The sequence below is a fragment of the Scylla paramamosain genome, chromosome 21 (genome assembly GCF_035594125.1).
Source record: "Scylla paramamosain isolate STU-SP2022 chromosome 21, ASM3559412v1, whole genome shotgun sequence".
Classification (NCBI taxonomy): Eukaryota; Metazoa; Arthropoda; class Malacostraca; order Decapoda; family Portunidae; genus Scylla; species Scylla paramamosain.
In genome coordinates this window covers 15,707,835-15,770,766 of record NC_087171.1, presented here as the reverse complement: position 1 = coordinate 15,770,766, position 62,932 = coordinate 15,707,835, and the positions used below count along the sequence as shown (strand labels likewise).

Genomic DNA, 62,932 nt, shown 5'->3' with positions numbered 1-62,932 from the left:
GACGCCCCCAAAAGGACGGCGGCACGTCTCCCACACCTTATATATCTAAAAGTGTATGCAAAAGAATTGAAGAGTATTGACTTGTAATAAAGCCGGGAAAGGACTAGATAATTACCCTTAACGATACGTCGCAGTTACGTCTCTTCGGTCCTCACACATCAGTAATTTCCCAGTATTACTTAACATTCGCTACCCTAACCTAACCATGGGTGCTTTCCCCCCCCCCACCATCCCCCTTGAACACCCAAGGACGGGCGCACTTCTCCCCAATCTTTTATTTGTTTTAGGTGTATCTATAGGTGTATGCGAAAGAATGGAAAATAACAGACTAGTAATATGGTCGTGAAAGGACTCTAGATAATTGTTAAGTATTCCCTCATCCCTCCCTTTGTTGTTTACCATCATTAGTTTCATGTTTTAATTAAGATTCACAAGCAATGATAACCGAACAATGTTACTATATGTTTGCCTGATGTAGTTTTTCTTACTAGTTTTTGGGTCGTTTATAACAAAAAACTAGAATAATAAGAACGACACAAACGATGACGATATTTAAACCACCGCCACCACCACCACAACAACAACAGTAGCAGGAGGAGGCAAAAGATAAGGAGCTAAAGAAAAAGAAGAAGAAGAAATATAAAAAAAAATTACCTATCATTATTTATTCAAACTTAATCCTACCCTAGTTCTACAAGTAATGAGAGTTGCCTGCTTTGTCTAACCTAGGGTTGCCATACGTCCGGATTTTCCCGGACCATATCCGGAAATCAAATAACGAAATCTGCGTCCGGGGGGATTTTTGAAAATCCCTCAAATGTCCGGAATTTCACCTTCCATCATTACTAACTGTAAAAAAAAAATCACATTTATTAAATTTCCTTGGGTTGAAATGATGAGAGAGAGAGAGAGAGAGAGAGAGAGAGAGAGAGAGAGAGAGAGAGAGAGAGAGGGGGGGGGGGTTCACCGAGTGGCAGCTGCTTTGGTTTGGTTTCGGTCAAGACTCTGACGTGTATGGGTCCTATTATGAAGTCGGTGCTCGCAGCCTTCCCAACGCCGCCTCACTTGACGTCGCGCTCGCGCCCGTCTTTCACCAGCTCTGATAGGGGTCAGTTTGGATTACTGTTTGCGGCCTTGTGACCTCGTCATTACAACTATTACTTGTTCTTGTCAAGATGTCCAAACGAAAGTGTATATTCACTGCAGAGATGCAGAAAAAACTCCCGTGCTTCAAAAAAGGCAGGGATGAGTGGGAAGCCAAGTTTGTAACTTGAGACAGTTTGTAGAAAGGAACAAGAATGATGAAGACTTCAGTAAATTACCAGCACATAAAAAATGGACCAGATACTTTGAAGCATCAAAGAATATTGAATGCCACTCAGAACTGCTCAGAATTGCACAATTCTTTTTTGCTGTAACATCCCACAATGCTAATGTGGAGCGAGTCTTTTCGTTGATGCAAAGTCAGTGGACGAAGGAAAGGAACAAGCTGAGTGTTGATACAATGAAAGGTATTCTGACTGTACAGTACAACTACCGAGATACCCCTTGCGTTGACTTCTTCAACTTTTTAAAGTCCAACAAGGAACTACTTAAAAATATAAGATCTACAGAAAAATATGCATCGGCACATCAAGCAACACGCAGTGGTTGAAGAAGAGTTATAAGACAGCAACTAAGCCAAGTGGAAAAACGGAATTCAAGATTATCAGCCATATGCAAAGGTAAATAAGTTGAGTTTCTTTTAATTAATTTACATGTTTTCCAGTATCATATCAGGACCATAATCAGGTGTTAGTGAAGGTGTCCGGAATTTTGATAGTTCATAATATATTATATGGCAACCCTACTCTAACCTCAACATTACTGCATACATATCTTATGGAAAAAACACCTGCTGGCATTCAATAATTACCCTGGCAAAGTGATGCAGTCAAGTCACTCGATCCGTGGAATGAAAGAAGCCATCGACACAACACACACAGTCTCGCACTCACACTCGAAGTCAGAAGCTTGAATGATGTCATAAGACCACGACTCTTGTTACCCTCTGCATTGCTTTTATTTTCTCACCATTACCTTCCTTCTCTTACTTAAGCCATTATTGTTGGTATGATTATTAATGATAACAGTATTAGACTTTATTTTTAGCTTTGCCACTGTTCCAATCTTCATATTTTTTGTATGTTGATATTAATATAAAACTACTGTCGTACTGTTTTTATTTTATGGTCACTATTGTTCCTTTGTCATTACTAATATATGTTATTATTTCATGTATGTATTATTTCAGTCAACAAAAAGAAGTGTCAAGGTTTTTATCACAGTGCTCCCTCTCCTCATTTGAAGCTTGACAACCCATTTCTCTCTCTCTCTCTCTCTCTCTCTGCTTCCGTGTTCGTTTTTTTTTTTTTTGTATGTAGAATTGGAGAGAGAGAGAGAGACACGGTCACTACTATTCTTCACATACACACATACACATACACACAGCTATAGCCAGGTTACTTAGTACTTAAATTTTATATTGTTCATTATTTTTATGCACGTGCTCTCGAAAAAAAAGTAACCTTTTGTCGTTGCATTTTTACCTAATACCTGTTCTTTTTTTTCCCCTTGAAGTTGTGTGTTTACTGTTGTCCACTAATCTTGTCTTTACCTCACCAGTTTGATTGTTCCTCACCCATAATGATTTCTAGCACTAGTGTCCCACCCATCTCTACAACCTCCTTCCTTTAGATGTTCCCGTCATATACATTACAAAGATTGTTGACATTTGCTACAAATCAAATAAACTAACATATACCTTTACTTCTGTGCAGGTTAGGAATTCAAATCTATGAAAGTTCATAGTTTGGGTATATTTCATTAAATAAAACTGAAAATTTACATTTGTAACATATTTCATATCATTTAAATATTTTTAAAACAGTAACATATCTTTGTCTATAAAATACCCAAGATATGTGGGGAATGTTTCTATAGGGCACATGTCACTTCACAAAACAGTGAGAAAATTGTACTGAAAACTGGAAACCAACACCTTGAAAACAATTCATAATGCCACTGATCTTTTAATAATAACAAATTTTCTACACAATGAATTACCCAAAAACACAGAATTCTGCAAGGGTAAAGCAATATCTTTAGCTTATACTTTACATATAATTTACATTTAAATTTCTAGGCACCATTTGGCTGTTCACGCAAGTTTTTCCGCAATATTTTTCCTGCAGGTGAGCGAGGAATGGCATCAATGATCTCCACACCTCCTCGCAGCCGCTTGAATGGAGCCACTCTCTCTGCAGATAAAAGACCAAAGCAATAATCATTCTCCTGAAAAAAGTTGGGCACTACAATCATATTCACACACTTATTTGTATAGACAATACACTATATGAAAAAGTGGTATCAGCAAAGAATATCAAGCACCTGAAAATTTACCTTACCTTACCTATGAGAAATTTTAAAGAATCAGAAGAAATTCTCTGATTTTTGGTATTTGCATATGCCTCTGTTATCTAATCTCTGTCTGTTCTGCTTTCTCAGTCCCTTTCCACAAGGTGCCAAAAGGGCTAAGATTGTTAATGATGGTATGAGTGTGAGGTGCTTTGTCTGGGCCATGATGCCAAGTGGGACTGCTGGCCTGCTATGAAGATGGATAGATCTCACCTCCAGAATTAGCCTAGTGTTTCTTGCCTTCAGAACTCAGTAAACTCACCTTTGACCCAAGCAATAATGTCTTCAGGATCAATTGTTTTTCCAGGTTTTTGTACAATATATGCCTTTGGACACTCCCCAGCCTCCTCATCCTTCACACCAATGACAGCAGCATCAGCAATGGCCTCATGTGTTACCAACAGACCCTCAAGTTCTGCTGGTGCAACCTGATCAAAGAAAATATACAAGTAAAGTTATAGACATATCATAGAAGAAGACAAATTGCTTAAAATGTGCAAAGTAATTGTAAAATCCTTTCTTTTAAACTATTAATTTTAGAATTTCAGATAACCTTAGTACATACCACATTAAAAAACTAATTTAAGTGCTTCACGTTATACCAATACTGCTACTGATTATACACACGATTCATTTCCTCACAGTACCTGGAAACCTTTGTACTTGATAAGCTCCTTGATGCGATCCACAATGTAGAAGACTCCATCCTCACTGAAGTGGCCCACATCACCAGTGTGGAGCCAGCCGCTAGAATCTATCAGCTCTCTGGTGGCTTTCTCATCGTTAAAGTAACCCTGAAATGTACATGATGAAGATGGAGCACATGTGGTGGCATCTGGGAAAACACCAAACTAGGAATTCAGCCAATGTAACAAGAATTAAGATAACTGATTCATACACAAGTATATTTTACTATAATACTTTAAGATAACACTTGACATCACTAGATTTGATTTACTTTGGCATTCATTATCTTAAGAATCTGTGGCCAATTAATCTCTCCATGGTTTACTGTAGCTACCATACACTGCACAAGGTCCCACATATCCACAGCATAAAACTTACTAAAGGTAAAAATTTATCATGAAAGCTCACCTTAGTAATTACTGGACCTCTCACACACAATTCTCCATCTACATTTGGTCCGACAGAATCACCAGTTTCCATGTCAACAACCTGAAAATAATGTCATTACAGAAATCTTTCAACTGTATATATCTGACTTGAATTTACAACTCCAGCACTCATGGGTGCAACTAACAGACTGCTATCAAGATACAATGTAATAAAAATTATCTTTTCCTTGCTGAAAACTTGCAAAATTCACAAGCTGCTTAAAATAGTGAAAAATTGCTTCATCTTAACTGGCTGCTCAAGGATTATTTCTAGTTAATGCAGTTAATCCAAATAATTCAGTGAAGATAAACAAACAGAAAGAACTTCCAATCTCTTTCAATCCTGAGACTAGGAAAAGTTGACTATGAACATCTACATATAATTAAATCAAGAAATTTTTACATTCACCAGCATAAGAGGAATATTACCTACTTATTTACACACCACAGATGTGCTATCCATTTCAAGACAGTTTATGATCTTTTTTTATTCTTTGATGAAGTAACAAAGGTAGATAAAAATCTTATCACAAATTTATCTACAGTTCACTTGGTCTCACTCAACTTGTCCAATCAAGCAATGTAGTTAGTTACCTTGGCTTCACTGTGTGCCGTGATATGGCCCACAGCTCCAGGCTCGTTGGACTCGCTGGCAAACACTGCAAGGGTTGTTTCCGTCATGCCAAAGCCCTGCCTTACAGTTACTTCTGGAAACTTGAAATCAGAAAATATAGTGTTAATCCTTTCAATATGTAATAGAGTGGCTCATAGCTATTTCTGGAAACAGAACAATGCAATCTTTCTAATATAGAGCAAAACAGAAGCTTTAAGACAGTTCCACATTCCTGTGACTTGAACTCCTTCAAGAGGGAGGTTTCAAGACACTTATCCTTCAATTTTTTACCACCACTTCGGACCCTATTCGGGAACTGGCATCTCAGTGGGATTTTTTTTTTATTAAATTTTTCTTGCCCTTGGCCAGTGTCCCTCCTACATAAAAAAAAAAGATGTCATTATGAAATCTCTCCTAAGGGAATTCACAAAAATAATGAGGACTGTTCAGAATGTTTCATATAAAGATCACCAACCAAAACAACAATTGTATGATTATCTGTAAATACAATTATTGTTGATCAAGGTCACACTAAAAAATAACAATAATCAAATTAGAGAGAGTGAGCAATAAACAAACAATACTGGAGATAAGTACTGGAGATCAGGTAGCAGTCATCCCCCTATTTCATGTATAGTCCTCATGACTATTCTAAAAAAGCATTTAACAGAAGATACTATTTGCAAAAATGAGACAAATACAACAACTTTGTCATACACTAAATACATAAGCTTACCCTTTTACACAGTATTTCCTGCACCTCTCCTGACAGAGGAGCAGCTCCACACACAATGCTCTTCACAGCACTCAGATCAAATTTGGCAACAATTTCATGTTTGGCTAAAAAGATAGCCAAGGGAGGCACCACCGGCACCAGTGTGACCTGGTGGAAATGAAAGTAAATATCAGATCTGGTGTAAGACTTCAGTCCATTTGCCCTCCTCTTCTCCTCTTCCCTGTTTCCTGCACATGAATGCTACCAAGAGCATTCCTTATCCATCCTATGTATATGAAGATGACAAACTGAAGATAAAAAGGTTATGCTTATTAAGAGAAAGATGAAATATATATCAAGATGGAAGATATTAGTGAAAGTATGAATGCATCATTCATACTACTTTCTCTTTCATGTGATCACTTTCTATGAGGACTGTGAACATACTCAGATAAATTAAAGGTTTCTACAAAATAAAGTTACATTTTATCAAAATAGATGCAGCAACTGTTGAACTAGAATTACTGGTAGACAAAATAACATTATACTAACTTTGTAAGTTTGCAGTGCCTTCAGGAAAACATCTGGGATAAACCTGGGGAGAGTGACCATGGTGGCTCCATGAGAGAGAGCAGCAAGGCCCATTCCAATTCCAAAGATGTGGAAAAATGGTAGGATTCCCAAAATGACATCTTCACTTCTGATGTCCAGATATTCTTTCCTCCTGAGGATGAAAACATGATCAATAGATTTATGCATTATTAAAATTATTATACACATTATCCTCATTGCTGTAAAATGCGAAGTGAGGCAATCCACAGATGTTAAAAACATCAGCAGACAATGAAATAATATTTCATCCACTGTCACACAGCCAATGGCCTGTGTGATCTTGGATGTGGTGCAGAGGCAGGACAACCAAAGTCTGTCTGGCCCTGGTGATCATCTTAATATAAACAATAACATGTTACAATCATGTTACCATAAGTGTTCTGTCAGAGACTCAATCCCCCTCATGGCTACTCATTTAATAAATGCCTCCATTTTCATAAAATATGGGGCATTACAGTAGCACCTGAGGCTGTTCAGACAGTCATGATCACACGCTGACTAATCTGCTGCATGCATTTAGACTGTGCTAATTATTTTCACTTCATTCAAAGTTCTCTGACCAGCTGATGACTTTCTAACAAAGCATGAAAACCAACAGTCTGTCTGCAGATCAGAGGAATTATGAGTCTCCGTGAACATTATGCATACTAAAACTGTAAAAGTGAGTCTAGTCAGCTAATTGACTACCGACCATAGCTATACTTTATACATGGTAGACAATTAGAAAATACTTCACATCAATAATAACTCACTCAGATATTTATAATCTTTATGGCACTACATGCTGGCAACCTCAATATCCATCACCTGAATTTGGTACCAGCATTCTAATGTGTTTCTCTGCCATGGGCATTACAGAGAACAGTAGTCGTTTGTTTCGGTAAGCATGAAGGTATGGAGTGTTGTTTTGAATCATCATAAAATCTTGATGCATAATAAGCAGAGACATGCTAAGAGGATATGAAGGCAAAGACCCACATGATAAATGAGAGAATAAATTCTCAAATCATAGGATTATAGTAATAACAGGCAGTGCTGTTAAGTAAAAATTACATTAATTCTTACAATAAACCAATTTTTACCCATCATCATCATCATCATCACCATCATGATAATTTCATTACTATTTCCTACACTAAAGAAAGCAGGAAAAAGGACACTACTGTTAACACAGGACCAATTCTAGACCAGGCAGGAAAGGATAAAATAATCATGACCACAGCAAACCCAACTGACAGCAAGGGTTTGTGCTACAATTATTTCAGAACTGGTATTCGTTATGACTACTCAGAAAGTCATATATATATATATATATATATATATATATATATATATATATATATATATATATATATATATATATATATATATATATATATATATATATATATGCACACACACACACACACACACACACACCAGCTGATAAGCCCCTTTCAAGGGGACAGCTAAAACAAGGCATCTACATGTGTATATTCACCTGCATTCCTACATATCTTTGCCTCTAGGCCTCCATAAGGAGAGAGGACCACTCCTCAATCCACCTCACTGTATGAGATTCAGAAACTCAGAAAGCAATAATCCAGTATTATCAATCTTGCACCAATAATGATCACATACACTATCTTATCAAACCAAGACTATAAGACACCTACCACTGGCAACTGGATTTATTCTAAGTATACTATCATGCGCTAACAACATACTGGATAATCAGGAATGAGCAACATAAGGATAAACAGTCACCATGGCTCCCACAAGCAGGCTGCAATCATATCTTAGTTGCTCTGAGATCCAACAACTGAATTTAACAACTGAGATCATGCTGAGTGCTGGTCACCACTTACCCAACACAGTCTTAGTCTCAAAAAGTCAATCAGCCACGCAGCAACTTGTGTAATGAAGGAAATAAGTAAATATGAACAGGATATCAAGGCCTATCATATATCACTTCTGGAAAATACATGAAAAGGGGAAAACAGAAATACCTACATGAAGAAGGGAACATCAACTGTCCTTATGGGGCTCAAATTTGGTCTCAATTTTATTGAAAGAGAAGAATGGCTGGGTTATTTAGTCATTTGTACCACTTAAGACTCGACATGTAATCATGTAATGGTAATTAAGGACTTTGAAAAATTCATGCATTGTTTAATCTTAACTAAGTTGTGAATATTCATTTAGATAAAATATAGTAAAAATACATCATAATTTATTTAGCTCTAATACTGTAGTTTTAATTATGTATTTTTTGATAGGCACAAAATGCACCTGATAAAAACATTTAAACAAAAGCACTTAAGAAGAACATTTAAATATAAGACAGTGTATGCATTTCTTACCCAATACATGAAAGCACAGCAAGCCAATTAGTAGCTGTAATTTCCACTCCTTTAGGAAGGCCAGTGGTGCCTGAGGAGTATGGTAGATGCAACACCTGGTCCCCTGAGGCACCGTCACACACCCAATCAGCCGGGGCTTCTTTCCACAGGCTGGTGACAGGCTGGACATCATCCTTGCCTTCATTTCCCAAGATGTAAATACCCTGAGTGATTTAAAAAAAATTTAATATTAATGAAAGTAATAATAACAGCAACTTTAAAAAAAAAATTGGGTATATATAAAGAGAAAGTGATGAACAGCAGCCAATAATTCTTATAAGAATAAGTAACAAACAGTGTGAGGACTTTGAATATTTATCAGTGTGCAATCTGAGCATTTCTAATGCATCATTTATTTAAGCTGCCATTACCCTGAGCTAGGAATGTACACATGTGGTCACCTTTATGTTCTTGTTATCCTTGATAGCAGCCTGCACACTCGGGAGGAACAGCGGGTGGACAACGATCCAGGAGGAGCCGCTGTGGTTGATGTGCCGATGCAGCTCATCTGTCAAACAAACTCACCTTAATGGTCTTGAAACTTATTACTCCTCATTCTTAACCACTGGAAACACCATTTTCATTACAGGTGACAGTGAGTGCTTTAATTAGTACAAAATAATCTATGTGAGAAAATAGGAATAAAAATACATATTGATAAGGTGATAGAACTGTCATTAGGAAACAAAAGCTGACCAGCAAACATACAGCCTGTCTTTCAGAACAACACTGATAGTAAAACTTTACTCAAATTAATGATAGAAAAAAATAAATAAATAAAAAATAAATAAATAAAAAAAAAAAAATAATAATAATAATAATAATAATAACAATAATAGTAATAATAATAATGATACTACTACTACTACTACTACTACTACTACTACTACTACTAATAATAATAATAATAATAATAATGATAACAATAATGATAATAATAATAATAATAATAATAATAATAATAATAACAATAATAATAATAATAATAATAATATAATAATAACAATAATAATAATAATAATAAGGTGAAACTCAGGATTCTAACAACCCCATTTGAGCTTTACTATCCAAAAATCTCTCATAACCTATAGACTGGCATTTGTTAATTATTGTCAGCATACAGATAAAGATATACACAAAGGATATCACTGCTACTGTTATTTTCCAAACACTACAGTCTTGGATCTGAAAGCTATGGACATCTTGTCTGGTACACTTTTTTATGACAAATTAATTGAACCAGACATTAAAATGAGTGTCTATTTAGCCAAACTATGAGTAGCATTAACAACTTAGGAGCAAATGAAAGCACAACTGCTAGTGATACTGCACTGAGTGGCATAGGTTCCAACGTTCTGCTTACCTCATCCAACGAGATGTGCTGCCTGGCTGCCCTACTCTTACCAATCCATCACTGACTGGACTGGTAAAAAACAAGACTTTCTGTCTGCATGCAAAACTACAAAGCAGAAGCAAGGGAACAGCTGTGTGTGCAACCTCCAAACCTCCTTCATAGAGTCCCACACCACTTGGGAAGGTACAAATCAAAAAAGTGTTTTAGACAAATGAAATTAAATTAACCAAACCTACCCAGAGCCATCAATATGACAATTACACAATCAGGTACAGAGAAGTGACAGATATATCAAATGAAGAAAAACTTGATAAATACCAGTATAGAGAGAGAACCATACAAGAGCAGTTCTGGTCTTCTACATTGTATTAGTGGGTAAATTAGACAGATTAAAATCACTCAGCAGGAATCACTGAGGGTTACAAATGCTTGCTTTACAGTTTCCTCTCTATCTTGCTGCTAGTAATAAATGCCATGCACTGGGAAAAAAGAGAAAAAAAGGGAAAAAGGCCAAGAAAAGTGATGAGTATGGCACATGTATGTATACATTCATTAACAAACACAATCATAAGCAATTTGATTTATTTTCCCTAGTTTCTTTTTCTGCTACCTCACATATGGAGAAGGTTAAACTGTACACACAAATTAAAATATAAAATATAGTTATACCAAAAAAAATAAGATTGTGAAATTACAATAACAGGGTTAGTGCAGCATATAAACTAAGACATGTAAAACATAAAATAATCATATAGTAACCTGGGGTGTAGAGTGGATTGGCAAAAGTTACAATGCCTGAAGCAGCAACAGTGGCAAGGAAAGTTGGCAGGGCAAGGATACAATTTGGGGTGACCAAACACACCACCTGGTCAGCCTCCAACCCGGCTGCCCGCCACCCATAGCTGACGTTACGCACCCAGGCAGTCAGCTCACTGTACTTCAGCTTCTCTCCTGACACACCATCTACCTGGAGCAGGAACACATATCATCAATGAAGGAAACTATCTTGTTTTTTCCAACAAAACTAAGTTCTTGTCTAATTTAAGGATAAGTTTTATTTCAGTGGACATCAAAAGTTGGAAATTGATTAAGGTATGAAGCCTATAATGGTTTTTCAGGTATCTGTTTCCTCTCCTTCCATGAAACCATCATAAACCAAGACTGAACTAGTAAGTTTTATGTTACCTGCTGAGCATTTCTCCACACAACAATTATGTACATAAAATTTTTCATTTTTTGTTCATAAAGTAAAGCATATCAAAAACTTAGTAAAATCAGATTCCCACTAAGGAAGCAGTGAAGGTAGGAATATCTGAATAAAAAAAAAAAAAAATTGTACTAGTGAAGTCTTGTGCAATGCCTTCCACAAGTATTTACTTCAACAGGCACACTTGGCAATATTATGCAAGCCCATGATCATGACTGCCATTATAACACTATAAACATATCCAGCATAATTTTGCCACATTGTCCCTGGTGGAGATAACAAGGCACGGAGCACAGCTGGCTGAACCTTAATGACCAACACCAGGAGGAGCTGACCTTGACTGTTCCACCACCACACTGGACAAGCACCTCACAAAATCTTTTGGGAAGTTTGAACCCAAGCAGTCTCACTATATAAAAAAAACTTGCCTCTTATAGTACAAAACTTCATAGTGTTTCAGATTCTACCACTCTAGTAGCTGTGAGACATTTAGTTCATTGTATGTGAAAAAAAAAATCAAAATGAAAAAAATTCCCAAGTGTTTCAAGGATAAGAATCTAATACAGCATCTCTAATACTACATGAGACTAGGATTACAGACCTGATACTTCATGTACAGTAATGGTCAATGTGGAGGTGATGGCAGTGGTGGCAGGATTGTGGTGCTTATCATGACAGGAATGTAGAAATGAACTGGCATGATGAACAATTTGATCAAAATCTATCTCAGTTTTGGTGATCACTTCAACTCAAATGGTAATACACTGTACACAAGGTAACATAAGGAGCAATATTCAGTAGAAAATGAGATAAATGAAAATGCCAAATGAAAATAATCCTATTCCTGTTTCCTCTGAGTTCCACGGTGCTACTTTCTGACAAATAGCACATCAAATATTCTAAGATAATCTTACCAAGGCATCAATTTCTCCAGCTTGGGCACATTTATTCAGGATATATGTGATGAGGGGCTCCTGAGGGACTGGCTCTATGTTCTCCCACGTGCATCTGAGGACGTGTTCCTCTTTCTCTACTCCTAAAGCCACCATGATTACTCCTGTGGCCTCGCCTGCCTGGAGAGAAAGATGGATTGCTTACAATTTTTTTTAGCTATAATTATTATAAAAATACACATGGTTACAGTGGGTCTTAGTCAGCCTGCTACAACCCAGTTAAGCATGTCATGTCAGAAAGCCAAATCACCAGGAAGAATTTAAGTCATAAGGAATGGCAGAAAGGATATCCCCAATACTTAACATTAATGAAATTATGCCTATGAATTAGAAAAATAAAAATAAATAAATAAATAAACAAAAATATTGGTATTCATGTATTGCCAGCTGGGACACACACACACACACACACACACACACACACACAGATAGACAGATTGATAGATAATATACTGACCATGTTACAAAAAAAAAATAAAAAATATTGCATACACACACACACACACATTTCCATGAATGCTCCACTGGAATTATTATTATTATTATTTTTCTTTATGCAAGATTTCACTCTTTGAATGATACGCAAAACTGGATCAATCTATAGCAGCACATGCACTCAACACAGGGCATTACAAATTGATAATGTTGTAGCTGTTGTGTTCTTACTGGTGTGTGCGTTCCTAAAGTGGAGTGAAAGAGAAAAAAATGATAATAAAATTGGAAATGAAAGAAAACAACAAAAACTAATGAGAAAGAAATGAATGGCAAAGAAAGAGAACACAAGAAAGGAAACTGAGAAAAAAAGAAAGGTAAGCAAGAAACACTGAAAAGAAAGATAAGTAAAGAAAAATTACGGTCTCTCTCTCTCTCTCTCTCTCTGTGTGTGTGTGTGTGTGTGTGTGTGTGTGTGTGTGTGTTTGCCTGTTCATCTGTTTGACTAAGCACTTCCCTTCCCCCATCTCTGTATTTGCCTGCTTACCTGTCTCTCTATCTGCCTGTCTGTCTGCTTGATTTCCCTCCCCCCCCCTCACACACACCACTCTGCTATTCCATCCCATCAAATAATCACTTGACACCAATACTGTTTTACATCATGATGGATCAGACATGCGGGTATTTCATTCACTTGTAGGCAGCCTGGGAAACTTTAGCCTGGGAACTCCTGCTGGCTCCACTGTGACTGCTGCATCGCCATCGCATCTTTAACTCTCTCCCTAGTGTGGTCGCCCTTTGTTAAAACTAGGGCACTGTAAAAAATAATGTAAGAGAGAGAGAGAGAGAGAGAGAGAGAGAGAGAGAGAGAGAGAGAGAGAGAGAGAGAGAGAGAGAGAGAGAGAGAGAGAGAGAGAGAAATATATATATATATATATATATATATATATATATATATATATATATATATATATATATATATATATATATATATATATATATATATATATATATATATATATATATATATATATATATATATATATATATATATATATATATATATATACTGTCCTTTCTCCAATACAAAACTATTCAAGAAACTTCATCATTAAAACAAGAGTCTAAAAGTTGTAGGCGATGATCGGAAAGCTTGTCCACCAGTGAAATCCAATAATAGGACTTGAAGGGGTGAGAAAAATAGGTTTAAGAAGAAATATGAAAAATAAAATAAACTAAAAAGACACACTATCAAGTGATATATATTTTTCATATCAATGTTCTTCTACTTTTCATGACTCAACATTCTGTAAAGGAAATTTTTTAATAGCAAAAATGTTTGAATAAAAAAAAAATCAATCTCAAAATTCTTGTCTGGTTATAGGGCTATGTTCCTTATTTAGGAACTATTATAAGTATGTAAAAAATTCTTTTTGAGTTTTTAGAAGTGGTGCGTAGATGATAATAATATTCACTTTTAAGGGCTTAAAAGACCACAGAATAATTTGGTTAGTGTCCTAGCCGGCGCCGCTTGACATAGAAGGGCGTGGTGTGGGGTGGGGACTCAGGGGTGTGGGCGGCGAGGGAGAGGGAGGGTGAAGGTTGAGGATGTGGGTCACGCGTCGGCCGAGGGAGGGAGGCATCACGAGGGAAGGATCAGCTGACTCACGCGCTGGGATGCCACGTTAATGTACTACCTCCACCTCCACCTCCAGCGCGAGGCCTGTATTCTGAAACGTTTTGCTCTCTTACCACGACTATTTTCCAAGACTCCAGAGGTGATTGACCGGGTTCTCAAGACTTTTCTCCTTTAATATTATAGAAATCGTGTTATTCGGTCGCTGGAACCATACAAATATCGTTTAACTTCAAATAGAGCCTTCTGAAGTTTGAAGTTTTGATGTGTTTTAGAATACGGGCCTGCCACACTGAAGAGTCCGATGCTGGTGTGTAGAGGCTAGGTTACAACTGTGTAGTTCTCTTTGTGTATGTAAATTTTACATATCTGGCTAGTCTTTCCTGAGTTTCTGCACGTATATTACACTCTTCGCTGTCGTCACTTCTTATAGTCAGTTACACACACACACACACACACACACACAAAGCGTATGCCATTACTACCATTACAGTTCTGAACAAAAGCCTATTCAAACTCGCTACATTCACATTCCAAATGTTCGCTCTTTATAGGAACGCCAATGCGGTAATTTCTCATTTTCATTCAGGATTTTTTTTTTTTTTAGTTATTTATATTATTTATCATTATTTTTTTTGTCATCACGTAATGCCGTAATGCTATCACAAATCCCAAGAAACATAATAAAAAAAAATCTATGAATTTATATATTTCTTTGAGGGAGATACGGGGTACAATGGCTAGAAAATGATCGTACAATAATGTAACCCCGAGTGTTGTGCTGCAGGTAAGATGGCTCCCGGCGTAAAGGAGAACAACCGCAAAGTAGCAGCCTTATACTGCCTGCACCTGCACAGGGAACGTTTGTTAGCTCGCAGGACCATCAGTTGGTCATTCAACCCGTGAGTACTAGAGCCCTACACACGGTGCGGCCTGGGGCGGCACACATTCCTCAGCCCCGAGGCCCTGCACACTGAACCACTGTTGCCACTCTACTGGTATGCCTGTTCAAACACCCGTATTCTGAAACGCTTTGCTCTCCACTATTTTCAAAGGTTACAAAAATTATTAGCAGGGTTCTCAAGAGTGTTTATCCTGTTATTAATGTAAAAATCTTGTTAATCTGTAACTAGAATCATAAAAGACACCTTTAAAGATCAGTACAACTTCAACTAAAGCCTTTTAAATGTAGTGGAGATGCGGCGCAGAAGTGTCTCAGGATACGCTTCAGTCCCCCGCCTGTATCTCATCACCAACAGCTCATTACCAGGTATAATGTGCGTGATGCAGGTAAAGACTCCACAGCACCTTGTCAACACCACCAATGCCACCACCATCGCTACCACTATCAAGCAGCACGGTTCAGGGCAGGTAGACAGTGACATCACCGTCTCCTACACTGTCCTGCAACTCTATCCAAAGTGGTAGTGTCTGGTGTGTGTGTGTGTGATGCAGGTCCGTCTTCAAAGGAGTTTCAATAGACCTAATACAATCTGTCATCCCAATCCATAAATCTATTGAACCTTTCAAAGCCTTTTATCCTATTGCCACATTACCAGCAAGCTCTGAACGTGAGCTTATTTCTATCTATTTAGTTGTGTGTGTGTGTGTGAGTGTCGCAAAAATTATGATACGTAAAGCTCCTAGTTAGTCTATGTTCCACCACCTTCCCACACACTCTTAGTAGTAATCTCTCGGTGTGAAATCATGCGAGTGAGTCAGACAGTGCTAGTTACGCCGCTTGCATCTCGATATACGCTACCACGAAGGCTTCCAACCGCTCACTGTCGCCACAAGAGCACACAGAGTACTGGAGAAGAACAGATAATAGTGATATTGGTGTGTGAAGGTGTGTGCTGACCTACGCATTACTAATAAAGTACATGTGGGAGAAGGGGACATAACAGAGGAAGGGAAGGTGGATGAAGACGAGAAATAAAGGCGAGGACGAGGACGAGACGACGACATAAGAACATAAGGGAAGTTGCAAGAAAACATTAGTCCTACACGTTGCAGTTCTTTCATAAAGCATACCTACCTATCTGTATTCGCCTGTTATCCTTATCAATAAATTTACCTTAACTTTTTTTAAAGATTCATAACCTTTAAAAGTTCCCTATCTTCTTTTAGATGATGAAAGCAACGAAAATGGAGGAAGAGGAGGAGATCGATGAAAACGGACGAAGACGGTGACGAAAATGAAGAAGGAAAGGACGAGAACATAAGAACGAGGAATGAGAAGGACGACGACGAGGAAGACGAGCAGAATTAGAATAAAAGAGAAAAATAATGTGAATATAATGAGTAAGAACAAAGGAAGGAGCAAAGAGTAATGGCCGAGAAATGTGCTGCTGCTATTATAGCCTCTGAGGAGGAGAGAAGAAGGGAAAGGAGGCGAGGGTAGAGAGAGAAGGGGGTCATTTCACACCATTAAGAGCGACACACATTCTCGTATAGCTTACAGACGTGAGCTGGAGAGTGCTGAGGCAAGTTGGCAGCATTTGATATTCTCTAAAGAGTTATCATTAAACACTATACTAAGAAAACATGTATCTGCCCACGCGCTGTGAATCATCCGGCACCGCGCCACTTCGTCAACACTTTTCACCATAAGGATAATTCAGAAGTCATTTCATATTTTATGCCTAGAGCAGAAACGAACTTAATGATTTCCCGGATGTTCTATTGGAAATCATGGCTGGAAAGTGAAAACACGTAATTTCATAGATCACGTCGTATTTATTCATGAAAGAAAATTCAAATATGTTACAGTTCGAAATTGTCAAGAAGGGAAGCTTTATCACACCTGGTTTTAATTAATTTATTTATCTATCAGTTTTATTTTATTCACTAAGTTTTTTTTTTTTGTGGTTGTGACTATTAAGAATCAGGAGGAGGAGGAGGAGGTGAAGGCGGAGGAGGAGGAAAAGAAGAAGAAGAAGAAGAAGAAGAAGAAGAAGAAGAAGAAGAAGAAGAAGAAGAAGAAGAAGAAGAAGCAGAGCAACAACAACAACAACAACAACAACAACAACAACAACAAAAAAGAACAATGGTCAAGCGGGAGAACAGAAGAAAGTATCAATCCGTCTTTTTTTTTTTTTCTCTCTCCTGAATAAAGCTAAGAATGCATGACGAGACGAAAGCGTGAACCTAGAACGTGATGTTGCGCGCTTGTCTACGGATGTACTTAGTGGCTGAGGCTCGCTGGCTGGCTGGCAGTGGTGGTGGTGGAAGGTACTGCAACGCTCGTAATGAAAGTGATGAGCAGGATGTGTGTGTGTGTGTGTGTGTGTGTGTGTGTGTGTGTGTGTGTGTGTGTGTGTGTGTGTGTGTGTGTGTGTGGTTTTAGGGATTTATTGGGTACGTTTGGATTTAGTTATGAAAATAAGGAGTTTGATGAAACGAACTTGTATATTTTTTTATCAATGCGTTCCAAGATTTGTGAATTTTATGGAGTTGTTAGTTGAATATTTGAAGATTTTGATTTATTGATTTATTGATTCAAATGGTAAAGTCCTTGAAGTGAAAAGAGACAAGACGAGGGATATGCAAAATTTAAATGAACAAGGTGTATTTATATGTAATATGTATTTTGTAATCTTATATTTTGTCGATAAACTAACTAAACTGTGTGTGTGTGTGTGTGTGTGTGTGTGTGTGTGTGTGTGTGTGTGTGTGTGTGTGTGTGTGTGTGTGTGTGTGTGTGTGTGTGTGGGCGCGCGCGTGAACGAACAAACGACTTATCAATCACACTTTCATGAATAATTCCGAACTCATATCAATGAAAAAAAGAGAAAGGAACAAATATATAATATAAGTGCACTTTATCATACCAAACCAAACGCAATGAACAGAGAAAACAAAATAATTAGCGTGTTTCTTTACTTCATCACGCTTTCTACGCTGAGTTTTTTACTTTTAATCTTTCAAGGTGCTAGGTGATAGTTTTCCGCTACTCTCTCTCTCTCTCTCTCTCTCTCTCTCTCTCTCTCTCTCTCACCTATATATATATACATTATACTTGCTAGACAAAAAAAAAATCTAATGTTTTAATCCCTTTCCTTTCTCATAGTTTCTAATAGTGATTTTGAACAACGATTCTTTAGTGCTGTGAATTTTTTTATATATATCGCAGTGAAAGAAAACGAATAACGTATTGTTTTGAGTAAGCCAGCGAGTTTGTAAGATACCGACGCCCTCTGTGTGTGTGTGTGTGTGTGTGTGTGTGTGTGTGTGTGTGTGTGTGTGTGTGTGTGTGTGTGTGTGTGTGTGTGTGTGTGTGTGTGTGTGTGTGTGTGTGTGTGTGTGTTTTTTGTGCATGAGTGTAGATTACTAACAGAATAATTCATTAGTTGATGTTTCACTACACTAAATAGGATGCCTCACGTACTCGTATGTATGTTTATGCATGTGCGTGTCTGTGCATGATGGGAGGTGGTAAGGAGGGGACAGGGAGAAGACAGGAAGGGGAAGGAGAGGTGAGTGGATGGAATAGGTTAGGGAGGGAGGGAGGGAGGGAGGGAGGGAGGGAGGGAGGGAGGGAAGAGTTTATGGAATTACAGGGAAGGGAAGGCAAGGGATGGAGGGGGGAAGGTGGAGTTTATGAAGTCCTAAAGGGAAAGGGGAGGGAAAAGGGAACTGAAAGGAAAAGGAGGAAGTATGGAAGGGAGGAGTAAGTGGAGTAACATGGAGAAGGGAGGAAGAGGAAAGGGATTACACAAGAGGATTTCCCGGGTGAGCACTCAGGGATTTACTGGGATTTACTCTCCGCGCCCTCCCGAGACGCGTCTGATATGTTGGCGTGACTGTCGCCTACGCGCCAGCACAAGAGAGTGAGAGGGGAGTATTGGGCCGAGGAGACACGTTGAACTTGTCCCCTCAGCTATTTTTCTCGCCGAAAGGTTGGTTGTTGTGACGTGAGTGGAGTGACGGAGTAACATAGGAAAGGAAAGAAATTATGGAGGGGGAGGGAAATGAAGAAAGGGAGAAGGAAGAGTAGATGAGGAAAGGTAAAGGAAGAGTGGGAAAAGAAAGGGCGGGAGAGAAAGAGAGGAGACAAAAGGGAAGAAGGAAATTGAGAGAAGGGGAAGGGAAGGAAGAGTGAGTGAGGAAGGGGAAAGGAAGCGTAGATGGAGAAGGGGGGGACAGAAAGAGGGAAGGCAAAAGGGAGGTGGGGAATGGAAAGGAAAAGAGAAAGGAGAGAAAGGAAAAGTGGATAAGGGAGGCGGAAAGGAAGAGTGGATGGAGAAGGGGAAGAGAGAGGAGGAGGGGATCTACTCACACATAAACGTTACACAGGATGGAGGGGAAGGAAGGCAACACTTTTCCTGTACCTTAGCATACTCTCTCTCTCTCTCTCTCTCTCTCTCTCTCTCTCTCTCTCTCTCTCTCTCTCTCTCTGGCGCAGTATTACATCACATCCTGTCCCCAAACACGTAGACATCCATTGATAACACCTCAAATTTTGTCGAAGGTCTCTCTCTCTCTCTCTCTCTCTCTCTCTCTCTCTCTCTCTCTCTCTCTCTCTCTCTCTCTCTGATAATACACTTTCTAAACTAATTTTTCTTAATGTAGTAAAAAGCAACGAACGTGGTTTACATGCAATGCGTTGTAGTATATTTCCTATCCTACTTTTTTCTCTATTTTTATTCATTTATTTTTTCAAGCATAAAGGAAGCGAAGCAGCAGCACACACGAGAGAAAAAAAAGGCCACTGTTTTGCACTCTTGAGGAAAGATAGCCAGCAAATATGGAGAGCGAGTTAATCTGTACACGTAAAGCAAGTTATTAAAGCAAGTTATTATACCTAACACCTCCAATCTCTCAATGTCAGTCTAATTTCGTCCCGGATATTATTACATGACTAAGGTAAGCAAGATAAAGATATTTGTTGTAAACATTTACCTCAATTAAACCTTTCACTACTGGACTCTCTTTTCCCATAACCCCTCGTACGTTTTACAGCCGCTTGCTTTTGTACTGATGTATAGTGAATAGTTATGTCGCCTAAACAATACAAAAATCTTTTATTCTCTCTTAACTTTCTCCATGCAAACTTTATTTTTTAGACTCACAACTATTATCTCTCCGTTTAATCCTTTCTGCCTAATAACATAATAACCAACCAATTTTGCCAACCATGGGAACTGCCTCTAGTGGTGAAATGGTTAACAACGAACAAAATGCTTCACAGCTTTAATTTGCCTCACTGCATATCCTGTGAGTGTGTGTGTATGTAGTGTGTGGTGCTCCTACAGCAATAGAGGCAATCTGTACTGTTCTTTTTCCATGATCTCCTCTGTTCTTACTACACCCTTCACTGCTTAATAATTTCTCCCATCACCTATAAGTTATCAGACTTTTATTTACATACATACGGCAGTCTCTTAATGGTGTATGCGTGTTTATGGTTTGGTGTCCCTACTAGTCGCGTATTGAATAAGTAAACACCATTCCTTCTGGTTAAGTGTGAGAGAGAGAGAGAGAGAGAGAGAGAGAGAGAGAGAGAGAGAGAGAGAGAGAGAGAGAGAGAGAGAGAGAGAAACTAATAGAGGAAGACAAGTACGACAAAATTTAAAGGGAAATTCTCTCTCTCTCTCTCTCTCTCTCTCTCTCTCTCTCTCTCTCTCTCTCTCTCCTCTCTCTCTCTCCTCTCTCTCTCTCCTCTCTCTCTCTCTCGGGCTATGAAGACAGGCAGCAGTACAATTAATAATAGATGGACAATTAGAGAAAGGGAATGACAGCCTTGGGGAATGACAGCCTTGGGGCGGCCCACGGAGAAAGCGTGAGCCTGCTGCACTAATCCGTCACGGGCGCTGCCATGGGATACAGGCCGGGAGTGCCACGCAACGCTGCCACGTGACACTATTGGTTTTCGTTCTTCTCTTTCTCTTTTTACGTGTGAAGGAAACTGATGCAAGAGCATAAAATAGTATAAAAAAAGATACGCTTCATTATATGTTAGTACTTCCGAGATACGTATATGAGAGAAAGTTCTAAAAAATGTTAGTCTCTTTAGTTTAAAAGGTGTGTTGATGTTTATCTCTCGAAACAATACAAAAACAGGCAAACGATTCCAGAATTTACCATTGAAAGGGATGAGAAAGAGCAAAGGTAGCCGCTAAACCCTTGCATTAGTAAGGTGGACAGAATACAGAATAAGAATTAGACTAAGTATAGAGCATTCCCAAGTTTAGTTTAAAAGGTGTGTTGATGTGTATCTCTTGAAACAAAGCAAAAACAGGCAAGAAATTCGAGACCAGTGAAAAAGATGAGAGAGTGAAAGAAGTGGCTAATTCTTGCATTAATGAGATGGACAAAGATGAGAGAGTGAAAGTAGTGGCTATTTCTTGCATTAATGAGATGGACAGAAGTGTGAGAATAAGTGGAAAGCCTTGTGCACGATGGCTGTAGAGGAGGAAAGGGGAGGCCATATGGTTAGCAAGTTCAGAGGAGTAGTAACCATGGAAATAACGATAAACTTTTGCTCTCTCCCACTGTTTTCAAAGGCCACATATGATCAGTTAGGTTCTCGTGAGCTCGTGAGTGTTTTTCCCCACTGATGATACAGAATCCTTGTAAAACTGTAACTAGAATCATGAAAACATTCTTGAAACTCCCCGATAACTTCCACTACAGCCTGCTAAGTGTAGTCGAGATAAAACACCGAACTTTTGGAGAATGCGACCTTTTTTTCTTGTCCCTGTTGTTAAAGTATTAAGAGGATACGCCATAAAGGGCACCATTAACACAACTTAGTGGTGAAGCTAAAATTATTTCAAGCATAGAAACATTCGTCTATTCGTGTTTACAGTAACCTCTCTCTCTCTCTCTCTCTCTCTCTCTCTCTCTCTCTCTCTCTCTCTCTCTCTCTCTCTCTCTCTCTCTCTCTCTTTGCAATGGACAAAAAAGCAAAAACCCATCACGGCACAGGGAAAGTTATCATTCAGTACAAAGTGTGGAGGAGATCAATGTATCGGCTCGCTCGTCTGTCTTCATGAGGGAGGGAATAAAGAATAAAAAAGAACACAGCTCTCTCTCTCTGCTCACGAACCTTCTGCACTACCTCGAGGTCGATCAGGGGAACTTGGGAGTATAAAAGAAAGCAGATAAAGGATCGACATATTGATGGATAGGTGCATATTATATTAATGGGTAATTAGGTAGATACATAAGGAGACAAATCCATATGCGAATGGTATTCCTAGTCATTTCCTCGTTTTGTCTCTACGTGGAACTCAATTTAAGAAAACCATCTTTCATGGGAGTGATAGGGAGTTCTCAAGAGTGTTTTCCTGATTCTAGCGAAAGTTTAAAGAGAATTTCGCATCATCAATGAAAGAAAACACCCCAAACTCCATGAAAATATTACTGATCGCCTCTGTGACCTTGGGAAATAATCCTTAGAACCCAGAGCGTTTAAGTTTATGAATGTGTGCCTTGGATACAGTCACATGGACAGGGAGGGAGGGAGGGAGGGAGGGAGGGAGGGAGGATTGTGTATGTAGTGTAGGAAGATAGGAGGGAGGGAGAGAGAAGGGAGGAAAGTAAGTGGGTAGAAAGTACTTATATGGGTCGATGGACTGATGGATGGAGGAATGAATGAATAAATGGATGACAGATAGATAAATGAATAGATGGATGGATGAATGAAAGTACAATCATTGAAGCAATCTATAAGCCTTTAAGAGCGAAGAGCAAACATCATAAGACCGCTAACAATGCAAGATAAACTAAAAAAGAAATAAATAGATAAATGAATAATCTACATTCTACAGACACTCCATTCTGCGTAACCAAACTTAACCTTACATGCTCTTTACTCCGTCGTTTGTTTATCGACCACAGGCACTTATGTCACTCTAGTGGAACAAATGTGCGAAGAATACGATAAGGAGTAAAGAGAAGTAGTGGATGAATTTAAAAGGAAGTAAACAAATAAATAAATGTTTGGATAGTGCGAGGAGGAGGAGGAGGAGGAGGAGGAGGAGGAGGAGAAGTGGAAGGCTGAAAAAAAAAGGTAAGGTGAAAAGAATGGAGGTGAAAATGAAAATTGGAAAGAAGTAAAGACGGAAAATAAATGAAAGATTTTTTTAACAGCCGGAAAAAAAAATACATGCAAAAGTGGCAAAAGACTGCAAATAATAAAAAAAAAAAAAAGAGGGTACAAATGGAAAAGAGAGAAAAAACAAAAAGAAAATTGTGGAAATAAAAGAAAAGGGAATACAAGACGACGGTGAGAAAAAGAAAAAAAAAAAAAAAAAATGTGTGGGTATGTGGCAGTGAAAAGTAAGTTGGTGGAAAAACTCCCCCTAAAATAGAAAATAAAAAATAAAGATGAAAAATAATAAGTTATCGGAAACGAAAAAAAAAAAAAAAGTGCGAAAAGTACGAGCCAGCAAAAGCGAATAAAAAAACACAATAATAATAATAATAATAATAATAATAATAATAATAATAATAATAATAATCTATCAACTCCCTACCACACACATAACAATTCACCCAAACACCACTAACAACACTTTAACAGTACAATCCTAACAATCCTTTAATCCCCGACGTAATGTTCCTGCTTCCTTAACACACCGCACATTACTCTTCTCTTATAACCCACTGTTTCCTTTACAAAACATTGGGGGGGGGGGGTTTCAACGTGCGTACATTACCATCCCTCTCTCAGTACGGCGGCTTTACTGAACCTGGGCAGTTTAGGGAAGGTATTTTTGGCTAAACACGTGTCTGAGAGGGTAGTTCGTATTTGTTGACAAGGAAAGGGAAGTGGAGTGGGAGGAGGGGGGATGAGGGGAGAAGTGTGGGTGGGAGCCATGCGTCTTTTGTGGCTAAAGAAGGAAACAGAAGGGAATGAAGGAGAGGGAAGAAAAGGAAGATAAGAGAAGGGAAAGGAGTGTCTGTGTATATTGCTAAAGAGGGAAGGGAAAGAGAAAATAAGGGAACAGAAGAGACGGGAAAAGGAGAAAGAAGAAGGGAATAAAAATGAAAGATAGATAAGGAAGAAAAGAAAAGGGAATGCAAGAAGGGAAAGGAAAAGAAGAAAAGAGAAGCTGAAAGAGAGAGGAGAAAAGAACGCAAATTGAGATGAGGTAAAAAAAAATAAAAAGAAAAAAATGAACGAGGGAGAGGAAATTAAGTACGAAAGAGAAGAGAGAGAGAGAGAGAGAGAGAGAGAGAGAGAGAGAGAGAGAGAGAGAGAGAGAGAGAGAGAGAGAACGGAAGGGGAAAGAGGTCAGGAATAGGGATGACAGATAAGTGTGTGGGTGCCAGGATGATATGGCCTCTACTGAAGCGTGGGAGGGAGGGAGGATCGAAGCGGAGGTGGATGGACTGTATAAAAGATCAGGAAGAGAAACAACCCCAGAACTGAATAGAAAGGAGCTGTCAGAAACATCGACCGTGTATGGCGGGGGAGGGGGAGACGATGTATGGAGAAAGAATAGCGAAAGGAGGGCAGGAGAGATGGGAAGGGAATGGAAAGAAGGAAGGAAAGAGAAGGGAAGTTAATGGGGAAGGGAAAGGAAGGAATAAAGTGCGGGGAAGAAGAAAAACAAGAAAGTGGGCAAAGGGGAAATGAAGAGAAAAGGAAGAGAAAGAAAGGAAGCGGGAAGATGAAGAGAATGAAATGGGTAGAGAAGGGAAGGAAAATTAAAGGGAAGAGATGGTAAGAGAAGAAAAAGGAAGAGAAGGGAAATGAAGTTGATGGGAATAGGAAAAGGAATGGAAGGTGAAAAATATGGGAGGGAAAGGAAGAGAGAAAAAATGGAGTTGGAAAAGAAGAAAAAAGGGAAGGCGTGGATGAAAGGAAAAAAAAAAAAGAGTAAAAGAGGAATGAAGGGGGAGGAAATGAAGGGAAGGGTGGAGTGATATTAGGGTGATCCGTTCAATAGTGTGTGAGGGAGAGCTGTTAGGGTTAAGTGTATGCGCGCGCGCGTACGTGTGTGTGTGTGTGCGTATGTGTATGTGTGTGTGTGTGTGTGTCACCAAAGCCATCACCCACCTTGCTATCAGTATAGTCACGGTGATTTTTCTTTTTCTTTTTTTTTTTTTTTTTCTACCTCAAATGGGGCATAAACATTTAGTAATTCCTGTCATCAAAATGTTCAGACCTGTAAGGCTCTGAAAACGTAAACAACAAATGGACGCTCATCATACAGACTCCTAGACCTGAGATGACTCGTATATAGTATGTTCAATGACACCAGATTTTGAAACGTTGTGAAAAATAACGTCATCATGCATATTCCTAAGATTTAAACTGACACATGCTGAACGTCGGCAGTGACACTAAATTGTCAGTGTTATAATATTTTGAGACGTTGTGAACATTCCTGCCTTGCTATAAACGGAGACTCAACACAAAGATCTTGAAAGGCTGATAATGACCCACAGTTCGCGATCTCCGATGATGTCAAACTTTCAAAGCCCCTAAAAGTGTTCCGAAACGTGACGAACATTGGTGTCAGTCAACAGACGTCCATCACACAGATCGCCAAAGGATGGTAATGACACATTCAATATTTTTTAATGATACCAATTTTCAAGGTGTTCTGAAAAGTTGCGAGCAATAGTGGCTATCGTTCATCATAATTAATTTCAGACTGGAAATAATTCACAGCAGCGTTTATTATTTCTGATAGCAAATTTTCAAAGATCCCGAAGGCAATCTGAAGCACTGTAAAAATTAAAGCTTTTACCATCGAAGGCCCCTCTTCATATAAATTTTCTAACTCGAAAATACTTTAATAATTTTGAGTATCTCCACCGACACCAAATTTCCAATGTTTTAATATTCCGAATAGTGGTAAACATTGGTGTTTATCAAAGAACATCCATCGAATATATATATTTTAGAGACTTGCTTGGGATGAGTCACAGGCGTGTTCAATATTTGCTGCTCCCAAACACGCTGGTCCTTTAAAGGGGAAGTCACAGGCACCACCAAGGAAGATAGAGCACCGCGGAGGTTTGCTCTCCTACACACCAGGTCATATTTTGAAACGATTCACACTTCCAAAAGGGAATATTGTCAGAGACCACAAAGATCATTGGTGGGATTTTCATTGGCTTTTTTTTTTTCTCATTAATAATAAAGAACATTAAACTAACATTAGAATCATATAATCATTTGAAAATCCCAATACCTTCAACTACAGCCAGTTAAGAAGGATATTCACAGACATTTACTTGTTCTCGCTGGCCTAATATAACCTCGCACAAGCCAATACATCTGCTACTGTTTGTTCATAAAAGTAGTTGAGATAAGACACCAAATGCAGTCCCTTATACATGAACTGGACTCGATGTATTAGCCGTCACACGCATAGCACGAGATCAACTCAACACCTGATGAAATGTTAACAAGTATACATCATCTCTAACATGAAGCAAGGTACTAAATCAATACTCAGTTAAATATTAGGAATTATACATTTTAAATCAGACACCACCAAGACTGGGACAAAGTTGTATTAATACTTATGATACAGCAGCTATAAAGCGCTTTCTCTCTCTCTCTCTCTCTCTCTCTCTCTCTCTCTCTCTCTCTCTCTCTCTCTCTCTCTCTCTCTCTCTCTCTCTCTTTCTTTTTCGTCTTCCTTTATTTGCTTTGGCTCTTAACCAGTGCCCTTACATGAAGAATAAAGCAAACGAGGATTCTGACAGCAAGGAAATGTGACACGATACTTTCTGCGTTACATTACAAAACTCGCATTTTAAAACGCTTCCGTCTCTAATCACAACTATTTCAAAGGCTGTATAAATAATTAGTCACTTATCATTAAGTCATGGGTGTTTTTTCCCACTGACGATGCAAAATAATTATATTACTAGAATTATAAACAACCCCTCTCAGAAAACCACAATTACTTCAACTAGAGATTGCGAAACAGTCGAGATGAGACGAAGAAATGTTTGAGAATGTGGTCCTCAGAGTGGATCTTCCACATGTCTCAAACAGCAAGCCATTCCGTGACAACCATCAGGACCGCTAAGACACGATACTTTACTTCCAACAATAATTTATTTGCTCTTTCCTGTGGAGAAGGAAAAAAAAAAGAAAAAAACGAATGTTACACGTGCCAGTTATTCGAGCTGACCATGGAAGACAATGACTTCATATTGCCAGGCCAATTGTGACACGATAATGTATAGCATTCTGGCTCCCTCTTTTTCAATTCACAAAAGACACAGCGTTACAGACGATGATAACGATGATACGATTTTTATAACGTAACGATGGTTCATCACGAAACTGGCTGGCTCTGACACGCTTTTTTCACAGTATTACACATAATGATGATGGTGATGATGATGATAAGGGTGACAATACAATATATGACGTACTTTAAACATGCCAATGCTGTATAGTGTGCCGGTATTACCCATGATGACACCTAACAAGCGTAAAAATGTGACACAGTTATCGTAACTTCCACGGATAATAACCATGTTGAAGCTTCTTCCCCTAAATTGGTCCAGCCCCGCAGCGTGTGAGAATCATGGGCGTTATCATTAAATATTTCGGCGCCTCAACCTGCCTATACTTTTACGAGGCTTTGGTGGAAGTTACTCGGGTTTTCGGTTGTTTTCACGACTGGTCAGACGAGAATTTTGTATATGGTGAATGGGGAAAATATCCATTAAAATCAGATTAATCATCTATATGGCCTTTGAAAATAATCCTTTAAGGTAGTGGTTCCCCATTTTTTTTTTTTTTTTGTTTTTCTGGTTTCTACCCACTTTTCATACATAATCCTTGCCCATGGCCCCGCGGATGGCCATGGCCCCGGTTTTGGAACCACTCCTTTCGAGAATCCAAAGACTCTAGGAATATCAGTCAATATACCAAAGTGTGACACGTTTTTCATTTCGTTAGTGGCAGCGAGGAGGCAGCACAAGAGAGCCTCACAGCCACAGCCACACCCATGGGTAACTTTGAGCCCCGCTTACACTTTCCAAGGTCCCATGAACATTCCTAGTGAAGTGGCAACTCTTCCACATGCAGTTGCCTATTCGTGGGTGCTTTTTCACTGCTCGCTTCCTATAGGGGGCGTAGCGTCATCTCTAATCATAAGTGTGGGGCTGAGAAAGAAGCGTATGGGAAGTCACGGGGATATTAAGATAGGTTGCTTAGGAGGCACCACACCAACGCCACACACACACACACACATTTATTGTCACACATGATCAATAATCATGCAGTTGTTTCATGTCAAGCTAATATTCAGCTCTTTCCATTTTTCGTTTACATCCATCCACATTTCACTGGTTTGATTTCCTTACAGAACTATCACTGCTGGTCTCTCTCTCTCTCTCTCTCTCTCTCTCTCTCTCTCTCTCTCTCTCTCTCTCATGTTATCAAACAACAATGGTCGAAATTCAATATTCTGTCCGGTTACCGATCGATCAATGTCAACAGAATTTTCCTTTACTTAATAGCTATAGTGTGCGTGTGTGTGTGTGTGTGTGTGTGAAAAGAATCAATTGTAAACTGGTGACCTACAAATACAACCAAGGATTCGTTACTTAATGAGCTACATGTCTGACAACACTACACCTCCCACCTTTTGCACCCTCATGACCTTAGCTAGGTTGATACACGTGCTGTCTCACCATGAACCACCTGTAACCGCAAGTGTTTCGTGAAATGTGTGTACTGAAGCTGCCGGCCGGCGAAAATTCTCCCCCCTAGTGTTGGAACCTTCTCTACCAACCCTCCCGCCCTTCACGCAGCCTTCCCACACACTCAGAACCATGTCTTACAACACTAGGGTCACTGGAAACACGATTAACAGATGGTCATGAATAAGACCGCACCACTACTTAGGTGTGATGGAAATGTTACAACGAATAATGAAAAAAATAAATAAATAAATAACACGCAGGCACCGTCGCTGCCTATTAACGAACAGTGATTCCCTAACACAGCATCCACTAGATCCCGGGCGGTCAGCTAAAACGTTGCAAAAGCTACATAGCCTTCACTAAACATAAACCTAAGGGAGAAAAAAAACCGGTACACTCACCCAGACGTTGTAAGACCTTGCGTATACTGCGAGAGGTAAGCAAGACAAGTATGGTAATCACTTTAGGGCACCTTCGCTCACCAGACGTGCTAGACCCTCCTCTGGCTGGCTAACAGTGACACTGACACAGGGAAAGGGCTGGCGCCACCACTACCAAGCCGAGGTATCAAGTGAGTGAGGCGAGAAGAGCAGACAGGAGGCGTGGTGTGGGGCGGGAGAGACGGGGAGGGAGGCAGGGGAGAAAGGAGGGAATAGATGGCGGGAGGAGGCCAGAGGGGTAGAGGAAGGGAAGGGGCGGAAGACATGAGGTGCTGGGGCTCGGAGGGAGGTCGTGGTCGGATGAGAGATGGGGGAGGGGAGAGGGGTGGAGAGGAGCAGGGTGGAGGCATGAGGTGTTGGGGGAGGGAGGAAGGAACAGGTGGCAGGGGAGGGGAGGCGAGGAGCAGGGTGGAGCGGCTAAAGCGAGAGAGGATGCACGCCAGGGAGGGTCTTGCCGGCCGTAGTGTTCCCGCTTACTAAAACTGTATTACTATTTTCCTAACGTCCCCCATGTTTGTAAACCTCAACATGCATGACAAAGGCTCGTCCGTTCTGTGAGCCTCGGTTATTATTGTCAATTGATTTCATTTTGGTTGAGTTACACAAGGCTTTCAAAACTACCACGGACAGGTGGAGTTGACAGATTTTCCAGAGAATTTATTTATACTGTAAGGAGCAGTAAGCTAAAAGGCCATTGTACCTCATATCCCAATGTTATTTATCGTTGCCAATATGTTACGATTCGTCATACTTTCTAGTAAATGTAAATGAATTACTGGTTACATTAGTGAACCTACTAACATACTTATCAAATGTTCGATACTTATTTATTTTCTATTTTATCTATTTACTTTTCAGGCTGGACGCGGCGGTATCTAAATTATTGACATAAACCATACCTCAGACTAGACAGAGAAGAAACAGCTCTTTCCTCAGGGGGAACGGCTGGCTGAGTGAGCAGCAGCAGACGACCGAAGGCGAATGACACATTTACCGCGTCACACATTTAAAATAGCACATAATAGACAAGATTTCCAACACTTGCAATCCTCACACCCCTTCGCAACGTCATGAATTTATGTAACTGCAGTTGGCGGAACACCTCTCTCTCTCTTTCTCTCTCTCTCTCTCTCTGCAGTTCACTACAGGACGCTGTCGTATTGCCTTACCTTGCTTGGCGACCTACAAGTCACAACTCATCAGGAATGCATTAAGTTTATTGACAGCCTGTGTGTGTGTGTGTGTGTGTGTGTGTGTGTGTGTGTGTAGAAGTCAGACGGCATTATCTTTGCATCGAGTACACACACACACACACACACACACACACACACACACACACATTTATGTCTATTTTCTTTCTTGCTTGTTTCTTCTTGCACTTCCGCTTCCTCTTCCTTTTCTTTTCATTTTCGTTTCCTTTTTCTTTCTTTCTTTCTTCTTCTTCTTCTTCTTCTTCTTCTTCTTCTTCTTCTTCTTCTTGTCCTTCTTCTTCTTCTTCTTCTTCCACTTCTTCTCGTTCTTCTTATTCTTTGGTTTCCTACTCCTGTTCTTTCATTTTTCTTTCTTTCTTTTTTCTTCTTCGGCTTCCTTCGTCTCCTCTTCCTTTTTTCATTTTCTTTATTTTCTTTCTTGTTCTTGTTCTTATTCTTGTTCTTTTCCCTTTCTTCTTCTTCTTCTTCTTCTTCTTCTTCTTCTCCTTCTTCTTCTTCTTCTTCTTCTTCTTCTTCTTCTTCTTCTTCTTTTTCTTCTTCTTCACTTTTTTTTTACCTTTTCTACCTTTACAACAACAACAACAACAACTACTACTACTACTACTACTACTACTACTACTACTACTACTATTACTACTACTACTACTTAGACATACTACTACTAGCACTACTACTACTACTACTACTACTACTACTACTACTGCTACTACTGCTACTACTACTACTACTACTACTAGTAGTAGTAGTAGTAGTAGTAGTAGTAGTAGTAGTAGTAATAATAGTAGTAGTAGTAGTAGTAGTAGCAGTAGTAGTAGTAGTACAAATTTTCTCTTCTCTTCTTCAACAACTTCCTTTCCTCTGCCGTATAATCTGTCCTTGAGATCCTGGCAAGCGCGAGTCTTGTGTTCTCAATGCAGTGATCAGAATAGTTTCTTGAATATATCACAGTAAAATATGGCTACTTCAACCATCCCCATTCTTGGCATCCTACTTTCCTCATAATTTTGTTGCGTTATCTACTCATATGTGTGTGGGGTGAGGGCGTAGCCACGGTAGCAGTTCAGTATACAAAAACTAAAGGTATGTACTCGTATATTTCATGTGTAAGAAATATCTGAGTATTTATCTGAATGGTTTTGATTTTCCTATTGTTTTTTCTAGGATATTTTGAGTTCTTTTCTTTTCTATTTTTTTCTTCTTTTCTTCTTCTTATTCTGGATCGTTTTGAGTACTTTTTTTTTTCTTTCCTTAGTCATCTCAAATAAACACCTCTTTATTTGAGTCATTCTCCTTTCTTTTTCTGAGTCATTCTGAGTCTTTTTTTTTTCCTGGAGCATTAAAAAACACCTCTTTTCTGAATAATTTTTATTTTTCTTCTGGGTCATTCGGAATAAAGTAATTGTTTATCTTTTTATCTCTCTTTCAGTTATTTTGAATACATTTTTCTTTCTCTTGGCAATTATGAGATTTTCATTTTCTGCAAGTCATTTTCAGTTATTTTTTTTGTTTCCTCTTTGTTTTGAATCATTTCAGTTCATGAAAACCGTGAACATTTTGAGAGTGCAAGAAACACCATTGCACGTATGTTATCTTCTGTAATGGACAGATTCATGGCCTGCAAAAAGCCACACTTGTGCGCGAGGGAGTCACGGACGCAATACGACGGAAGACTGTAAAACCGCAAGGGGACCGCAAAAGGCTGTAGTCGACATACACTAAAAAAGGCAGGTAAGTATAAACATACCACTGACTGACGGCACTGCAACAACAGGGTCATAAAACGCCACATGTCAAAATGTATTACACTTCAAAAGGTCGTAAAAGTTAACTAAAAAAATTATGCTGAAATATTATAAAAGCAACTTGATGATGAAACCAAACTTATATTAAAATTACGAGTCAAAGCAGAGAAAGAGAGAGAGAGAGAGAGAGAGAGAGAGAGAGAGAGAGAGAGAGAGAGAGAGAGAGAGAGAGAGAGAGAGAGAGAGTGCTTCGTTTGTTATCCTATACAAGTGTCCTGACATTGCGTTCGTTAATGGCACGTTGAGTTAAAAGTTTAAATGGACAAAAGGAACTGAACTGAATCCTAAGACAATAACTGAACTAAGGAGTAAGTACCTCGAGTCACCTTATTGTGTGAGTTTCGTAATATTGTTTTGCATTAATGGTGCCTTGAGTTTACAGGGACAAGAAAACTGAGATGCATAATGGGTTTGTGGTATTGTTTGTATTCACAGCACGATAAGGAGAAAAACACATTATAGGAACCAGAAGAGTCGAAATGTAAATTGCTGAAACACTTCTGTTCGCATCTTGGTTACTTTCAAAAGCCTTTAGTTGAAATTGCACGGGTTTTAAGGGTGTTTTTTTTTTATGGATTTAGTGTCAGATTAAGAGAATTTCTATATTATTAACAGGAGAAACACTAATTATCTCTGTGGCAAAGCGTTTCTGAATCCGGGCCTTATAACGATCATTGTCCATAAAAATTGTATGAGATTATTTTCGAATCGCAAATATAATTTTTTTTTCTAACATATCTTTAGTTTTCAGTATTCAAATGTCACGAGGTGGTTATTAATTTTTCTGTAAGTTTTGAATAGTTAAGAATTACTGTTATTCCTTCGTGAATTGACACCTGAAATGTTAGCCAAGTAGAGACTCATAGGCCAGCAGCTCGAGTCAAGAATGTAATTTTTTATCACCATCCCCAGTCTCTATGATTCCATTACAAGGCCAAGGCTTCCCCAGCCTTCTCCATTCATCTCCCTCAGCTGCCCGTCTATTCCAGGCCATCCGTGCTAAATATTTTACAGAATATACGACAAGTTCTTCAAGATATGCACACCTTCTATTATAATTTATAGTAATAAATTGAAGCCAGACTTACGTTCGATTAATTTAGTTCCTCCTTCTTCCCTGGTGAGGATTCACAGTCAACAGGAAGGCAGCACACAGCTTCCAGGATGGACTCAAAACTAGGGAGCTCTAAAAGAAAACAAGAGAGCAAGGTGAAAGTGTGTGTGTGTGTGTGTGTGTGTGTGTGTGTGTGTGTGTGTGTGTGTATCCTCAGAAACCTTGAGTTGCACATGTCACGTTTTTATTCATGACCTTATTACATTACAGCGCTGACGAGACTTTTGCTTGTGTGGCGCAGTGATTCATCCCGGTACAGATTAAAAAACTGCTGAAAATAAAGAATAATTTCCTCGCCATAAACCCTCCCGAGCGATCTTGTAAATTCAACTTGTCATATTTCCCTTATATTCTTGTTTAGAGAAGCAAATATGTGTTGCGCATTTACTACTGAATCCAGCCTTCCTAACTAGAATGGTCTGAATTGAGCAAGGGAGGAGTTATGACGAAGAACATACAAACATAATAGTCAAGCTGGAGTGACTGGAAAATTGGGTGAGAGAAGGAAAGGTGCGAGCAATTAGGAGAACCATTACTCTGTCTAGACGCGGCATAAACAGCCTCCTTGAATAGAGTGTAGTAGTAAAAAGTGACACAAAAGGCTCTTCAAAGGCACAAAATAGTGTTCCATAAACCGAATGTCCCTCAAGGTAGTGAGTAGCCACGACATTCACGAGTATGTAGGGCATGGATGCATATTTCAGTACATTTTTGGGAAAACTCGTATAATCTTGATATTTCCTCAGAATAATACCAAGCTTCCCCGAACACTGGTAGGAAGTAATTGTATTCGTCTGCATGTATCTGGCTCGTAAAGCGTAGTTATGAGGTTCTACAGCACGTCTAAGAATGGTTTACATGTTTACTCAGTTTGACACAACTTATGAAGAAAGGTATTAAGTATTGTTTTGTTTGTGTGCAGTTACTGGAATTTAGATCAATTGTAGCTTATGAAGAGCCGTCGAGGTTTCATGACTGAGCCGCGTTCTCGCGTGGCAAAAAAAAAAAAAAAAAAAAAAAAAAAAAAAAAAAAGAAAGATCAAGACAAATCGAGCTATCTTGCAAGACCAAAACTCTTCAACGCGTGCAGTAAAAATCGCGTTAAAACAACTAGTTTTTTTCCCTTCAAGCTAAAATTACTGCAAGGAGTTTCTAACTTAACCTAATACCCAGCACAGCGTAAAACATCAAGGACACACACCACTCAGGAACCCTCTGCCTGATTTTTTTTATTTCCTATTGCCTTTGACTTAAACTCCTTTGAGAGGGAGGTTTCAGGATACTACTTATAATTCTGGATACTCTTTTTCAAACAATTATTTTGGAGGACTGGTATCTTCAGTAGACCTTATTCTCATTTTATTTCATTATTCTTCACAGTCCGCACCTTTATAAAACATCCGCCACCAACACATCCAGTAAATAAAACCAGCAGTCTTTTAAAGAGCATCTGTAATAACATCCCAGCAACACACTAAACATCTGTACAGAGGTGGTTGTAAGCTGTGTAACTCTGTACTTCCCTCTAGATTTTTTATTTATTTATTTTTTCAATCGTAAGTCCTTTAATCTGCTGACGATCTCATAAAACATGACAACAGGATTATAAGTAGATCAGAGGAGTTATAATTAAGAAAAGAATGTTAAACACAGTGGAAGTGAATGTTGCTGCTATTACATGTGTTACTCGACCATTAACTACAGCAATTAAGGTCTACTATTAACTCAACACCCAGTGAAACGTAGTCCTTCACGAGTACGGCGTAAGAAACGTACAACTTAATCAACGCAACTATTGTCTTTTTCTCAGCACACAACAGGGAGAGAAAGACTCATAATAAATAAATAAGCGTGAAGACCCACCAACACCGCATTAACCAACGAGACCAGTGGCCCTTTGTGCTTGCCACTCTTGTCCACTTTTCATCCCTCGACTCTTCTCTTTCTCACACACGGAGCAGAAACACACTAGTTACTCACTCAACAGATCAATAGGCGGAACTCACCCCCACCTTGCCTCAATACCAACACTACTACAACTACTCCTATATCGCCCCTGTTCTCGGTGACCTGCTGGTTTCTCGATAGAGGCATCCGCGTAGGAGAGGTCCCCACGATACTCACAAACAAGACATTTGGAGCCGCGTGTCTTGAGGAAAGGGATATGATACAGGTTGCTGCGGGGGTCCAGTGTTTGCATCGTTGGTCTTTCTAATAGGTCATGAGTAGGCTTAGGTTGTGTTTATTTTTCAGAGGGTAGAGAGAGAGAGAGAGAGAGAGAGAGAGAGAGAGAGAGAGAGAGAGAGAGAGAGAGAGAGAGAGTTAATGTCACCTTCACTTAATAATTCAACAGTACAGGTCTTCCTTTCTCCCTTCCTTTCTCCCTCCGTTCCTTCCTTCCTGCCTTCCTTCCTCTAAAACATTATTGCGCCAGGAGCTTTTCTTTTCTTTTTTTTTCTTTTATACATCAGGATTCTATAAAGCAATGGTTGGTCAATAGCTTTTCAGACTAAATCACTGCCAAACAAAGGATATCAATTATTTAAAAGTATTGTTATGGAACTGAAAGACTGAATGGAGCCAATAAGAAAATAACTTCTTTTTTTTTATCGTAAATCTTAAATATTGACTGATGATGTGGTTTATAGTCTGGTTCGTGTTGTAAAGTCGACATAATGAAAGGCTTTCGTGAGTGTGTGAAGTAACCCGCCCAACCTTTCCTTATTGGATCGATACAAATAATTGGTTAGTCATGATATGGGAGGGGTGAGCACCTGTGAGAGGCACACGTTACCTAATACACTTCACCTTTGTCATGCTGCCACATACGCGCTATGCTTTGTCGTGTACTGAGACGATTTCCTGCTTTAAGCGTACTTTCTCACGCGTTTTCTTTTTGTGGAATGAAGAGGTTTTGATATCCAGGCACATTTTGTCACGCGTTTCTTTTTGTTGAACGATGAGAAATTTAATTCCATATATATTGTCACGCGTGCTCTTTTTATGCACGGAATAAGTTTTCAGTTTCAAGTATATTTTGTCACGCGTGTTCTTTTCGGGTGCTAAGTTTCATGTTTTATTTACTTTTTTTTTTCATGTACTGAGTAAGTTTTCGGTTCCAAATCAAATTCTGTCGCGCGATTCTTCTCTTGGATTCAACGTAAATTTTCTTTTTAGTTAAAACCGTAGTCTACGCTGGCACACGTTTGTTTTCGATTATCCAAAAGTTTTCAGTTCTGAGCACATGCTACACAACTTCTTTTTTTTTTTTTTCGTGTGTTTGTGTGTGTATATGGATTGGATCTTTCTTTCCTTTTCAATGGAATGTACAACAATCGCCTCACAATTCCGTATTCTGCACTTTTTTTTTTCGTGAACTGAATGAGTTTTCAGTTCTAAGTATATATTCTAACCCCATGGAGAACTCATAATAATTGCCCCACTAATGGCGTTTTTGAGATTCCAGTGATAGATCAATAAGGATTCTGCATCATCGACAGGAAAACCACCCATGAAAACCCGACTGATCCTCGTTGTGGCCTTTAAAAACAATCGTAATGAGAGAACAAAACGTTTGAGAATACAAGGCTTGCTATTGTGATGGTACTATTTGCATCGTGGTTACTGCAGCTGAGAACCATTAGGAATATGGTCGCTCATCCCACACCGCCAGGCTGAACACAACTACTCAATCCTGACCTTTATGAAAGTCTCGCTCTACCTTGAACTTCATGGCACCACACTGTTTATGCACCTCATCGCAGCAAAGGGGCGAGAGTTTGTTGCTGTCTAATCCTTATTCCTTTCACTGCTGGGAAGTTCTTTTCATTATCATCTACTTTAACAAACACTTTTTTTATATAATTAATTACTTTTTCAGACACTTTTTCAAAATCAACTACTTTTCAGACACCTTTTTTTCTTAATTAACTACTTTCAGACACTTTTTTCATAATCAACTACTTTTCAGACACTTTTTTTAATCAACTACTTTTCAGACATTTTTTTTTAATCAACTACTTTTCAGGCACTTTTTTTCATAATTAACTATTTTCAGACATTTTCATAATCAACTACTTTTTCAGACACTTTCAAAATCAACTTTTTCATTTTTTTTTTTCAAAACCAACTACTTTTACGGACACTTTTTTTTTCATAATTTACTACTTTTCAGAAATTTTGTTTCATTGTACAGCGTCTCTTTAACAGTTCTGTAGCCTTGAGAGGAAGAAAAGAAGAGTTCCCTTTCCCTCTTATTATTTGTGCCCATGCAAACTCTGAATGTCAACAAAAGGTGAAATTCATACAAAATAAAAGTGACTGGTTTCATTTGTATTACACTACCGTTATCGCCTTGTCCTGAGTTCCCTCCTATTACACAATGTAACTAAATTTCACTTTTGTCTTGTCCTTGGCCCCAAACCATAATTTTCCTGTTATTTCTATATAAACAAGAAAAAAAAAGTTATTTTGTTTCTAAAACTTTGCTTTTGTGGTTAGAACAATGAATTTACATTTTTGCCTTATTTCATTATAGTATGAGTTACTATTGGTTTTCATGTCAGGTAAAGACCTTTGCAAAATCTCAATTGTTTATCTAATTGCTTTTGAAATGTTGCAAATAAGTTAAAAATAAGTTCTAAAGATTTTTAATTTTAATAAGATCATTCTTGAACTGACCAGATCTAGCAAGAAATTTATCATATTTAGAAGAATCTTCTCAAATCTTCCAGAATGTTCTATCAGACACTTTTAGAAGTGTCTAGAACATTTTAGAATATTCTATTCTAAAAATTTCCAGAATATTCTAGAACTTTCTAGAATACAGCAGAAATATGTAGAAGTATCAAGAATTTTTTAGATGCAAGAATTTTCTAGAATGATTCAGAATATTCTAAAGTTGGTTCAAGAATATTACAGAAAGATTGAGAACATTCTGGAACACATTCTAGAAAGACAGAATATTCCAGAGTAGGAGCTTGCAGACCACCAATCCGTTCTGATTTGGCTGCCTGAGAAGACACATCACAAGAGATGAGATGGCATCAAGAGGCTGCAGTCATTCTCCAGATGCATTCTGCTACATATGTAATCAATTCATCAAGACAAGAACAAAGAAGTTCTCTGTGATAGTATCTGAAAAAATGGTGAAATTTTGCTATTTTGGGGTAAAAAAATCATTCTAAAAGCATCAAAAGCAAAGTTTGACAGAAATAATGGACATTTTCTATTGTTTTGCAATTAATACAGTTGGAAAATAACACTTGCTTGTCAAAGACAAAAATCGTGTTACATTGTGTTATTTCCTTCATCAACACATAATGGGTTATGTTTGCTCCTCGTCGTTGATAATCTGCTGACACGAGATCGAAAATCCTTTAAACACCTGCACTTCAGTCTATCTTGACTGCTCTTGGCTTTCTGGGGGCAACATATTCAGCTCTCTCTCTCTCTCTCTCTCTCTCTCTCTCTCTCTCTCTCTCTCTCTCTCTCTCTCCGTCTTTTTTGTGGTCTCTATACCATATAAAAGAAAAGTCAATCACCCAGTCATTCAGTCAACAAACGCTCTCACGTAATCAACTCCAGAGTCAGAAAAGAATGACAGGTATGTTTACAGTAACTTCACCAAACTGTTTCTTTCCTGCACAGTGTCTGACATTCACCTGATGTCAGTAACGTAACGATGTTGTGAAAATCAAGATAATGAGCTTGGATTCCAGCAGTGTTTCGTCTATACGCCTGTCACGTATTGCCATGCTAGGTGTCGTGTTAGTGTGATAAATAATCCCAAACAGTCCCTGGAGAAGGACGAAGCTCCGTGACTGCTGGTTCGGGTATTACGGCTCATGTTTTGAAACGCTTCGGGATCTCACTACGACAGTTATCAAAGGCCACAGAGATGATTTTTCAAGTTCTCAAAGGTATTTTTGTTCTCTAGTGAATGCGTTGTTTATTAATATGCCCTTGTGTCTTTTGTTCTGATTGACTTATTGGACTAATTACTTTGATGCTGAATGATACGAAAAGGAGTAACTGATGCTTGCTTTACAATTGGTTTGTAGACTTAAAGACATGTAAAAAAGGGGAAAAGAAGTGAAGGTAAGATGCTTTATACCCCGAATAAACAACAATATACGAGCAGAGTGAAAGCCTGAGAATGGTAAAAAAAAAAAAAAGCAGAATAGATACAAAACTACTAGTAGATGGGGAAACAAGATTAAGGGAAAAAAAAAAAAAACTCAGGACACGAAAAGGATCGGCTGTATGTGTGTGTGTGTGTGTGTGTGTGTGTGTGTGCTTGAAGGGTGAGACACTGACCTTTATTCGGGTGGCGGCGGCGGTGCTGGTGCCACTGACGGCGAGATTCCCGAAGGATGGTTATCTGGATCTCCTCCTCTGACATGTTCAAATCCTCGTCGTGTTCCTCGTCCACCTCTCCTCCTCCTCCTCCTCCTCCTCCTCCTCCTCCTCCTCCTCCTCCTTCACCGACATAGCCCACTGCAACGAAGGTGAATGGGTGAGAGAGAGAGAGAGAGAGAGAGAGAGAGAGAGAGAGAGAGAGAGAGAGAGAGAGAGAGAGAGAGAGAGAGAGAGAATGACAAACACGAAGAGATTTTGTTAATCTACTACAACTACAATAACAACAACAACAACAACTGCTACTACTACTACTACTACTACTACTACTACTACTACTACTACTACTACTACTAATAATAATAATAATAATAATAATACGAGAACAGGATAGAAGCAGAACCTGAGGGAGACTGGCTGGTTGGCTTATCGGTGACGTCACAAATGAAAGAAAACTGGAGGATTTTGCTCTTACATGTGTCTTCATTTGTGTTCCGCCAGTGACTGCGGGCTATCTGGGCGTTAATGGTGCGGTTGCCCATTGTGTTTCCGCTAAGTTCCCTCACGGCACTGCGTGCTGTCTCTAGATCAGCGAACCTCACAAATCTACAAGGATGAGAGGAAAGAAGATAATTATGCAGTTCACGGGATGGTTATACATAATTCATGCATTCTCATCGCTCTTAATACCATATTTATGAACGGTTTTGCATTCTATTGTGGTTATCGTTATTATCATCATTATCACCAACACCATTATCTTTATCATCACTGTTGTCAACCTTATTGACATTGTTATTATAGTAATCTAACCGCCGGAAGGGATGGATCTCTCTCTCTCTCTCTCTCTCTCTCTCTCTCTCTCTCTCTCTCTCTCTCTCTCTCTCTCTCTCTCTCTCTCTCACCCACTAACACACCCACACAACAACAGCAACAACAACAACAACAACAACAACAACAGCAACAACAACAACGGCAAAATATTTCCTCACCCGTAAATAAACCTGTCGAAGCGAGCAGTCCTGGCGGGAATGTCCACCTCCACCACCTCTCCTAGACCTTCGCACATGGCCCTCAGCTGGCCCTCCCTGGTGCCCGCTGGTAAGTTGCGAACCACCACTGTCACTGCCTGGCTCTGGGAAATGAGAGGGACGGGTTAGACGGACGGAGAGACAGATAGATTGATTGGTTAAGTGATTTATCTTTTATTTTTTTATGTAAGAGGGGCTAAGGGCAACAAAAAGAACGAAAAAGATCCATTAAACGAAGGCACACTTGATTGATTGATTGACTGGAGGAATGATTGATTGACTTACTGAATGAATTGTTAATCGAATAACTAATTGACTGACTGACTGGCTGGTTAATTAATTGATTGATTGAATGAAATATCGATTGACTGATTAGATTAATTATTTCTGGTTGACTGATTGGTTGATTAAACACCTAGCAACAAGGACAAATGGCGTCACGAGAGAGAGAGAGAGAGAGAGAGAGAGAGAGAGAGAGAGAGAGAGAGAGAGAGAGAGAGAGAGAGAGAGAGAATTATTCATACATAGACTCGATAACATCATTGAACCAGACATAAATAATACTAATATTTTCAGAGGCTGTTCATACATTCACTGATATCCCTCCATTCGTATAACAGATAAACAGATAAATAATACGTAAAACAACTCACCTTCGGCACCTTCGCCATGCCTCAAAAACAACTGACAAGTATACTGAACAATAATACTTCGGAACCGGCCCACAATACTTGCAGTTACTCCAGTAGTCCACCTTATTTCCCTCTTCAGTAGCAGACACGTAGATAAAGCGGTAGAGTAAAAAAAAAAAAGATCCCTTCCACCCTTCTAGTCGAGCTTGGGTTAGTTGGCTAAATGCATGATGCTTATAACGGGATGGCAAGAACACTTATGTATTCTCCACGCAACACAGAGTAGGAGTCTCCTCAGGGTCATAATACTAACTAGTGTAGCAGTCGACAAGGGTACAGAGATAAGGTGCAGAGAGGCTGGATAAGATTTGCTTGTGTGTTGTGTGCTCGTACTCTGAAACGCTTTGTTCTCTCATCAGAAATATTTACAAAAGCCACAGAGATAATTAGTTGGATCCTCGTGTTTTTTTTTTCTTTTCTTTTCTTTTTGATGATGCAGAATCCTTGCTGAAAGTGTCGCCGTTTGATAAAAGTAAAAGAGTGTGTGGCAACCGCGATTAGATAAATGAGATATTCGTTTCTATTGTATTAATTCTTCTTAATATTTATTTCCAAGACTTGCAAAATTACTGTAGTCATCTCATGAACGCATATACCAGTTACCATCGACCTACGGGAGGGGAGTAGGTCAGTGAGGGTGACTTGGAGCTGAAAGGAAACGATTTATGACACTTGTCTGATCGCATGCACCATGCTTCATTGAAAAATAAGGATGTAAATGAAATTGTGCCTTAAGATCCTGGCTACATGAAAAACAACTAAATGCTGTCTGGCAACCCTACAAGTGGACCGATGCATTCCGTTAGACTACCTTCCCCCCATTGTGACCGCGAAGGAACAAAGCCGAGCGTCCCGCAGGAACCTGCAGGAACCTGCAAGAACCTCTGCTGCACTGATGTTGTTAGCTCTGTGTGCCGTCCCCACTGGGATATTGAGGACATTGTGACCGTCTGCTATGTTTTGTTTTTAGGGTGTTAGCTTGTGTGTGCATCTACTGGAACAAGAATGGTGATATGGAACTCCACCTCAAGCAGATGACATGTGAAAGTCAAGTCTCAGTTATGTTCGCATATACTGATATATTTACCGTCAATATTGTGTTTTTCTTCATCATTAATATGCGATATAAATACGTATATTAAAAGAAATATATAACATAAACAACAGGTGAGATATTATTCTATTCCTCGTGCTGCGTGTTTCCTATGCAGGTAAGAAAATCACAGTTTTTACTTATTGATTTATTAATCTGTTATTATTATCACTATTATTATTATTATTATTATTATTATTATTATTATTATTATTATTATTATTATTATTATTATTACTATTATTATTATCATTATTCTATGTGATTTTTTTTTTTTTTAATCAGCAGTGAAAAGTCAGCTATGAATGAAAGTCGCGTTTATATAATAATGAATGGTTTGTCATCACTTCTGCCTCGTCTTTGTGCTTCTTGTGCCCCAGAAGTGAACTGCTGGGTGACCGCTTCTCACCGCGCGTACCTTCACTGTCACACACTCCGTGCTCCTGACAGGGTACACATAGCAATGCTGCCACTGAATCCGGGTTGTAGCATACACTAAAGCTGTTGAATAATGTTTAAGCACATGCTGCTCCTACTGAAGCACCGCCGAACGCTGTGCTCCTTGGTGGTGGTGCTGCTATGTGGCACTTTGTTGATGGACGGCCAGCTGCTCCTACTGACAAGGTGAGCACCGGTCATCTTTCTCAGGATTGTCACTTTCTTTACTTCACCAAGTCTCTATCTGAGAGAGTAATTTTGAACTTGCTTTTTTTTTTTTGTTTGATATAAGAACACAAGAACGTAAAGTAGGATGGAAGAAGCTTCCTTGTTAGTCCCTGAATGAACTATCCACCTGTTATCCTTATCCATTTATTTATCTAACCTTCTCCTTAAGTTTCCTAATGACTCGGCGCTAACAACCTGATTACCAAATCACTTACATTTCTAACTGTGAAATAAATTTCTTCTAAGATCTTTTAAATCTAATTTTATCATGCTTAAACCAGTTACTTTTAATCCTTTTTAATCCTAAGGACTGTTTACACCACCCTTGTTATTTGCCATATGCCACTTAACTTACCCCTCTTTTACATATATAAATTTAAAAGGCTTAATTTCCTCTATACATCAATTTCTATGATAGAGATCTGAGTCAACTGTGATTTAAATCTTGTCGCCTGATCTTATCTGAGCCTAGTTCTTTAATGTGCATCTATTGTGAAGGTTCCCTCCAGCTACGCTAAGTACTTTGCATTTGCTGATATTCGATTACTCTTGCAATCTATCATTCCATTTATTTATCTTATCTTAGTCTGACTGCAGGACGGATGCATCGGAATCTGGTCTAAATATAATTAACTTATCCATATTCGTATCGTCTACTTGTGGCACCAGGTCTCCAAACAGCAGGTTATTCCAGAACAGCTCACACAAGTACAGCTGGTCCACGGTGTCAGTAACATGCTCGCCGCGGACCAATATCGCTTTTCTCAAGAATCATAAGTGTGCCTCTACTGCCATACAGGTAATGTAACATACCTATCTACCTACCAACACACACACACACACACACACACACACACACACACACACACACACACACAGGGTAGAATCAAAAGCTTTTCGTCTCATCAACTCCTCTCCTCTAACTGTCTTCAGCCTCTCTCTCATCGTCGCAATGTTGTATCTCTAGCTGTCTTCTACCGCTATTTTCATGCTAACTGCTCTTCTGATCTTGCTAACTACATCCCTCCCCTTCTCCCGCAGCCTCGCTGCACAAGACTTTCTTCTTTCTCTCACCCCTACTCTGTCCACCTCTCTAATGCAAGAGTTAAGCAGTATTCTCAATCATTCATCCCTTTCTCTGGTAAACTCTCGAACTCCCTGCCTGCTTCTGTATTTCCACCTTCCTATGACTTGAATTCCTTCAAGAGGGAAGATTCAAGACACTTATCCTTCAATTTTTGACTACCGCTTTGGACCCTTTTATGGGACTGGCATCTCAGTGGGCTTTTTTTTTTTTATTGTATTTTTGTTGCCCTTGGCCAGTGTCCCTCCTACATAAAACACACACACACACACACAAACACACACACACACACACACACACATACACAGACACACACACAAATCAAACTGGGACGAAAAGAAGAAGAAGAAATGTTAGATGTAGAGGACCTGTGTTGTCCGGGAAATCCAACACCAAGAAAATACTTCAATAAACTTAAAAACGGATAAAAGGAGAATGATGTGCAGAATTACAGTTTTCCGAATAGGACAACACATTAGAATATTACCAAAGGAAGTGTGTGCAAACAGTAAACATCGAGAAAATATGGTATTTTAGTTTTAAAGAAAGGAACATAAATCACAAAACAAGCCTGACTCAATACTGCAAGAAATCAAACAGACAGCCTCTCTCCCTCATCAGAACATTCTCTTCCGTTATGGTTACAAGCACAACCTCAAATTCGCTCTGCCAGAGAAGAGAAATTTCTTCGGTACGGGACTCGAGAATTTCCGAGCCGAAATGGTGCTCTCCTCCACCCTGAACAAACTCCAGCCCAACATCTTTGCCATCCACACCAAATGGAACCATACTGAGGTAAGTGACGTCGCTGCGCTATGGAAGTTCGGTGCCACAAAGATATCGAGCCTCCTCTCTCTCTCTCTCTCTCTCTCTCTCTCTCTCTCTCTCTCTCTCTCTTGTGTTCCACCTTTTCCCCTGTTATTCTTAAATTATCTTCTCAGTCAAACTTCTTAACCTCTCCAGTCTTATAATGATGAGGAACTGCCAGTTTACCACATTTACCGGGGACTGCCACGTGTAGGCCCGACGGCTTCTTGCAGCTTCCTTTGTTTTCTTATGTTATAATGACTCTACGCCGTCTTTTTCATTGCAGGAAATTGAGATCACACAGAGAAGCCATAAAACGCCTTTATTTATTTATTTATTTTATTTTATTTATTTATTTATTTTTTTTCCGAACGGGGCAGGGCAAGAGGAGGCAGTAGGCACCTGCCGAAACGATAGTTACTCCCAGTGAGGTCTAAACCACTGGATCAGGTGGTGCTGTAAACTTATCATTAAACCCAGCTGTGACCTCACTGAACGTTTCCCTTTGTGTATCACAACACAAGGGGGCAGTCACAGCCTGCCCTCTAAAGACAACTCTCTTCCTCCACACAAAACAACAAGCACCTGATAACACACACACCCTTCAACCAAAATTTCAAAATTATCATGGCGATTCCTACACCAGCCTCGGAGTCCCCATCTGGGGAGGACAGATCTGTCTGTCCTTCTGACAGACATAAGTCCTTCTGACACATAAGTGTTTTGACACCCCCCCTCAACTTTTCATTAACTTCTGCAACATTCGCGGTCCAAGATCTAATTTTCAGTCTGTAGAACACCACCTCTCCTCTTCTAAATTTCATCTTCTCTTCCTCACTGAAACTCAGGTGTCTGAGGCAACTGACAGTAGCCCCTTTTCTGCTCCCTCCTACTTTCTCTATCCTCATTTTCGATCCAAAGCTGGATGTTGCGTTTATGTGAGCAACGACTTAACCTGCTCTCGTGCCCACGCTCTTGAATCTTCTGAGTTTTCCACTATATGGCTACGACTACAGAGTCACTCTCAAACTAAATTTATCTGTGCTGTATGCCTCTCACCTAACTCCTCTGACTATAAGAAATTCTTGACTACTTAACTTCCAAAGTGGAGCACATTCTGACTCTCTTCCCTTTTGCAGAGATCTCCATTCTTGGAGACGTTCACCACCAGCTTTGGCTTCCCTCTCCCTTCACTGACCATCCTGGTGAACTAGCCTTCAACTTTGCTATCTTCCATAACCTAGAGTCCTAGAGCAATTGGTGCAGCACTCTACTCGTATTCCTGACCGTCTTGTAGATACGCCCAACATTCTTGACCTTTTCCTGACCTCTAATCCTTCTGCTTGTGCTGTTACCCTCTCTTCTCCGCTGGGCTCCTCCGATCACAATCTCATATCTGTATCTTGTCCTATCGCTCCAATCCCTCCTCAGGATCCCCTAAGCGAAGGTGCCTCTGGCGTTTTGCCTCTGCTAGTTGGGGGGAACCTGAGGAGATACTTTGCTGATTTTCCCTGGAATGACTACTGCTTCCGTGTCAGAGACCCGTCTTTGTATGCCGAGCGCATAGCAGAGGTGATAGTGTCTGGCATGGAGGCGTACATTCCTCACTCTTTTTCTCGACCTAAACCTTCCTAACCTTGGTTTAACACAGCTTGTTCTCGTGCTATACATGATAGAGAGGTGGCCCACAAAAGGTACTTAAGCCTTCCATCACCAGAATCTCATGCACTTTATATTTCTGCCCGGAATCATGCCAAGTCTATCCTCCAACTAGCCAAAAACTCCTTCATTAACACAGTGTCAAAATCTTTCAAGATCTAACTCCCCGTGTGACTTCTGGCATCTAGCCAAAAATATCTCCAATAACTTTGCTTCTTCTTCTTTCCCGCCTTTATTTCAACCATATGGCACCACTGCTATCACATCTATTTCTAAAGCTGAACTCTTTGCTCTGGGTTTGTTCCTCCCTCTCCTCCACCCTTTGACTACTTCATGCTACCTACTAAAATTCTTCGCAACGATATTTTCCATGTCCTCGCTGGCCTAAACCCTCGGAAGGCTTATGGACCTGATGGGGTCCCTCCTATTGTTCTCCGAAACTGTGCCTCCGTGCTTGCACCTTGCCTAGTCAAACTCTTTCAGCTCTGTCTGTCAACATCTACCTTTCCTTCTTGCTGGAAGTTTGCCTACATTCAGCCTGTTCCTAAAAAGGGTGACCGTTCTAATCCCTCAAACTACCGTCCTATTGCTTTAATTTCCTGCCTATCTAAAGTTTTTTTAATCTATCCTCAACAGGAAGATTCTTAAACATCTATCACTTCACAACCTTCTATCTGATCGCCAGTATGGGTTCCGTCAAGGCCGCTCTACTGGTGATCTGGTTTTCCTTACTAAGTCATGGTCATCGTCTTTTAGAGATTTTGGTGAAACTTTTGCTGTTGTCTTGGACATATCAAAAGCTTTTGATAGAGTCTGGCAAAAAGCTTTGATTTCCAAACTTCCCTCCTACGGCTTCTATCCTTCTCTTTGTAACTTCATCTCAAGTTTCCTTTCTGACCGTTTTATTGCTGCTGTGATAGACGGTCACTGTTCTTCTAAATCTATTAACAGTGGTGTTCCTCAGGGTTCTGTCCTGTCACCCACTCCCTTCTTATTATTCATCAATAACCTTCCAAACCAAACTTCTTGTCCTATCCACTCCTACGCTGATGATACCACCGTGCACTTTTCCACGTCTTTTCATAAACGTCCAACCCTTCAGGAGGTAAACATTTCACGCAAGGAAGCCACAGAACGCTTGACTTCTGATCTTTCTAAAATTTTTGATTGGGCCAGAGCAAACTTGGTATTGTTCAATGCCTCAAAAACTCAATTCCTCCATCTATCAACTCGACACAACCTTCCAGACAACTATCCCCTCTTCTTCAATGACACTCAACTGTCCCCCTCTTCTACACTGAACATCCTCGGTCTGTCCTTTACTTATAATCTGAAATGGAAACTTCAGATCTCATCTCTAGCTAAAACAGCTTCTATGAAGTTAGGTGTTCTGAGACGTCTCCGCCAGTTTTTCTCACCCCACCCCCCACCTTCTAACTCTGCACAAGGGCCTAATCCATCCATGTACGGAGTATGCTTCACATGTCTGGGGGGGTTCCACTCATACTGCTCTTCTAGACAGGGTATAATCAAAATATTTTCGTCTCATCAACTCCTCTCCTCTAACTGACTGTCTTCAGCTTCTCTCTCATCGCCACAATGTTGCATCTCTAGCTGTCTTCTACCGCTATTTTCACATTAACTGCTCTTCTGATCTTGCCTCCCCTATGCGGCCTCGCTGCACAAGACTTTCTTCTTTCTCTCACCCCTATTCTGTCCACCTCTTTAATGCAAGAGTTAACCAGCATTCTCAATCATACATCCCTTTCTCTGGTAAACTCTGGAACTACCTGCCTGCTTCTGTATTTCCACCTTCCTATGACTTGAATTCCTTCAAGAGGTTTCAAGACACTTATCCTTCAATTTTTGACTACCGCTTTGGACCCTTTTATAGGGACTGGCATTTCAGTGGGCTTTTTTGGGGGGGATGGATTTTTGTTGCCCTTAGCCAGTGTCCCTCCTACATAAAAAAAAAAAAAAAAAAAAAAAAAAAAAAAAAAAAAACTCGTTTTGTTGTCTCAAAAAGTCGATTCTTTCATCTACTCACTTAACGCAATCTTTCAGGCAACTGTTACCTCTTCTTCAATGACACTGCTAGGGAGTGCCTGCACTAGGGCTGGGCAGGAACCGGTTCCGGAACCGGTTCTGCTTTAACGGTTCCAAACGAGTACTGATGGCAGATGCGCATGAGGTACAACATTTATGTAGTGTTTAAGATATGTATGCAATCATTGCTATTATTTAGGAAGTCTTGCAAATGGTATCTACCAATGAACAAAGTAGTGTAATATCAAATATGAATAAGTGTCCATGTGTCTAGTATTCAAAGAAATTGATGAATAATATGAAAATATTTCGTTAATATTAGCCAATATGAGGCATCTATTTAGTGTTGCCATAAGTGTAATATTTTTTGTACTTTGATTGGTAGGTACTCTATGACGTCATAACATAGTGTGTGTGTGTGTATGTGTGTGTGTAATAATAATAATAAACGGTTTATTATTTAGGCAGTTAACAAACTGAAAATGTACAGTGTGTGTGTGTATATATATATATATATATATATATATATATATATATATATATATATATATATATATATATATATATATATATATATATATATATATATATATATATATATATATATATTTATTTATTTTTATTTTTTTATTTATTTATTTATTTTTTCCTCGCCTGAACTGGTAACACTACAAGGAAAATACACAACTGGCAACTCAGACCTGCCGGACGCGGCCCAGCCATCCAAGGACCTCACTTCGACACTAGTGCCAATATATATATATATATATATATATATATATATATATATATATATATATATATATATATATATATATATATATATATATATATATATATATATATATATATATATATATATATATATATATATATATATATATATATATCAACTGGGGGACCATCCCCCGGCCACCATTAGTAAATCCACATTACAGTTATTATTGGGGTGATATTTGTGATGTTTTATTACCTGTGTGTGTGTGTGTGTGTGTGTGTGTGTGTGTGTGTAATCAGCCCTTTTCCATTACAGGTGAAGAAAGTTATGCCAGCCAATACTGTGTTCTTCACCATTGTCAGGGAGCCCATCGCTCTCTTTGAAGCCTTCTTTGCCTTCTCCAGGGCTAAAAAGGTACTATTAGTAATAGTATTAGTAGCAACAATTGTTCTCATTGATGATGATTATGATGATAAGAATATAAGAGGGAACATAAGAGAACATAGAAAACTGCAAAGAAGCCATTAGGCCTATACATGGCAGTTCCTGCATAAAACATGCCTACCTATTTCCACCTATCAGTCCTAATTCATAAATTTGTAAATCTTTTAACACTTCCAAATGACACGGCACTGGCAACCTAACTACTGAGTAAATTCCATTCATCAACCATTATTTGAGAACCAGTTTCTATTTCTTTTTTGAAGTCTAACTTTATCAAGCTTGAACCCATTACTTTTTTGTCCTGTCCTGATAATGACAACAATAATACTGCTCTCAGAGGACTGGCCTGACCCTGGAGCAGTACATCAGAGAGGTGCCTGTGGATGAGAAGAGGACAGGCCTCTTCCACTACAATACAATGGCGTGGGACTTCGGGATGCCAGAGGAGAAACTCAACAATCTTACTGACATCTGGGATATGGTAGTGTGTGTGTGTGTGTGTCAAAAATATGAATGACTGTCTTTTCTTTTGTCCTTTTGCAGATATGTTTTAATTGTCGTTTCATTATTATGCTAACCAAGTAATTTGTTCTTATATCAGTAATTGAACAAACAAATTTTCCAAATTTAAGGGTATTTTTGAGCTCATGAATTTGTGCTGCAGCATCAGATACTATAATTATGAATCAGTATGTAATATGTAATATGTAATAGTGTTTTCAATTTTTCATGAAAAATTAATTTATGTTCATATAAACTCTTGGAAAAACTGTCAATAAACAATCTGAATCTGTGTGTGTGACAGAGAAAGAGGAGGGCAATCTAATTCATGAATGGACAGGTAATGCAGGCAGATGAGCAGTTTGGGTTAGTGATGGTTGTGGAGAGGATGGAAGAGTCACTGGTGCTGATGGCTGACTACTTGTGCTGGGAGCTGAGTGATGTGCTTGTGCTAGATCTCAACTCTCTCAGGAGTAAGGTGAGGGAAAGCAACAAGAAATGTGAGACATTTCTCAGGGTTTTAATCTCAAACTCAACATAAACTGCTTTCCTGACTTGCACCTCTGGAGCAGCATTCTTAGACTTAGACTTAATTTTGACTGCATTCAGCAGCTTCTACTGAAGTTTTAAAGATTCTCAAGGGTGTCTTCATGATCATAATGTTGGTTTGACAAGAATTCTGCATCATCAATGAGAAAACATGCATGAGAACCTGACCAATCAACTGAGACTGGCCTTTTTTATTGTAATACAAAAATGCATTTCAATATATGCCGTTTAGCCTAGTATCCTTTGACATAATCCTCCTCCTCTTTTCCAACACTCTTGGACCATGCTGTTATAGCACACCAATATCAGTCCATTTTTCCTCTTCCTCCTTGCCCACAGTTCAAAAAACCTCTACAGCAGGAATTAAAGAATATCCTGCAGAAAAAGCTTGCCCCAGATTATCTTATATATAGGCATTTCCTGAAGAAGTTTGACCAACAAGTCGAAGCCTATGGAAGAGGCAGAATGGCAGCAGCAGTGTCCAGGCTACGGGAAATGATGGCACTGCTCATGGATCTCTGCAGTTTCGTCAGAAAAAATGCTTCACAGCTTGCCGGGAAGTATAGGCCCACATCAAATAAGGTGACTGTTCAGATTTCAACTTGTTACAAAGGTATGCAGTTATATGGAGGTGGCAGAATGTGCTGAAAACAGTCTAAACAAGACTCCAAACCAGCAGATTCTGTGTACTCTAATACCCAAAGTAATGTCTCATACTCCTGCCACAACCATCTGCTTACCAATGTTGTACTACATGTGTGCTTTAGAATGTGAATAAGGAAACTTTTTTTCTTTCACAAATTATTGAAATCAATGAATGTCACCACCACTGCCACCTGATGGCCCTACTCACAGGTGTAGACCATTCATTGCATGTCTGGACTTTGCAGGTGGAAGGCTTCAAGACAAAAGGTGACATGTGTAGTCTCTACACATTACCAGAGCTTTCATTCCTAAGTTTACTGAGGCAGAAGCAACGTAAAGACATCATCATTAGCAAGGTGAGTCACTCTTTCTGTTCTTAGTAAAATACTATAGTGTGACAGATTGATGGATGGACATATATATATATATATATATATATATATATATATATATATATATATATATATATATATATATATATATATATATATATATATATATATATATATATATATATATATATATATGAACATACATAGACCAGGGATTGAGTGGACACAAGAATTATGTATTACAAATATTTAAAGCTGCTACAAATATGCTGATATACTGTTTGATGCTTCATAAAAGTATTCACAAAAAATTTTGTGGAAAAATAACTTCATGATATAACTCAGCAAAGCACTGTAACAAGTTTATGCAGTGGCAAAATGAATTCATAAACAATGACTTATAACTGCTGATGTAATGTCATCAAAGCCTATACTGGAAAAGATACCTGACAGACACCCCGCAGAACACCACACTATATACACGAGACAGCACGCACAGTTCTACTGGTGTGCCCTTGACCCTGAAGTCATCAGATTCAGAATAGGGAACAGTCACCTAAATGTGTACCAGCAAAAGCTAAGTCTGTTCAACAACCCTTGCTGCCCATGGTGCCCCCACACAAACAGACACCCTGAGGACACCTCTCACATTCTCCTCGCCACCACTTCCACTGCACTGAATTCCTCTACTCACTCTCCTCACTCTCCACAGACCAATACAAAGCCAACCTCCAAGGTACCTCCCAAGACAACAGCCTGGCCTTCAAAGTCCTCAGAACTTACCTCCAGAGGATATAACAACTCACCAGAATCTAATCAGCTGACACATCTGTTATCACCATCTCTGGGGTACTAAGACTGTTGCATCATACCCTATACAGCCCCATTACACCACTAAGACCAGGAACAAGAAACAAGCAAATAACAAGGTTCTTCATCAGAATCATCCTACAAATCCCAACACAGTATTAAGACAGAAGATAGAGTTGTAGGAAGGAAAATTCTTATGACTGGTAATCGGAATGACTATAAGTTCCGGGTTCAAGCTTGGTAAAAGTTTGAATTAAAAAGAGATAAGACATTGGAGTGGTAGATGACTGTTATGGACTAAAGTAATCAGGTTACTGGTGCTGAGTCAATAGCAAGCTTTAAAAGATTAGAAGTGAAGGACAGATGATAGGTGGATACAGGTAGGCAGGTTTTATGCAGGGACTGCCATGTATAGGTCTACTAGCTTCCTACAGCTTTCCTTAGTTTCTTATGTTCTTGCATTCTCTATTGACCTGAACACAGTAAATATTTCCTGTAGATGTAAACCTCTAGGAAATCTGCTGAGCTTAGATATATATATATATATATATATATATATATATATATATATATATATATATATATATATATATATATATATATATATATATATATATATATATATAAAGAGAGAGAGAGAGAGAGAGAGAGAGAGAGAGAGAGAGAGAGAGAGAGAGAGAGAGAGAGAGAGAGAGAGAGAGAGAGAGAGAGAGAGAGAGAGAGAGAGGATGAATAAAAATCAGATTTTCTCTTACTATGACTATTATTGTGTTCATGACAGTGCAAACATACCTGACAACATGATTCAGGTTTCCAAGGGATCAAGCCCAACACTTGCAACTCGTCTATCCAGTGCTGATATGGTGCTTGGTCGTCCTCTCTCTTATTTAAGAACACTGAAGACATCATTCTTTCTAGGGCAAGGGTTCTTAACCAGGGAAGAATTTCAGGGTTTCTTGAGAAGATTAATTAAAACCAAAGATTGGCTTACTCAAGGCTGTCAAAATATTAATATGTATTGTCCTCTCACAAAAAGGTGTATGCAACTGTTATTTAAGGCAAACAGACATAACAGATAATCTTCAAAAGGGAAATGATATTCTAACTTGATGAAAAGGTACATGAAAAGAAAAAGAAAGAAAAAAGCTAAGAACCACTGCTCTAGAGGGCATTACTTCAACTGGCACTGATGCTAGTAAAAATATAAAACAAATTACATGGGCTCCTACTCTTCTCTGATGATGATAGTGATAATAATAATAATAATAATAATAATAATAATAATAATAATAATAATAATAATAATAATAATAATAATTATAATAACAATAACAACAACTTGCCCTTTCTCACACTTGCTAAGTATCTGAGAAGGAAACATAAAGAAATATAATCACATCATCTGCACGATTATATAATACATAAAACTGGAGAACATTTCTAAAAGTCTATCCTGAAAGCCAGAATAGAGAAAAATATAATTCATAAAAAAACTGCAGCTACACCTGACAGCATAACAATGAGAACCTTTTACACATTCAGCTCTCCATTCTACAACTCTTCAAACTTAAATCTAGGAGCACCTTAAATGCCCTTGGCCTCAACTCAAAGCCAAATGAAAGAATATTTACACCAACAGTAAGCGGTAACAATAATACTATAGTAGTAGTGGTGCTGGTAGTAGTAGTAGTAGTAGTAGTAGTAGTAGTAGTAGTAGTAGTAGTAGTAGTAGTAGCAGCAGTATAGTGGTAAAGTCAATAGAGAAGTGGAAGTTTTAATATTAAGGGAGGGAGGAAGGGAACAACACAAGGTGATCCGGACTATGCATGTCCAAGGCTTTTCCCCGAGTGATAAAGTGAGAAAAGAAAATCCATATGCCATAAATCCTGGCTGACTGACTCCAATTTTTGAAGACCTCTCTTAATAGTGCATCACAAAAAATATGCAAGGGATGAAGTTGATATTTAAGGAAATAAGTACTGTAGTGGTCACTGAAGGATAGAAGTAACAGCAGTATTGGTGGTGGTAGTAGTAGTAGTAGTAGTAGTAGTAGTAGAAACACTAGCAGCAACTGCTGCAGTAGTAATAGACCCGTCTCATGAATTGAGCATGATTTTAATGGCAAGAAACTTGGAAGTGATTGACAATTCTTACAAGAACAGCTAAAAATTATTTTAGGAATTCCTAACAAAGGTTTACGCCAAAGCTGGTCAGCAAGCAGATTGTGCTACACAACAGTTGGCTGGATAGGAGTGGTCATTATTCCAGGGCCAACATTTCACACCAGTTTTTGTTTCAAATGGGTGTTGTGATCCAGGTCCACCCTCACAATTATGGCATATACATATACTGAAGCTTTTCTTTAAGAGCAGTAATACTGATGCATGATCATAATTTCCTACACACTTCCCTTCACTGATTACAGCACAAAACTAAATGAATTAAACTTCTATTACTAATGTAAAACCAAAGGCATAATGTGTAATAGTTGTGAATCTAAATGACATATGGTCAGCAAAAGTACTCCATAATGTTCACATCACAAAATATAAGGAACAAAAATAAATACATTCATAGTGAAATTAATACTTTGAATTGTATGATTTTATTGTCGCAGACATTTTAAAGTTAAGAGGTATGGGCAGTGGGATGGAGCAAAGGGAAGAGTTAAGGAGGGAGGAATAAGTATAGAGTTGATGTGTTTGCTTCCTGCTTCTGCCACAAGTAACTTTCACAAGTGCACTCATTGAAGCTGCAGCTCAGAAGTGTGCACATCACACTTAAGAACAACTCAAAGGACTTACAGACTTCAATTTAATACATTATATGCATTCAGAATTTAGGAGTACTTAATTTTCATGTAACAAGAGAAAAGGAACTTAACTGGTACTCAATTTTTTTATATAAGTAACTACATAGCAATATTTTTCTTGAGCCAAAATGAACCTGATATGCATAAAATGACAATGCAATGGGATTTGTTTACAGAAAATGACAAAATTAAAGATCATAAATTATACAAACAAAAAAAACTGCCATTTAAGTTTTCATAGTTTCAGATAACTTTATGGCTGAGAAGGCTTCAAAACCATGCTATGAATAACACTTTAGAGAGAGAGAGAGAGAGAGAGAGAGAGAGAGAGAGAGAGAGATAACTCAATGTAAGATGAAACTGCACCACTGCTTCCAAACTCCCACTATAACTCACCCTAGTAATGGTTTGAGGCGAAGATGCTACACCATCCAAGCTCTTAAAGCCACACACTGTTCACACCATTTCTAAACAGATCTGATAAAGGCTGCCTCATAAATCGAACAATTTCAACGGCCACATGATTCTCAATGAGCAAAATCATTAAACAATTACCAAAACTTTACTGTGGTTTGCACTAAAAAAAGCAGACATCTCTTGTATCATCATCATCATGCTAATGCTAGGATGAAGTTCACCTGTGGTAAATATGGGTGTATCAAACACAAGATCCAATGAGGTAGGAAATTTAAACAAACAATAATTACAAAAAGAAAAGAAAAGGAATAACAAGTGGTGAACTGAATACTCCACCAGTATGGTCATTTCAATGACATGGCTTCACACTCCTTCAGACACCAATTTTTCATACAGCAAAGTGCTGCATTTAAGATCCACAGCTACCTATCATGTAGGAGTACAGTGGATAACAAAGGTCTCAAGCATCACTACCAATGTAATATCCCTCTATATCAGCTTATATTGAACTGATAATTATGTCCTGATGAAAAGCTAATCCACATTTTTTAATACAAGTGCATATCAATACCTATGAGCAATGTTCTCTGGCACATCTGATCACTGATGCATACCTGATTATCTATTCTATCTGCAATTGCAAACTTTATCCATTAGATCTTCATATTCTCTGACAGCAGTCAATGGTGGATGAAAACACCATAATGCAAAAAACCCACAGCAAGCAGCAAGCTGGCTGGCTGTACAATAATCCTCTGTTATCCTCCTCATGGTGCTAAGCTTCCCACACCATTAATACATGAGCCATACAGGATTCCCAACCCTCCCCTCCCACATTCATACATCTGCTAGACATAGCAGCATAGTACCTTCCCACACTGGTCCAAGATGAAGAACTGAGAATACAGCATAATCTATGAGCAGATCCACGTATCTTCAACATGAAGAACATTTGTATTATTCAACATTCACTGCAGAGACTCATATCTGATGCAGTGAACCTCAAAAGTGAGTGAATGAAATGTAATGGAAATGCTACTTTTCTGTGTCTGTCAAACTGTACACTCCTTTTTCCTTCATAGAGAAGTTTCAACATACATGTTTTCTTTGCGCAGTTAATTTCTGGTTCCTTACTTAACAAACTGCAGCTGAAAATACACTCCAGGAATGCAGTAATAGGATAAGAATAACAGCACACACTGTAGGGAAAGGGAGGCTTTCAGCCACAGTTTGTGTCAATTTCAACACAACAATAATAAAAAAGCAGAGAGGTATTTAACAGACCTCTCATGTGTCATAGGAATTTCTTTGTCTTCTCTCCTCTATCTTCTTGTCAAGACTTTCTCTTCTACTGTTCCTCCTGTTTTGTACATTGGTGTCTGAGCTAGTAACACTACAGCTGTCATAGTAGATCCTACATATTGTCTGCTATCATATCCTGGGCATGGATCCTGCAGGAGTTGGTTGAGTGAAAGTATCTATGCCCTTCTTGGCTACACAAGAGATATCATCAATGGACTTCTTGGCAGCATCAGAGAGGCCATCAACAGATTTCTTGGCAGCCAGGGAAATGTCATCAACAGAGCGGAGGGCTGATTCAGTGATCTCTCCCAGGGAGCGCTTGGTGTGGTCCAAGATCTCAGAAGTGCTGCGCTTGTAAGTGGACACCAGATCCTCTACCTCACGATTGATCTTGGAGATGACAAACTCCATTGCATCACGACCCTGCAAAACCACAAAGTGACACCCACTGTAACCCTTCCTAAGTCCTACAGATGTCCAACAACCAGGACACAATGGTCTTCAGGATAAGCTTTCATACACAAGACCTAATTTACAGTATGGAATATTAATGGTTTAGAACAAATTTACTAAGAACCATAAAGATGATTTATGCATTGCCAATCAGAGAGGACCAAGGAATGCTTCTCCATTAAGGAGACAAATTACTTCAATACATAACTATTGTTCTAAACTGACAAATAAAAATTTTCAGAATGGTTTTCCTTTCTGTGCAAAGATAAGCTTAAGAACATAAGGAAATAAGGGAAGCAGCAGGAAGCCATCTGAACTACACATGGCAGTATCTGTATGAAACATACCTATTTTCACCAATCATCCTCATCCATGAAAATTGCCAATATCTAAATATGAAGCACCAAGCACATGCATGTTAGAAGAAACCATAAGAAAATACTAATATATGCAACTAATTACCTAAATTAAGGCAATGGATATTCTTCCTTACCCTGATTGTGAAATTAAGGATTGTAATATGAAAACTTATTTTTAAGAGTGAAAGAAAGGAAGAAATATAGTTATTTATTTTTTTTTACTGTAAAATAATAAATGATAACATTGATTAAAACAACATCAAATTGGATAAGCATCCATACAACACTCAAGCAGTGACAGATTATGAGAAAGAAGCTAAGATAACTAATGGGAACTAAATAAGGCACAAGCTTCAAGCCATCTACATGCATTCAGTGTTCACTGGATGAACCATATAACAAATAAATGGTGTAAGTTACTTCAAAGCCATAAAAAAATGAAGATGTGGCACACCAAGACACAGGACTAAACACGAGAGATACGAAGCATAAGACACTATCAAAGCACGGAAACACTAATACAGACTAAGTACACTCATATCCATGACCCATTAGCAGAGCCTATACTCTCCAAGACTAAAGCTGGAGTCATATATGCAGAGCACATCTACTGCCACTCCCCCCACAAAAAGCAGACACAATACATAGCCTTTAAGTTCAGCAAAATTAGTCACACAAAGCACCATTTGCACATTCTTTTGTAATTTTTTTTCTGAAATGTTCCGGCTTCCAAAAATTCTGACACCATTACCATTTCCTCAAAGGATTCAATTTTTGTAGTATTTTATTTACTTAATACTAATAAGTCATCATTTACAAATTCTCTAGGTTATTAGTAGAATAAGGTTTCCTTCCTCTGAATCATGAATGCAAATAAAAATAAGAATATAATAAAAATCCATCATTGAATCCAATGTGAGCATGTTCAGTTTACAATGATAATTAAGAAGCATATCATTTGTAAATAGTAATCCACATATAAATTTTCCATCACCACATACACGAAGATGAAAAAAGTTAATTTGTTATATTTAATGCATTACTAACATGCATGATTTAAGACCACCACCACCACCACCTACCTTGAAGGAATTGTTGGAGATGCTATTGAGGAGGTAGTTCTCCATGTAGGAAGTGAGAGGGACACCCTTGACGGTGATGATGGTTTCCTGCCGCAATACTGTGTTTTCGCTGTTGTTGGGGTCTGGAGAGTAAACCAACCGCTCATCCATGCTTACCGTGTTTGCAAAGGTCAGCTGCTCATCAGAAAAGAAAAGAAACCACCATCAAATATACATACATACATATATAAGAATTACTGTATATAACTATCTTGGGACTCACTGGTGACAGGATATTAAAAGTCTCAGGAAGCAAGCTGATAGTACAGAGTCCACAAGCTCAAAAATAAATACAAGCAAAACAAAAATAATGAAAATGGGCAATGTTGCTGTACACAGATCTGGTGTTTGGTCATGTAGAGTAAGCAAGATGGGTGCAATACTCACATTTCTAGTGCGCATGGTCATTGTTCTCTCCTCTGGGTTCACCTCAGAGTGTTCATACCCATAGCAAACTCGGTCAGCTCCAAGGATCTGTGGCACAAGTGATTACAGGTCAAGGAAAGGAAACAGTAGATGGCAGAGATGAGTGAAAGGTGGACCATTCTCTTCTCATACCATGAAGCATTACATATTAAACAGCTGGACAAATCATATGAAAGATTTAGTATTACAGGGGCAGCAAGATTGGATCCTTGATACAGACCAAAAACAGGTAGTAATGGTAAACATGTGAATAACTCACCGTTTCTGCCCAGTTTGGCAGGCCCCATCTGGAGCTGATGAGGCGGTGAGTGTGCAGCACACCATTCACCACACGGCGCTCTATCACGTCTGTCCCCACCACCGCCGGGTTGTGGGGGTTGGGGTACTTGCGCCACACAGCCTGAGTCACCGTTTCCCAGGGGTGGCTGTGGCAGGGGGGAAAGTAAGGTTAATATTAAGTCAGAACATTTCATTATATGTGAACTGGAATTTATTCATATACAATCTACAAATTAAAAAAAATAAATGAATAAATAATTTTGTCCTTAATTTTGATTTACAAACTGGAAATACACATTTACAGATAAATTTTCAATACACTTTAAGTTATATGGTATCTGAAAAGTTAGAAAATGCATTCCCTGTAAAAATAAAAAATCTGCAATTAATCCTTATCTACAAATAAACCAAAAGGAAAAAAATTAATACATAAACTGTGATTCACTTATGTTTTAGTACTTTCATTATTAGGTCACAATATTATAACATCTTTACATATGTAGTGAGCCTTTTCCATCCTGGCAAAGTGGCTGCAACGCGAGGCAGCAGCAAGTATATTAAAATTTTTTCAAGACGTCATTGTTTCAAGTGCACTCTTGAATGCTGGTGTTACCCAATAGTTGGCCTTGAAGTAAGCTTTTGTTGTCAGCTAAGACTGGTAAGCTTATCAGTATCTGATTTTTTTTTTTTTTGTGAGAATTTTTAATACTATCAGTTATCAGTTATCAGGCCTTGTGTTATTCCCACCATACTCAGAGAAAGAAATATATAAAAGGTTATACAATTTTTTAAAAATTATCTTATGAAAATTCATAATTATCATGAGCAGTACAGAGAACTTCAGTACCTCAATCTAATTTTGAAATAACACCAAAGCAAAAAATGTAGTACAGTAAAATCCCTCTTATCCGGCATCAACGGGACCGCCGACATGCCGGATACTTGAATATTGCCGGATACTTGAATAGAAGTGAAATTATGTCCACAATCACCACCCTACACTCACGCATCTTACCATAACAAAGATCAGCTGATCTTAATCAGCAGCTGATCTGATCAGCTGCTTAAGTGTAAGCACAACACGTTTCCTCTTTTCTACAACTTTAGGCATGATGAAGGCGTCAGGCGATAAACAGTGCACACGCGGGACTGAGTCACTGAGTAAACACAGTGCAGTGGGCCGCGGGTGGCGTGAAGCAGTGCGCTCTGGTGGCGAGGGGACAAAGTATGCCTCGCACGGGAATTTTAATCGATTTTATGAGTACACACTGATTTTTTATTGATTTTAACGCTCGGGGAAAAATGTGCCAGATACTTGAAGCTGCCGGATACTCGAATAAGAGGGATTTTACTGTACAGCATTACATGGCATAATTTGGTAATATAATATGTAAGTAGTTTCCTTCTGATCTGACTCCATAATTTCTCTACTCACACAAAATCAACCTCATTTACTGAAAATCAAGCCAAGCTTTACCTCTTCAACCCTACGTTAGTAAGAACTATGACCCCTTAACCCCTCTGATGCTATGAGCTTCCTTATTTCAGTAAAACATAACTTCCAAGTTAGGGAACTTGATCATGAAAATTAAAAATGTAGCATTAACGCGCATCATTGGAACTGTTGCATTTTACTGACACTGGGGACTCTCCAAGAGGAAATTGTATGTGGCAAATGTAAGGAATGTAATGTTGCATGCCAGTGAATCATGGAAAAAGAAGGAAGATGGATGGAAGTTGAATGGATCAGGCTAATGATGTCAAGGCTGAAATGTTTGGACTTGTTGAGAAGAAAGCGACAGGATAAAGTGAAAAAAATTCATAAACCTGAAAACAATCAGCAAAGATTTTTTTTCTAAGTGAAGAAAACTTAGAAATAATTCATATTGGACACCATGTCTGGACTATTGAGAGGCTGTCTAGAATCATGCAGTCTGGCTAGATGCCACTGGGTGAACAAGACCAATAAATGCAAATATTAAAGATACTACAGAATATTTTTCAGAATTATAATATTGAACATAACTAAAACTTCATCACCTAATAGCATGTGGCTTCTATAGAAAAGGAATCATGATAAGAGACTAAAGGGAAATGCTTTGTGTAGCACATGGTATTATCTTTGCAACCTAAATATCAGATTACCAGTGGCAAGGAACAGGTGTCCCCATTAGGTAGGTCACATAATGGAGTGACACACATACCTGTCACGCCACGTTTTGCATTTCTTTACTCATCAATCACATGTAGAAGAGGTTGACTAAGGGTTACAAACAATAGGAAAAGGGCACGCAAACAACAGTCCATTGTTGCTTCCCAAGTGCAGGCTTTCAGTCAGGTAAACCTGGAATATGATTGAGTTGATCCCACAGTGCAGTGATTCTTCTCTACATCACAAAGGTATCTGGGTCAGGAAGCAAGGTATCCAAGCCCCACGGGAAGGACGAAGCCGTGACCTCATACCCACCACAGCAGCCTTCACATGACCTCGCCTTGAAACCTAACAACATTCTTAGCCTACCTCAGTTCCTTAATGGTCATGCAATTTTCCTTTGTATCGTCTCCTACTTGCTATTATTCATATTATATATATATATATATATATATATATATATATATATATATATATATATATATATATATATATA

The 62,932-nt window shown here is 38.8% G+C and overlaps 3 protein-coding genes across 14 annotated transcripts in view; 1 reads left to right on the top strand and 2 right to left on the bottom strand.

Moving 5' to 3' along the window:
• Positions 1–2,840: 2,840 nt before the first annotated feature.
• LOC135111111 (uncharacterized) lies at positions 2,841–40,152 on the bottom strand. Of its 7 annotated transcripts, XM_064024071.1 has the most exons (13): positions 40,000–40,152; positions 33,656–33,753; positions 12,368–12,526; positions 11,006–11,213; positions 9,294–9,400; positions 8,854–9,056; positions 6,452–6,623; positions 5,921–6,067; positions 5,166–5,285; positions 4,552–4,632; positions 4,104–4,250; positions 3,719–3,884; positions 2,841–3,299 (listed from the first exon to the last, which is right to left on the bottom strand). In XM_064024071.1, the coding sequence occupies exons 3-13, from the start codon at positions 12,500–12,502 to the stop codon at positions 3,181–3,183; spliced, it is 1,605 nt and encodes a 534-aa protein (XP_063880141.1). In that variant the 5' UTR covers positions 12,503–12,526; positions 33,656–33,753; positions 40,000–40,152; the 3' UTR covers positions 2,841–3,180. The 7 variants fall into 7 exon arrangements, with proteins under 7 accessions (XP_063880141.1, XP_063880145.1, XP_063880140.1 ...); XM_064024075.1 differs by lacking the exons at positions 33,656–33,753; positions 40,000–40,152 and adding an exon at positions 30,454–30,590; XM_064024070.1 differs by lacking the exons at positions 33,656–33,753; positions 40,000–40,152 and adding an exon at positions 29,516–29,999.
• A 1,900-nt stretch (positions 40,153–42,052) lies between these two features.
• LOC135111114 (galactosylceramide sulfotransferase-like) lies at positions 42,053–53,667 on the top strand. Of its 6 annotated transcripts, none has more exons than XM_064024083.1 (10): positions 42,053–42,928; positions 43,235–43,478; positions 44,190–44,319; positions 45,226–45,399; positions 50,150–50,248; positions 50,616–50,759; positions 51,120–51,257; positions 51,668–51,910; positions 52,219–52,329; positions 53,018–53,667. In XM_064024083.1, exons 2-10 carry the CDS (start codon positions 43,366–43,368, stop codon positions 53,159–53,161), a joined length of 1,296 nt encoding a protein of 431 aa, XP_063880153.1. In that variant the 5' UTR covers positions 42,053–42,928; positions 43,235–43,365; the 3' UTR covers positions 53,162–53,667. The 6 variants fall into 6 exon arrangements, with proteins under 6 accessions (XP_063880153.1, XP_063880151.1, XP_063880152.1 ...); XM_064024081.1 differs by having other exon boundaries at positions 42,056–42,928; positions 43,140–43,478; XM_064024082.1 differs by having other exon boundaries at positions 42,056–42,972; positions 43,238–43,478.
• Positions 53,668–56,597: 2,930 nt separating this feature from the next.
• The window catches only part of LOC135111105 (protein slowmo-like), a 7,090-nt gene continuing 755 nt past the window's right edge, over positions 56,598–62,932 (bottom strand). Inside the window, exons 2-5 of the mRNA XM_064024065.1 lie at positions 60,265–60,430; positions 59,967–60,053; positions 59,541–59,714; positions 56,598–58,069 (exon numbers count right to left, since the gene is read on the bottom strand). Coding sequence (XP_063880135.1) covers positions 57,776–58,069; positions 59,541–59,714; positions 59,967–60,053; positions 60,265–60,430 — 721 coding nt within the window. The 3' untranslated portion in view covers positions 56,598–57,775. The remainder of the gene's footprint in view (positions 58,070–59,540; positions 59,715–59,966; positions 60,054–60,264; positions 60,431–62,932) is intronic.

What these genes read in the sequence shown, in the direction of transcription:
- LOC135111111 (XM_064024071.1), bottom strand. Translation starts at nt 12,502, where the DNA reads ATGGTGGCTTTAGGAGTAGAGAAAGAGGAACACGTCCTCAGATGCACG. An exon ending in GAGGTCCAGTAATTACTAAG is followed by an intron (nt 4,251 to 4,551) that starts GTGAGCTTTCAT and finishes TGTACATTTCAG; the next exon opens with GGTTACTTTAACGATGAGAA. An exon ending in TCAAGTACAAAGGTTTCCAG is followed by an intron (nt 3,885 to 4,103) that starts GTACTGTGAGGA and finishes TTCTTTGATCAG; the next exon opens with GTTGCACCAGCAGAACTTGA.
- LOC135111114 (XM_064024083.1), top strand. Translation starts at nt 43,366, where the DNA reads ATGTTTAAGCACATGCTGCTCCTACTGAAGCACCGCCGAACGCTGTGC. An exon ending in CCTTCTCCAGGGCTAAAAAG is followed by an intron (nt 50,249 to 50,615) that starts GTACTATTAGTA and finishes TACTGCTCTCAG; the next exon opens with AGGACTGGCCTGACCCTGGA. An exon ending in ATAGGCCCACATCAAATAAG is followed by an intron (nt 51,911 to 52,218) that starts GTGACTGTTCAG and finishes TGGACTTTGCAG; the next exon opens with GTGGAAGGCTTCAAGACAAA.